The sequence below is a fragment of the Chanos chanos genome, chromosome 10, assembly GCF_902362185.1.
Source record: "Chanos chanos chromosome 10, fChaCha1.1, whole genome shotgun sequence".
Taxonomy (NCBI): domain Eukaryota; kingdom Metazoa; phylum Chordata; class Actinopteri; order Gonorynchiformes; family Chanidae; genus Chanos; species Chanos chanos.
In genome coordinates this window covers 27,414,711-27,468,715 of record NC_044504.1, presented here as the reverse complement: position 1 = coordinate 27,468,715, position 54,005 = coordinate 27,414,711, and the positions used below count along the sequence as shown (strand labels likewise).

General features: G+C 39.4%; 5 protein-coding genes across 5 annotated transcripts; 2 read left to right on the top strand and 3 right to left on the bottom strand.

The window, feature by feature from the left end:
- Positions 1 to 520: 520 nt before the first annotated feature.
- On the bottom strand, positions 521 to 5,127 carry serpine3 (serpin peptidase inhibitor, clade E (nexin, plasminogen activator inhibitor type 1), member 3). Its single transcript, XM_030787321.1, has 8 exons — positions 4,863 to 5,127; positions 3,444 to 3,677; positions 2,951 to 3,187; positions 1,927 to 2,125; positions 1,733 to 1,833; positions 1,429 to 1,515; positions 1,011 to 1,094; positions 521 to 573 (listed from the first exon to the last, which is right to left on the bottom strand). Exons 1-8 carry the CDS (start codon positions 5,125 to 5,127, stop codon positions 521 to 523), a joined length of 1,260 nt encoding a protein of 419 aa, XP_030643181.1.
- Positions 5,128 to 14,187: 9,060 nt separating this feature from the next.
- On the bottom strand, positions 14,188 to 26,824 carry fam124a (family with sequence similarity 124 member A). The gene is made up of 4 exons (XM_030787547.1): positions 26,769 to 26,824; positions 22,078 to 22,115; positions 17,064 to 17,824; positions 14,188 to 15,033 (listed from the first exon to the last, which is right to left on the bottom strand). Exons 1-4 carry the CDS (start codon positions 26,822 to 26,824, stop codon positions 14,188 to 14,190), a joined length of 1,701 nt encoding a protein of 566 aa, XP_030643407.1.
- Positions 26,825 to 28,422: 1,598 nt separating this feature from the next.
- On the top strand, positions 28,423 to 30,381 carry LOC115823493 (claudin-10-like). The gene is made up of 5 exons (XM_030787546.1): positions 28,423 to 28,654; positions 29,431 to 29,592; positions 29,690 to 29,777; positions 29,934 to 30,041; positions 30,177 to 30,381. The coding sequence occupies exons 1-5, from the start codon at positions 28,423 to 28,425 to the stop codon at positions 30,379 to 30,381; spliced, it is 795 nt and encodes a 264-aa protein (XP_030643406.1).
- Positions 30,382 to 31,835: 1,454 nt separating this feature from the next.
- LOC115823492 (claudin-10-like) lies at positions 31,836 to 33,406 on the top strand. The gene is made up of 4 exons (XM_030787545.1): positions 31,836 to 32,067; positions 32,653 to 32,814; positions 32,914 to 32,995; positions 33,283 to 33,406. Exons 1-4 carry the CDS (start codon positions 31,836 to 31,838, stop codon positions 33,404 to 33,406), a joined length of 600 nt encoding a protein of 199 aa, XP_030643405.1.
- Positions 33,407 to 35,586: 2,180 nt separating this feature from the next.
- LOC115822979 (claudin-10-like) lies at positions 35,587 to 42,231 on the bottom strand. Its single transcript, XM_030786961.1, has 5 exons — positions 42,018 to 42,231; positions 37,204 to 37,365; positions 36,596 to 36,677; positions 36,371 to 36,475; positions 35,587 to 35,743 (listed from the first exon to the last, which is right to left on the bottom strand). The coding sequence occupies exons 1-5, from the start codon at positions 42,229 to 42,231 to the stop codon at positions 35,587 to 35,589; spliced, it is 720 nt and encodes a 239-aa protein (XP_030642821.1).
- Positions 42,232 to 54,005: the final 11,774 nt, after the last annotated feature.

The window sequence follows — 54,005 nt, the reverse complement described above, 5'->3', positions numbered from 1 at the left end:
ACAGTTTCTTGCATTGAAGTTCAATGCCAAATTTATGTTATGTCAGATGTTGTCCAAATTGGGTCACAATGTGCCCGCAACACCCCAAAATGTCTGTTTGCAATTGTTCAAGGTTGCACGCAAATACTGTGGCAGTCCTGTGCAGCGCCTCAGGTTCAACTCAAAGGGCCCTCCAGATTCTTGTGGTCATGAGAGATTTATTGAAAGAGTGAACTCGGAAACATCTGAGTGCGAAAAACACAGTTGTAATAAAATTTTATTTACAGATATGTACAAAGTATTTGTCCCTCTTCCTGAAACGTCAGTGGACCCTCCTATTTGGTCCTCAAATGACCTCTGACCCCCCCGTGAGGGAGCTGGGGGTAGGTTGAGTGTGTGTGTGCTGGAGAGGAAAAGAAAACTGGACTGATAGTAATGTGTTGGAGCGTGTTTCAAGTATGTGCCTGTGGGGAGGTGTCGTGTGTAAGCTGTGTGTTAGGGCAGGGTTGTATGTATTGTGTGTGTGTGTGTGTGTGTGTAATCAAGCTGGCTGCTCAGCTGGATTCAGCACTCGGCCTATAAAAAGAATGGAACCTGAAAAGGGGGGAAAAAAACAGAGAACCTGTTAGATATTAGCAGAGCAATGAAGAGTTCTCTCTTTTTCTCTTGTTTTAGCCTCAGTTTCAGAATACCAAGCCACTGACAGTTGCTATTCTATTTTTCAAAAATCTACTCTGGCCCAGGAGGTTCAAAGGTAGCATGCTACACCTCAGACGCGCATAAAACTATATCCATACAGTGAGCTCCAGGATAGTGCCGTTTATAATCTTTACTTCATCATCGTTAGAATAACAAACATCAATCTATGAGACGGCGGTAACGGGAGCCAATGAATGAGAGCATTAACCCATCTAGATAATTAGGTTTGTTGGTCACAGGAGACCATTTCAAGCACATTTTCAAAGCATTTGCAATTTTGGTTTATGCCATTTCAAACAAACTATAATCGTGGTAACTCGTGTGTGCCTTACCTGTGCTGATTTGTCGCAGGAGGAAGAGAAAAGGTCTGTCGGCTTTGAATACAGGAGCACGAGATCGTTTCAGCAACACCATAGCTAAGGAAAAAAAGTTATAGACAAGTTAGACACCACGGAGGAACAAGAACTCCGATTACAAGCAGATGACTTACACTTAATAATCTCAATAATCTTAATGACAATAATTACCACCACCATCATCATAAATGATGTTTTTAAACATATCTTTCTTGTATTTTTGAGTTTGTTTGTTTTTTATAGCTGAGGTCAGTCAAGCCTTTTGGTTTCATACACTCACGTTACGTCTTTGACCACGTCCAACCATCAGCTTTGAATGTTGAACACTGTGAATGTTCATGTAAGGGCTCCTGATTGTTTTGACTAAGTTCCTCAGACAAAAGGGTTTTTCTACCTGTTGCTGCAGCTGCCTTGGTCCCTTCTTCTGTTACCTCAATCATGGTTTCATGGACAGCTTCAGATACATACAGGCCCTCCTCCTCTGCATACACATGTACATTGTAGTGAAAATTAACTTTGTTTTTCAGGATTGTTCTGTAATGGTTTTGCCTTATAACAGTGCAGAATGCATAATGTCTCTATTCTCAACAAATAAAGATAAGTAAGATTGGATTCTTATGACAATAATACAAAGAAAACAGAAGTTATCTCCAGCAAAGGCCACACACTTAAATTTGTAGGTTATGGCAGGCTTTTACCTGAAATGCCTCTGAAATCCGCAGCAGAGGGATCAAATGCATGCGACACTCCTAGAGACTGAAGAACAGGCTTCAGATTAAACTTTCCTCGCATCTTGAACCTGCAAAAAAAATGCAAACAAACATTTTCACTTAAGCCTGTTTAGAACTACAATTCCCATACACCCCTGCTCCAGCAATTATTCTGTCCCTACCTTGGCAGGAAGACATCCATTTTGGTCCGCCGAAGTCCTGTATCCCAGAGTCCCACAACGTGGGCTGAAAGCTGACTCTCCAGGTGGGACAGGGGTGTCTTCCTGTCGCTAGGCAATGCCAGCAACAAGCTAAGTGAGCGACTGAGGTAGGGCAGCTCCAGGACAGTGTATCGCTGCTCTGAGTGCATGTGAAACTGACCTGAGACAACAGAAGAGAGAGGGGGGCAAGAGATATAAAGACTCACTCCAGTGAAATTTAAGTTTAAATGTTTTGTGAAAGCGCAAATAATGCTTTAGTTGCTTCACGTACAAAATATTAGAGCAGATCTAAAACAGACAGTTCTGTACAATGACCTTGTGTCCTGTGCTTGTATCCTGTGTTTGTATCCTGTTGCAGAAGTTCAGTACTTTGTGTTTTGTTCTAAATCTAAACAAAATAACCATTATTTCTGATGTATGGCGGTTTCTGGCCATGCTTTCACCTGCGGCTCCTGTATTTTTTCCCAGAAAAATGGATTGCTATAGTACTGTCAGCACTCATGTATTATTTGGATTGTCTACCTTTATTGTTGACAAAAGTTGATATGACAACATTCATTAAATGTGTCATAGTACTGAAGGTGTACCAGCAGTAGTACATCTACAGGATGTTCATCATCTGATTAAGAAAGCAATGCCAGCAGGTGTGACAAACAGGAAGTGAGCATATTACTGAGCGAACATTTTTGCAGTTTTATGATTATTAGATTAGCAATGTGACTGTGAGGTGAAACTTTGCTTTCTTTCAGTATGAATCTGCTTTGTTATGATTTAGCATTAGACTGCATCTGCAAGACTAAAGTTCAGTATAATCATGATAAAACAGCATTATGATGCAACGAAATTTTCAATTTTGCAACATGCGGTTATCACAAAGTTAAGACAGTTCTCTTATTACAATTCGATGTACTATCAGTATTATTCAGTGTAGTATTATTAAAACATAATACAGTATTGCTACAGTTCAGTGTGGCATTGCTCTTACCAAAGTTGACCTCTGTTGACTGGTACATCATGGGCACTTTGATAGTGCTGCCATCTGACAGTGTGAAGGGCAGATTCTGGGTCTCAGTAAACAGGAACTGTTTCTGCCAGGCACCCTGGAACACCAGTGTACTGACCAAGGCCATACGTGGAAGACTGCCCCACGATGAGGTCTCATCCTGGGATTCACCTGAGCCCAGCAGTTCCTTACCTGTCTGTCGAACCCTGGCATCATCTGCTGTGAGGAGAGAGAAAAACTGTAAATACATTAACACTAATTATGCAGATGTTTAATAGTTAAAGGGAAATTTTATTCAAAAATAACTTCAACTTAAATAAATTCCATTGGGGACATGACAAATGGAGAGTTGATACAGAAAAAGTTTGAAGATCATTTACGGGAAATTTAAGTATGAGGGCACACAGTAATTCTCCAAGAAATGGGCTCACAAACACCCTTACTGTTCGGGATCTATGGATGGTTTCTGACTCACCGTTACTATGGTAGCGTGTCCACTGCTGCAGTTGGCTGTGTGTGTGATTCGGATGGCTAAAGTTCATACTGATCAAACTGCTGTTACCCCATGCAGATGCATGCTGGGTAAAATCTGGGTGGAGATGAACACCACTCTGGATGAATAAAGCATTGGCCAACCGAAGCTGAACCCCATGAGTAGAGTTGCCCATGCGTCCATGGAGCCCAGAGAAGACATCTTGTACACCAGCATCTGGAAGCGTTAAAGAAGAGGTGAAACTGTTAGGTCAAAACAAACCTACATCACAACAGATGGGGAAGAAAAGTACTTGTTTTTGTTGCTCACTTGTTCCTTAAACTCAGTATATCACTGCACAGGTCTGGTCTAAAATCCACTCACGAATTCCAACCAGAATATTACAAATGGTGCAGGTCGGTTCTCTACTTGGTCTCATGAAATTATTATTATAAATGATATATTCCATATACCTTAGGGAAAAATGTCAATGTTTGTCTGCAGTTATGACTAATGCAAGACACTCTGTGTATTTTCTCAGAGCTCTTTTCATTTTTAACATGGATGCTATTACATTCATAAGTACTACAGACAAGGCCTCTTTAAAAAAGCTACGTATGGGTACGGCTAAGGTCAGGCACAGAAAATATGTAACCTCTCAGAGTTTAAATTTCATATGATTACAAAGCCAAGATTCCATGACCTATACATCAAATAAATACTGACATTTTTATAAACATCAGTACTTGACATTTTTGTGAGATCAGATTGTGATGCTAAATAAAAGGTGCCATTTAGTGGCATCACTCAGCTGTAGAATGAACAGGAGAAGAATCTGTGTCTAATTAGATTTCACATTATTCAAGGCCCCCTTGTGATTGCTCTGAGTTTTGCAAAACAAAACATACAACGACTGCAAAATCGCAATCAACTGACTCCACCACCTACAAAGAAAGCTGACAGTTTTATTTAATAAATAGCCTTTATGCGAAGCAGTCTCAAGACAAATCATTCAGTCTGCACAGCCTCCAAACTGTGATTCCCAACCATCAATGTCTTAATGATTTTTACTCTGGCCACACCGTGTTCAAAACACACTGGTCACTGAGAAGTTGGTAATGGGAATTACGGTCACTTGTTTGGACCTGAGAGAGTAATTCGGTACTACAGTACATTGCAATATTTAAGTTTCATGCTTTCAAACACTTTTAGGAAATCTTCAGACATTATACTATTTATATTAATTCTTATATGGGTAAAGTATGAGGAACTGTAAATACTTAAAGATAAAATGGCTAGAATCAACTTGTTAAATAATTGCTTCTTTTTTTATATAACCAATGTAAAAATATCTCTCTTTTATATTACAAATGACTCTGCAAGGAGTATGTATTCTTCCACAGCCCAAGTTCCACTGCATACCCTTGGCATTGTATCCTAGAGTCCTCTCCAGCTGGCTAAGTGTCTCCCCCTTGGCTCCCAGTTCCAGCAGACCCAAACTGAGTGAAACACTGGCAGGCGACACAATCAGGTTGGAGTTGTTCTCTGTCTCTGTGAGCGTTTGGTACAGACTGACGGCGAATTCAGTGTGGAGCTCACTGAAGCCGCTGCCCAAGCTGCTGTTGCCGTGACTGAGTTTCACCAACCACAGGCAAAGAGGGAGCAAAGCAACGGGAAGCTTCTGCATGATATATGGAGCAAAAGGGCAACAGAATAATATGATGATGGGATGTGTACAGAGGAGAAGTCGATGTGTGGCCGTGACCTTGGACCTTGGACACACTCAGAGTTGCTGTTGAAAAGGGACAGTAACCAAAGAAAAAAAATCAGTTACTAAAATTGGTAACAGAAAGATTGTAATGTGGAAAACAAAAAACAAACAAACAAACAAAGCCCCCGCACGTTAATGTACATATGCGCTTTTGCGTAGGTGATGAGAGAGGACAAAAGGTTTTCGTACTTCTTCAATTGCGCTTTCTGTCCACTGAGGGGCATACATGGCTCCTGTAGAGATATCTGTAGTGGCCATTTGTTGCCATTGAAAGACAAAAGAAAAAACTAAAAACAAACAAAACAACAAACAAACAAAAGCTCTTGCCGGCTTTTGATATATTAATATCTCACATTCCTGACTCATTATGTCGCTGGTCGGGACACGTATTACGACATTATACAGGCAATCAGAATTACGAGATAACTCAAAATTACGTCTATGTAGGTCACAACTGCAAACAAATATTTAAGAATTCCAGTTGGATGTCTCAGAATTCAAAGTCAATGTCGAAATTCCAAATTAATATCTCACAACTGTGACTACATCCCAGTTTTCTGTCGATATCTGACAACTCTGACAAGAGTGATGCTCACTCTGCATCCTACGCACTTTTGTAAACGATGGTTTGTGCTATATTACTGCTCACACTAGGCCAACGCTTTATGTCTATGCACTAGCAAACCATATTACATTGAAAGTGTTTTGGAGTTATAATCTATTTAAGAAGAATGGAAAAACTCAACTTTGTATAGCCAATTACAGCAGCATCTGGGTTTCGCCTCAGCTCACTCTAATTTCCGTATTTCAGCTGATGCAATTTAGCACAAAATGAATTCATACATTGTAGGATAGTGTAGCATAAAGACATTCAATGATTCAGTTTCACGGTTTTGCTTGTTCATATTTTTCTTCACACACATTTTGTTTTTATTGTTAATGGTTGCTATGGCAGTATGCTGTCATTCACAAATCCCTAATCTAGCAAGCAAGAAGGTTAGTCTACTACATTAATCAGAAACTCGGTGACAAACGTGAGACAGATGTGTATGCTAATTTCTAAACATTAAGTCGCAATTAAGACACAGCCTAAGCTAAATTGTAATTCTAAAATATTAAACCAGAAACATTAGGTCGCAATCTCGAGCTAAATAGGCCTATTAAATACTACATATTAAGCCGTAGGCTAATGTCGAAATTTGGAGTTACTACCTAATACTTCTGAGGTATTAAATCGAGATTCTGGGATATTATGCCATTAACACCCTCTGATGACAGCTAGCCTTTCCTAGCGCACAAAGAATCCGGACAAGCCCTCCACTGTCAACCTTTGTCACTCACTATTGGCATCGCTCCATCATTCACCTCAGAGTCACCTCAGTTTTTATTACTCTTAAAATGCATTAAACATTATCTCATACCCTGAGAGAGAGAAGTAGTTGTGAAGATAACAGTGAGCTCAAGACATACGTTTAGACGGTCTTTGAGATGACCTTAAAATACTACTGGACCTTTGGTCCCACAGCTGATCTAAACCAGCAAATCTAAATGGAAGTGAAATTACTTAAAATATCACTAATAATAATTGCATGTGGAAACAATAATGTCTTTTGAGCTAAGTTTTAGGTCTTGGCATCCTACCTGTTGGGTTTCCAGCTGGGACAGTTCAGGGTACCAGTCACTGTCAGCGGCTCTTCAAGGAACGTTTTCGGTTATCCTGACCATTTGAATTTGTATCCTATCTCAGAGTAGCTTTCACGCTGTGGTTTTACTCTGTGTTTGTTTGCACGCCTGTTCTCTCAACTCTGCGTGGACAGCTAATTTAGAGAACTGCCGGTCATAAGACCGTGTTTAAAAAGGGGAGCTCCGTATTTGCGGTCTCCGGGCGGCGATGTCCGTACCACTCGGTCAGAATTCCTGCCGCCCTGCGCTATAAGGAGCCAGGCGGAGGGAGGCATGACACCGAACAGCAAATCCGGACCCGAGTTGAGGCGAGAGAAACACTCACACACGCACGCACGCACACACACGCGTTCATTCAAACGGAATCTGGCGGCATAATGAGAGAGATGCTTCGTTATCTCAAATAGTTTTGCTTTGGTGATCAAAAGCGATCTCGACAAATACCGCGGAATGCGGCACAAATTTGTCGCATCAGCACTTCTGTTAGTCCAAGTGCTTTTCAAAGGTGACAGACGGAATTCCCAAAAGTGATATCACTAAATGACGTCTGAATTCTTCTCACAGAGTCAACCCCCTTTTCGGCTAATCCACGAGAACAATTAACAATATGTTTGTTTATGTTCTGAAAACGAAAATTAGTGTTTGACAATTAGTTTTCAAACAATAAAGTTATATTAATTGATTTAAACTGGATAGTTCTAGCACTGTAAACATTTTAAACAATGCATTCTAGCACTGTAAACATTTTAAACAATGCAGTTAACTAAGAAAACGAGCTTGCAAAATTGATTGCACTTGGTCAGTTCTTCACTTTATGCGAAAAAATTAAATAGCTTTGTATGATCCTGAAGAATAACCCAATTTCTTAAACCAAAGAAACTAATTTTTTGGATTTCAGTTATTACTGATAAGACGACCCTAAAACATGTTTCCCATGGAGAGCTGTGAGAGAGAAACAGATTCATACGAATAAGGTATTTGGCTTCCTTTGTGCCGTTTTGGATCGCCCCCCATTACTCGGCCATATTAATTAGAAGCACCAACTTGGCGAACGTCAATGAGCGATTCCGCATTCTTTAATACAACCGTTTAATCCGTGGAATTTGGAATTTTAAAGATGGGCAGAAAACAGTTATGGTAATTTGAGCAAAAACAATCATTTTGAATCGCTGCCAAAACAATCGCTCTTTCATCTTTTAGCCATCCTTTAAAATCAATTTTGTCACTCCGTAGCTTTTTGTCTGAGTATGAGAATTACAGCGAATAGTTTGCTGACCTGTGTTACATGGCTTTAGGGCGAGAGTGTGATAGCAGTTTTGGGCAATAGTAATGTAGGGCAGGCTTTGAGCACGTTCAGACAACTTATAAAGTGACGTTGGTGCATTCTAACTCCACTTTGGATCACATTACAGGTTACCGTTAGCTGGACGTATTAACTAATCGTCACAAATGTGTTACTGACCACAGAACTAATGGGCCGTGTCTCTGAGAAGCTACATTCTGTCCCAAATACGGCCCAGTCGAACTGACCCCGGATTTACCTTGAGCTGGGTCATCAGCTGTGTTGTGCGACCTTGAAAATTATATTTGTGTTAATGCAAATTCCTGTATTTTCAAAGAAGTATCATATAGCTATGATTTGCTCAACATTTCTCTTGATTATAAACGAAGGGTCAAGTGTCATAGGTGAAACACATAGGTTAAACGGCGTAATGGATAGGTTGGGTGGTAGTATGTGTAATTAACTTCTTTGGATAATTTGGTGTTGTTTAAACTATGTCCTCAAATTCGTTTCCCACTCTGTTTCAAGGTCTGTTTCACAGTGCATGTGAGTGGCAAATCTTAAAGCTAAGTTGGAAGGCAAAGTTGGACACAAAACCTGAGGCAATTTTGTCAATGCATTCAAGTGGAGGTCTGAGTAAATCTCTTGGTATGACAGGTATACCACCTAGCCCTAGTTTGCTCTTTATAAATTTGCTAATTCAAATTTGATTCAGTAAATTAGATAATCAGCATTCAGATGTTGAATTTGATTGATTGTGCAGTGACAGCTATGTCGATTATGATGTGAAACTATACTTTCTATAGTGCCTCTGATAGTGATGAACACAGCTCATTGAGTTCAGAGGTACTAAATAGTGTGGCATGAGAAGTATTTGCAGCCTTCAGTTTGAATCCAACTTCTTCTGGTTGTGACATTATGTAATTTTTACCCCAGTACATTATCTACTGTTAACTTTTGTTACTTGTTAGATTGTTACATTTGCATTGTTGTTTTTAAGACAGTACTTCTCTGTCTTGGCTGGCACAGAAATAACACACCAAAGTGTGGAGGCTGAAAGAGAGGATGCTGTGACACTGCGACTTAAAACAGGCCACTGGATGCAAGTCAGGTATAAGCAGATATTATTGAACCTTTTCTCTCTTTGTTAATGATATTATGACACCCAACTGTAGCATTAACCCAGACAGTCTATGGGTCTTGACCATATCTTTTCAAGTGGTGATCTGCTCACAGTGTCACTGATTTGACACTGACAGGAACGAGAGCTTATGTTGTAACCTGAGTGGAAGAATATTTTTGCATTTGTCCTGAGAAGACTAAAGCTGTTTACCCTGACACTGCACCTCACTATAGCTTCTCATCTACACTACATATATGTAGTTCTCTTTTGCTATGAAGGATGTAAGTGAGGTGCAGGTAGATGTAGTAGCTATGGTGCCAACTGGTGGTCAATCCTTATACTGCATTTACAACCTGTGAATTGAATCTAGAAGTAGACTGGCATCAAAAACCAGACAGTAAATGACTCAGTGCGAGTAAAACTCAACTGAGGAAGGCAAGAGAAAGCATTAGTTTAATAAAGCATTAGTTTTATATGTTAACAGCTGAAATATGTCACAGCAGTCTTTCAGTCATCTTATGTGTCCTTCATTAATTCAACTTTGAGGGAAGAGGGGGGGAGCACTGAGTAGCTAGCTGGATTACATTAGTTCTAACAGGAAACAGGAAAATGGTATAGTTTAACAAAAAACACCAGGGTTATTGAACAGGTGAGAAAACTGAATTGTAAGTAGGCAACTTAACCTGTGCAAAAAACAATGTAACATTAACTAGCATTCATTGATATTAACATTAAACTATCTATAGTGAGATATGATTTATTTGTAGGAGCTTGGCTTCAGCAGAATGAAATGATTTCTAAGCAGAAATGATACACTAACCAGAGGATCTTAACAGCAAACAATTAATTTATGTAGTATGTAAGAATGTATATATTGTCTTATATACACACACACAAAGGAATGTAAACTGTAATAATTCTAAGTAATGGAATGCGTGCGCTCCCAAATCGGTCCGCACAAATTATGCTGGCAGTTCCTCAGACTTGGTTCCAAAATTTGTTTCTGACTTAACCTCAAGCCACGCATCACACAAGCTTTGACAAGGGAACTTTAGACATAGCTTCCAACTTGCCTTACTTCCAGCTTACATGTGTAGCTTACCACATCACTGACAAACTAAATTCATGCTTAGCCTCTAGTGTTTGCTCCCATTGTGATGCAAGTGTAGTATCAACAAACTTCATCAACATGATCTTGTAAAATGCCAAGAGCTGCTAAGCTCTTGTCTCAATCACTCATTCCCTGCCTCTGTGGCTTTGTTGATCATCAATGGACACATTTTTGGACACATTCTCTACTTTTTTTTTTTTTTTTTTTTACTCAGACTCACACATTGAACATTCATCCATCCATTCCACTTCTCTCTCTCACTTTACTGCATTTATTGTTTACCTTACTGAACCCTTTTGTTTCTTTTTAAACTCCCACCCCCAAATTATTTCACACTATTATTAGAACTGTCCAGAGTGTGACCTCTCTATTGCTCTACACAAGCTTTGGCTCTAACTCACCTCTGCCCTATCTCCCCCTCTCTGTCTGTCTCGCTCTCATTACTCCTTGCATAATTGTGTAGAATGTAATTTTTTTTATATAGAAATACACTAACTGTGGCTACTCTAATTCACCTCCTGTGCCCTATTTCTGTGGCTGCAAGGCCTTTGTGTTGGATTAGTGGAATCCCAGAGCGGAGCGGCAGTCGGAACGCTAGGAGCTGAGAGCTGGTGTCGCCGTAGCGATGTGCCAGGTACGCAGCAGGATTAGAGCCGACAGGCGCTGGCACTGTTTGAGAGGCGACGTGAGGGGATCAATCCCAAACCCACCCCACCCTACCCCACCACCATCGTGTGTGTATGTGTGTGTGTGTGGACAGGTTTTTATTGCTTTGAATCATATGTGTAAAAGGAATGATAAGCTATTTATGTGTGCTATACATGTGACAGGTCATAGACCTCATGCATCAACATGAGCCAAAAATGAGAAAATGCAAAAGTTTATGCAAACTCTAATCCATAACAAAACGATCCTCCCCCCTCTTTTAAATCTCAGATCTGAAATCCAGAGTTGTTTGAGTTTTTGAAATGTAACATAATAATCGAGCTTCATCATCTTAAAAGACATAAGTTTCAGATGAGTCAACGTTTGACAGATCAATGAAATTATTTGTTGTTGATTTTTTTTTTTTTTTTTTACAAGGTAAAGAGAATGAAAATTGGCAAAATATTGGTTTATTCTCTTAAGACTATGCTGCCATGTCTAAAATAATAAATAGAGGAGCCCAGTCGTTTTCATCCTGTGAGCCTATGTTGGTATCATAGCCATCCTTTCATCTAGAAACCTGGACAACAGCCTCAGGATATGTGAAGAGTGAATCAGTTGTGAAAAGGAGTTCCAATATTTACTCCTGTCCTCTTAAGAATGATGTACCTTGGAACTGTCAGAGGTGATTTCCTAAAGTTAGTTTACCTTTCTCTGTAGGCAACTTTAACTGCCTAGCTAGTTGACATTTGGCTAATTTGCACTAATGGCTGTTTTTGACGTTAGTTAGCTACATAGCTATAGCTGTGGGTTGCTTGTACACATTATACAGACAGGAGGTTGACTAGAAAAAAAGAATCTTTAAGCTATGAAATTTACCTTAACACAGTAAGGAGATCACAGGAGCAAAATTATAACCTAAAAACAGTTTCACTCTCAATAACCCAGAAATACCTGACTGTAGACACTTGATACTGGCTAGATTATATTTAATCATAGATTTGCTTGGTCATGAATTTTATTGGATTTACAACAGGGGTGGGCAAATCCGGTCCTGGAGGGCCATGGTCCTGCTGTTTTTCTTGTCTGCTAACTAAATACAATCCGTGATTGGCTGGAGAGCGTGCACACCTGTTTGCAAGTTGAAAATCAACAGGTAACTAAGAGGTGAAAACAAAAACCCGGCAGGTCACTGGCCCTCCAGGACCGGATTTGCCCACCCCTGATTTACAACATATCACCCATGCTCATCCACGTGTATGTTTGCATCTGTTGGCAAATATATGATGATAGATGAAGTAGAAGAAAACTGTTCTTCTATGGGGGAATGACTCTTGTGTTATGCTGTTGACTTTTCAAAGAAAAAAAAATAATCAGAAATATGAGACTGTTTCCTCAGGTCATTATTGAATTGCTTTAAATGAGCCTATATGACACAGTGCTGCCCTCTCCTGGAATTTAAACAAAATCAAATCTCTCCTGACATAGTGCTAGCTTTGGTACACAAAAAATCCCTTAGCGCTTATGGCCTTTTACATTGATATAGTGCAAAGTAAGATATCTCTGTGAACGTAAAGCTAAAAGTCAAAACTACATTATATGAGGAGAGCGAGTAACCCTCCTACTAGGCAGCCCTAAATTTGGGGTAAATGCTATGCAATGAACTGACATAATGTGTTTCATGATATTTTTCTCTCAAAACCTTCATCATGCATGCTGATTCTGGATATAAGGAGTGAATCATCACAGTATCTTTTTAGGTTATGTCTTTCCTTTCTTAAAAGAGAGATACAAAATAACTCATCACATGCTTATACACTTCAAAAAAGTGTTTAATGATTGTAATTCTTGAAGCAGATGTGCAGCTCTGACAACTATACTGGCTACAGTGGACAAATATCCATCCAAAGGAACAACAAAGCAGAAATCTTGAGATTCAGACTTCTCCCTTCTAGCAGGAGCCTGTGAAGTATGAACTCAGTTAAAGAGTTCTGTTAGTCTTCTTCATCTCTACAAACAGAACATTTAAAGAACTGAAAGCCAGACCCTATGCCTGACACGTTGCATATAGTCCAAACAAACAAACAAAAAACTTTGATTTCAGATCATTTGATGCTCTCCTGAGGGGTATTCCAGGTACGTGGTTTAGTGACTAACCTGGTGAAGTGAACTTAGAGTAAGTAGTAAACCTCCTAACAGAAGAGCCCTATGGCTTCATTCTCCCAGCAAAACAAAGCCACAAGGCTCTTCTATTAGGAGCTTTACTACCTACTCTGAGTTAACTTATCCAGGTTTGTCACTAAACCATGTAGTTGGAATGCCCCCCCCTCCTGGTAGTCCTCAACAGTCATACGCATTTTCTATTAGCCAGCAGGGGGCAGAGTAATGCTACAAGTAAACCTGTGCTGTCCTGAAGTGACACGTCCTTCTGTACTTTAAACTCTAACAATTCATTTACACCTTCTTTTCTTAGTTTTCAAAAAACAGAACTTAACAGTTCAGTAAGAGATTATTGATACAAAATTTTGGAGGATGTAAATTATTTAAAAACAACCAACCAAGATTCATACAATATGTGAAATTCCCAGTTTCTTCTGCTTCACTGTTTTCATTTGAGTCATTCAGGAAAATTATTATACATAATATTTAACAGTCTCGGATAATGTCATATAATTGCTACAACTGTACAAAAAAGTGGAGGTCATTGTTTCAGAGTCTCAGTTTTGTTGCTCATTGGTATCCAAATTTTGTTGCTCACTGGGACACTGACGAAGGTATCTCATTGTAGTTTTCACTTTGTGCAATAGACCTCATTGAGTTGCTGATTTGGCAGGGCATCCTGAGATAAAGTCTAAAACTGATGCTGCCATCACATCCAAACTTTCTGAAGAAGAGGTTGGTCATGTTTCAAAAGAAACCGTTCAAAATTCATAACAATTGAAGAACGTGAGGGAGGGACAAAAACAAGTCAAATAAAACTGATTGGTCACCTATTTTCAGCAGGCACCAATAAAGGCTGCCTGTTGTTTACATTCCAGAATGCCAAAATGTACTCGGCACAGAATCGCGGCGCAACTATGGTAATATGTCTGTCTCCAGTAGCGCCTAAAGCAAAACTGTTGTGTGGTTGTGTCAGATATAAAACTCTTGTTCATCTTCCTCGATCTGTTCCTGTTTGCAGTTGTCATGAGTTGTTGGGCCATTACCACATTGCTCCCAACCTGAATGGGTGGTGCCTTGCTGTGACAGACACACACTTGGGGGGTGTGGCTTATCTGTGGGTGTGATCTTAATTGACATGCTGCTGGTTCTGAGTGGCACAGGGGGCTGTCTTACTGATGTGGGGATGTGGTTGTGGGATGGCTCTGAAAGGGAGGGATTTATGTCCTGAAGAGGGGCAGAGAGAGGTCTTGGTGGGCGTGGTGTTTGTTGATTGGTCCGCAGCTGTGGGCGGGAGTAAGCGGAAGTCACCGATAGGTCCAGAGAGCTGCCAGTCAGCTTCTGTCCTGTGTCCACATCAGTTTCCTCAGCTCCCACCAGTGTATCCACGTTCACACGGTACACCAGACTGGCCAACGAGGAGGAACTACGTGGGCGAAGTGTTGCTGAGGGGGAGGGGCATGTGGAGTGGGGTCCGCCTGCTAGGGGCAAGGAAAACAGCGAACGTGTACGGTGACCTGTCCATCCAGCACGGAAAGCTTCTGGATCACGTGGGAGAGAACTGGGATGACTTTCCTCTTTCTCACACAGCAGTGGCAGGGAATTCTGGGACCCATGTGAGTGCGGTGTGGGGAGAGTTTGTGCTCGTGAGGAGCGAGAAGAGTTTCGGTGATAGCGGCGGTTTCGATAGGAAGCGGGACCTCTGCCAAAGGGGGGCAGGGCAGCAGCAGGATCTGGAGATACAATAGGTGTAGAATCTGGAGGGAGGTGTGTGAACTGAGCAACAGTGTGTCTCCGACGGTGTCGTGAATTCTGCACCTAAGATAGAGGGGGAGAGAGAGAGAGGTGGAAAGAGAGGAGGCGAGAGCAAGAAAAAAAAAGAAAGAAAGAGGAAATTATTTTTTCAGGTGTGGATGTAGCGTGATCTCCGTAGGATTCTAAGGATGTGCCACATTTCTTAGATGACTGCACACATACACAAACATGTAAAATGTCTTCCCCCCCTTTCATGAGACTGGCATCTGGCAGAGTTTAGAGGTGGGGAGGGAAGCCTGGGTGGCGGGGGGTGGGGTGGGGGGTGTTCAGCACAAAAACCCCCTGGGAATCTTTGAAGAGGCCTCTTGTTTTCACCCACTGTAACTTTATGGGTTATACCAACAGCTGGTAAACTCATCTAGTCACCAACGCAGACAGCACGTCTGTACAACGTTCTCCCAACGTAGGCCTAACATTGGGCCAACATCTGACTGTGACATCTGAGTGTTTGTAGCTCCTACTCTCTCTGAACCCCAAAAGGTGTGTGTAAGGCCTTCTCTCTTCTCTGTTGTTTGGAATGATGACGTTCCAACCCAATGGCTCTGGAAAAACATTTATTTTTCCAAGTCTTCCAGACCTATCTGGCTATGGGAATGCTGATCTGAATACCAAACATTTGAAGGGTATATCTGTACCCTAGTCTGGGGGATCTTGGTCCATGCAAATTGAAATGTGTAGCTTCAATCCAATTTATTTGCGCGTCACTGTTAATATTCTGTTTAACTAACTTTTTTTTTTCTCACACATCTTGACTGATTTGATGGAAATTAACCACAAATACTCAAAACAAATTATGAACAAATCATAATAATATCATGCATCTTTGTTTCATAACCTAGTGACCTAAGGCTGAATTGCCAGAGATAAACTGGATCTCTTCAGCTTTAATTAGTGTCTGACTCTGTTTGAGTACTTTGCCAAACAGGGTAATTTCTTTGATTTGCTCTGGACTTGTTTTGCATAGTAGCATACTGATATATTTTTGGAAAGGAGTTTGGGGAAACTTGTATTCAGAAAGTAGAAAGATTCTATTTTTTTGTTGTGAAAATATGTGGCCTTTTGTTTTTCTAGTCCTGAGCTGAATAATGAGTGTATAATAGAGCACGTGTGCACGAGAGAGAGAGAGAGACAGAGAGAGAGAGAGGATATGAAAGAGTATGACAAAGGCTTGCTGTTCTCCCTCTTCCGTAATTCACTGCACAGAGAGCTTGCAACTCTCTCCATTTTCCTTTGATGCCTACCCACAATGTATGTAATAGGGAAATTTGTTGAGTGTTTGTGTGTTTTAGGGTTTTACACAAGTGGAGATCACATGTACCCAAAAGGTAATGAACATCTGAAAAATCTTACCATATAGGGTTTTTTTTTTTTTTGCCTGTCCTGACAAATCTAATCCCTACTTAAACTAAGATTCACCCGTTATTTTGAAATCAAAAAGTGCCATTATATGTTTTGATTATAGTTATGCAAACAAATCTTGAGTTACAGTAAGATGTATGTCAATGTTACATTCCTATTAGTATAGTCAGACATGCGTGTAACTGTATGCATTTGTAGGCTGGTGTGCATGAACGTGTATTTTGCGTAAACCCCCAACATGCCATTTGGGAGCAGCAGGGGGTTGTGGGTAATGAAGCTGTTGTCGTGGCAATGAAGAGAGACTCTGACTTGATCTGGGCTAATCCAGATCACACAACTGACCCACACAAGTGAAACACAGATTGTGTTTGTGAGTGTGTGTCTGTCTCTCTGAGTGTGTGTGATTGTCAAGTTGAATTAACGGTTTGTTCTCTTTTAGAGGATAAGTACAGCTCCAATCACAGTAATGGACATGGTCCAATCCACCCGAATCTCTCTCTCTCCCTCTCTCTTTCTTTCTCTTTCTCATTCATTTGTTAATTGTAAGGTGACTAACAGATTGTGAATGTTACAAAACCTTGTCTCGTTTACTGAACAGTTAGTGCAATGTACACATACATTAACAAAAAAACAAACATGCATGACAACACACACACACACTCCCTTCCCCTCACCTGCAGTAGTATCTTGTTCCCATCATAATCCTCTGTTTGCCAGCGAACATCACTGATAGGTGTACAAGGGTGTGGCAGCAAGGGTACAAGCCCACCCACATCCCATACCCGAATCTCCATCACTGCACAGTCCATGGGGGTGGGGCTCTGGCCCCATGGCAACCGCTTGAACGACAACTGAATCTCTGTATCGGGGTTCGAGTATACCACACAAAAGCAGAAATCCTCCTTCTTTTGGGCCAGCCGTCTTCTTAACAACAGCCGGTAGAAACGCACCATGTCGGCATAGCTCTCATAGCGGCAGTAGACGGTAAAACGCACAATCTCTTTCCCATAATGCACCTGCCGGAGCGCCCAAAGCGGCGTGCCTGGAGCCAGGGTGAAAAAGTCTTGGCTAGTGGGTGAAAGGGGCATCAACCCACGCCCATTCACCCGCTCCGTGTGATGGTACTTCCATGGTGGCTTCTGGAGGGTGCCGTGAAGTTGTTTGATGCTCTCGATGCTCTCGTTCTCCTCTTGGATGAAGAGGATGACAGCCAGAGAGGGCTGGGTGGTGGCGGAGGGATGGACATGGTGTTTTGGTCGGTGTCTTTGGTGGCTGCTGGGGGCACGTTCCGAGACACGGAAAAGGGGCAAGTCTGGGTGGACCCAGGACAGGACCTGGTCTGCAGCACGCTGAAGTGATTTTGCCTGTCCTGGGTCTGTGATGATGTGGACACTCACTAAAAATGGGTCCTGCTGGTCCCCCATGGAGAGATCACCTCCAAAAAGAAAGGCATAACAAAGAGTTAAAACAAAGATCTTGAAAAGTAATCCTAGCTTATTACCTGACGCGTTTAGGATTTTTCTTTCGAGAGACAGTTAGAAAAGAGGTTAGTGTTTGGCTTATGTTGAAAAACAATAAGCTGGTGCTTACTATTTGTTATTCTGCCACCAGTGTGTTCCTTTCCATGGAACATTCACAGTTATCTCCTCTGCTTATGAGAAAAACTTTGAAGGGAAAATTCATCTTTGATGAGACATATTTCTGCCTCCTAAGAACCTAACTGCTGATGCAGTTAAGTTTTTCTCTAATTTCTCTGGATTACTAATTAGCATTAGTAGAGTTTATACTATGAGTGTTAATATCCATTTATTTCTATCTAAGTTTAATGTTTCTTCCCCTGTGAAGCAGTTTGACATTATATGTATGCCTTTGACATCACTACAGCTTAGCTTGCGCCTCTATTTAGACAGTGGTTAATCTTAATTAGCTGGCTAGCCACAAGCTAATAGTTATCTTTTTATTTCTTACTGTAGGGAACTGGTTGTAGCTACAGATGAACGGTTTATAATCTAAATTATAGTTACATCATTTGGAAAATAAAGCACTGATCTACTCCTAAACTTAATTTGCTTTATTATTGCCTGTGCGCCAAATAATCGTTCTAATTATGTAAACATATTTTCTGAATTTACAAATTGACTTTCAAATCGAACAGACTTGCAGAATTGAAGTAAGAACCCCAAACCTCTACATTTTATAATCATTATCTCATCATATGCATCAAATGCTCCAGCTCAACCAAGAGGCCCGTTATTCTCATGCTTGACTATGTTCCCTATGCCATCAGAAACGAGCCTGAACACTGCATTCACACAGCTCATTAGTACCATTAGTACAAAATTACTGACCCCCAAGGAATGCTTTAGTTCCCAGCAGGCACCTTAATAAGGCATACCCTTATGAACCCTAGACCTCATCCCCTTCCTGCCCCCACACACACACACATATACACACACAAACATGCATCTGGATTCACAGGAAGAATATTAAATAATGATATTATATCAATGTATATGATTTGTTCTATGGCTTTAAGCAGTTATACAGTATAACATTGTGGGACATAGGGTGTGTGTCAATGCCAAACATTACATTTTATTACCATTTCATTACCATTATTCATTACTTTGTGATGAGATGACTCCACTACATTACAAAAAAGTCAAGGGTTCCAACTGGTGACATTTTTAAAGGTAAATAAATTACTGATTTAAATAGTCTCCATAGGTTTTAGACTGAAAGCACTGATGTAGGGTTTATTTTACAAATTTGTAGTTTTTATTTAACTGTCAAGCTGTGAATAATTTTTGATGGCCTGGAGTATATTTGGCTACTGCTGCAAGCACACTGCTGCCAACACCAAAAAGAAAAATACTCCCCTCTTAACTTTATACCATCTGATTTGATTTCATTTGATTTGATTTGCTTGCTTTGAAAATCTGGAGTGGAAAGTTACATTTCAGGTACAATATGCTCCTTCTCTTTTTCTCTTTCCCCCTCTCTCCCTCACTCAGGGGACTTGTCCCATTTTGTTGTTTTAAAGTTGAGGGCACCAGGGGCCGAGGGAACGTTGTGCTCTTACACACACACACACACACACACACACACACACACACACACACACACACACACACACACACAGAGTTTAAGGTAAACCAAGGTCTCTGGTTTCAGAGAGCCTTTTAGAGTGACGCTGGCATTCATGAGAGAAACCTAACAGTCCAGTGCCATTTAAAAGTCTCAGATTTATAACAGCACATTCACACACACACTCCTCTATTCTCATACTGAGACCATTCTACTCTGAACGTACATGACACTAAGACTGAGGATCTACCACAGTGGGGATAAAAGTTCACTGAAGTTTTAAAGACAGAGAAATAAAACTAACAAGGTAGGTGCAGGAAGGCTTTATTTTTACTGCGTTGCAGCTGGGCCCTGACCTGAAGCATGACTTATCCCTGACCATTGAAGCAGTGTATGCCATAGCTGGGACGCTATGCAAAACATTATGATAACAGAACAACACAAATATCCCACTAGAAGTCAGCCTGCATGAGTGCACACACTCACACACGCACACACACACGCGCACACACACACACAAAACAAAACAAAGACCCCCCCCCCCCCCCCCCCCCCCCCCCCCCCAAAACTGTGACAAACAGTCACACACAGTTTTTTGCCAGTAAAGGCACATTGACAATGACACTTTACCATTAAGAGCAGAAACAAAATCCTGGTATTAAAATATCATTAATAATGTTTTATTTAAAACCATGTCCAAATGCCACTGGAGGCAAGAGGCAGATTTAGAAGTGCAAAAGCATATGCCCGAGAGCCTGTGTACATGTCTGAGAGTGACTAAGTGTGTGAATGAAAGGAGGGAAGTGTGTGTTATAAAACCTTGTGTTAAGAGTCACTAAGCTCTTAAGCTCTTCTCCAAGAGGAGTCACAAACACGCATATGCATCATGACATGTTCTAAACTGACATTCTCTCTCTCACTTAAAAATTAAATGATATAATATATATTGATATAAAACAGTTATAGAAAATATTTCAGTAATTGTTTATACTGTTATATTGTTAATGCTTGTTTGTGTTACATTACACAATAATGAGAGGATATTTCAGACATGCAAGTTTGATTTAGCCACAGCTCCTAAGTGTCTCTTTGATGTGTGCAGCTTGAAAACATGAAATTCTTACTTCTCTCTGGGTGAATCATCTTTTCAAACATTATTAAAGATCTCTGCCTTTGTATTGATGTACTAATATCCATTTGGCATACCTGGCATAAATGTATGACAGTTATTTGCAAGAATAGTCAAATGAACTTTGTTCATCTGTTATTTATAAGGGTAAATCTGTTATTTATACGGGTTAATGAATAATTCAAGAGATATTAATATAGTACTTGAACTCACCAAAATTAACAAACTTCTGTAGAGACAGAACAGCCAAAAGGGATAATCTCAATGTCAATTTAATAGCTAACTCTTTGTGCATCTCACTGACTTTTTTCTCTGGTCCTGCCTCTTCTGTTCCTCTTCTCTATAAATGGAGTGTGACTGAATATAAACGTGTAAACTGTTACACGTCCTAAGTGTCATTTTTGTACCAGAGTCTTTTCGGTCCTGCTCTTATTCCTCACTCAGTCCCACTCTGCCCTTTTCTCTTGCTGTATTACACTGAAAGATTCATCGCTTCTTCCCAAGTGCATAGTCTTAACACATATTTAAAGATTAATGTCAAGAACACTTTAGTTATTTAAGCTTTAGGGAGAGCAAACTAAAACATTAGCGGCATCATTCCTGACCCAAACACACTCTGCTTTATTTAAAATAGAAAAGATGAACTGAGTCACCTATATTCTAATTCTGCCCTCTTCCTAGCTGTCTGGCTTTTACTAACATGTCAGCTGAGTTATTACAGACTGTGGAAGACTTGGTGCCAATTAGCCACCAATTTATTATTGTGGATGAATTGCTTACTAGTTAATACTAGCTATATATTTTTAGATAACTACTGATATATTATGTAACTTACATTATCTGTGAAGTTGTGAAGGTAGCAGCACACTATCCGAGCTGACCAAGCTTTGACTATGTCTGTGTTAGAGTGTGTGTGGGTGAATGGGTGGGTGTGAGTGCTTCCTGAGCTGTCTCTTGGAAGAGTGTGTTTCCTGTTGGGCAGATTAGTGGGCTAATAATGGATATAATCCCCCTACTGGGAAACATTCTGGTCTGACAATATGCACACGCTCACCCACACACACACTGATACCCAGAGGTGTTAGGTTCTTGACAGTTTTGGTAGAAAAGAATATGGAGTTGTATATTATTTCTATTAATACTGTGAAAAAAAAAATAGTTTCACTGACAAAATATTAATATCTGTTACATTGCCATAGCAGAGAATTCAGTCCTCATCACAAGTAATAAAGCAGCAACTGAATAAGTGTGTTTCCATTTGGTTTGACACAGCTTACGTCATCTTAATCATATTGTCAGTAAAAGTTTGCGTCTAAGTGTGTATGTATGTGTGTTTGCCTGTGATATGGTGAGTAACCACAATGTATCAGATGGTTAAAGCAATTATTTATGGTCATATGGCCAAGATGCTCCAGTCTAAGACAATAAAGACCATTGTATAGACATAAGCAGACAGCCAGGAGTTTACTTACTGCTTGCTGACGACATGGGACTGTAATCCGTGAGAGACCTGTAAGAGAGAGAGAGAGAGCGAGAATGAGAGACAGAGAGAGAGAGAGAGAGAGGTGGGGGAAAGAGGAAGGTCAGTGATAGAAATGGTGCAGGACGAGGAAAATGGGAATGCCAAAACAAGGGATACTGGAAGAGTGGTTAAAATATTGATTTAATGAGAGAGTGAATAAGGAGAAAAAGTCAGAGGGAGACAGAGAAAGAGGGAGAGAGAGAGAGAGAGAGAGAAAGTTGTGGGGAGAGGAGACAGAACTTTGATTTCAGAGTGTCTAATTGAAATGAAGAAGTCTCCTATCCACATTTCACACAGAGTATTTATATCTCTGTATAGAGATATAAATACAGACAAATACATGTACACCCATACATACAACCTCTAAATCTGTCACAGTCACTGTACACAGTAGCACACATCTTATCCACTCTTGTTTACACTTATTTATTTGATGTTATTCTGAATAATTCCTTCAGGACGCATTCGCTGTTCCCTCTCAGATTAATATTTTGTTGAATTTTTAATGATGAAAACGATTTTTTTCCCTCCTCTTGAGTTGATACTTGGTGTACAACAAAACTCACTGTGTGATAAAAAGATATGAAAATGAAAAGTTCTCATTTACTGCAGTACTCACCCCCCTGAGTCAATTCTTTTTACACAATCAAGCTTTAGAGTGATCTCATGGGGAAACCAGACACATCTGAGTTCAGTTTGGAGTGTCTTATTTTAAATGAGATGTAATCTTTAGAATTTTCATTCCACTTTTAGATTAAAGGATAATTTGTGGAGATAAGGAACGAAAATGGAATTTTAGTTGGAATTTAGATGAGAGAACATGCAAGAGGAAAATAATAAACTGGAGAAAATATTTTCTGTTAGCTTCCATTATTGTGAGTTCACGTTATGTGAGATTAGTGATATTTTGAGTTTAAAATAGGCACATCAATGACCCTCAGAGTGGGAGCTGCAAATGGGGAAATCAGATATCAGTAATGATTTCCCAGTTGTATTGCAGTCTGACGTATTTTGGAACAAGAGGTTTTGGAAGTACAGGCTAGCTGACGTTCATACTGTCAGAATTAACGAGCAGGTTCTGTGTCAGTTAAGTAGCTGGGCTTTCACTGCAGCTAGCTAGCTGACATGAAGAGTTCTGATTTAGAAAGCACTTAATGTCCTCAGAACTTTGCCAAACAGGACCTATGAAATTCTGAGAGAACTTTAATGCAGAACACTGGGAGCCAGGAAAAGGGTTGTGTTCAAAATAGAATACATCTATAGCCATGAGTACACTTAGGAAGTCTACACTATGATATACTGTAGTCTGTGCTCCATAGTCTATCAAACATGAACATATCATTATGTAGCAGCCAGTCTTGAACATAGCCAGTAACACTCAGATTTAACTGATGTCCTGTGACTAACCTGTACCTGATCAGTTATCATCAGGAAAAACCTGCAGTTTTCTCTCTTTTTTTTCATGTCAGCAGTTTCCACACTACACATATCCGCTAAAGCAGCTGGAAAAAAAGCCTGTCACATGCAGGCAGATATCATCAGGAACATTCAAAATAGCACAGCTCTTCAAGCTACATTTTCTGACTTTTGCAAGACATCTATCAGCCTAACCAGGCCCTTGTTTCTGATAACCACTGACCCTAGATGTTAAGAACACTGCTAAGTGTGATCTTAAGAATGTTATTTTTAAACAGGTTTCTGGAAGCAGCATTTCCTTTAAGAGCACAGACAGGACACAAATGTATGTGAAGTATCACTCTCTGCTTCAGAGTCTGGTGTCAGAGTTAGATGTTATATATATAATTATATAGATGTTAATTAACTAGGAAAGTATGCCACCGTAATTACTTGCTAGCTCAGTAACTATAGAATGATGTGAGTACCTGTCCTAATTCCTGTGCCAGAATAAAAAGATTTAGTTTAGTTAACTAATAATTAACTAGCACCATGCTGTAGGAAGCTACAAGACAAATACCATGCTTAAATCCATGCTTAAATGGATGTCCCAACAGTTTTATAAATGTACATAATTTATCATGAAGCTAAAGGAGAGCAGATCAACCCACTAAGTTTTGAAGTGCATAGCAGTATATTCAACATACTTTCATGTGTATTTGGTTACCTTACATTCATCTTCAAAGAAGTACTTTTTGTGTCGTGTGCAAAAGCCTGCTGAATTGCAAACCAGTACCACCATATCAATAAGGTGCATATTTCTATTTCTATAAACCTGTACTACACTCAGTGTAAATTCTTTGCTGTAATGATAAATATTTTATAGCCCACATTATTTGGTGAAACATATAATGATTATGTAATCATGTATGGGCCAAATGAGCAGCCTTTCAAGGATAAAAGATAAATCTAACCATAATTTATATAAACTGTAAGAACAGATTAATTTTGATCAAATTTTAGGAGAGAACTCACCCCAGAGTTGTGCTTTATTATTGGTGACCAATAAATGCCACATCAAACTAATGAGAGAGTGGAATGTTTTAGCCTTTAGATACCAAAAATCTGACTGACATTGTGACATATGACAGAAGTTATAAAGCTTTTCAATTAGGCTTGTTCCAAATGGTAGCTCTTTTAGAGTGAGAAACGTGCTCTGTAGTCTCAGTTACTCTCTCTCTCTCTCTCTCTCTCTCCCCCCCTCTCTCTCTCACACACACACTGTTACTGTTACTTTTTTCTTTTTTATGGGAGTTTATTTGTTGTGGTTTTAAGGCCTGGTTTTTGAGATCCTCAAATGGAAACTGGAGAAATGTACGCTTGTTGTTCATGCGTTCACCATCAAAAAATATCTACTGATATTAACACAGTTTAAATCTGATATTAACAGAGCATTCCAATGGCTGTAACAGCTGTGCTTCTAGATTCTGACACTTAACATTCGTGGTTGGAAGTGTATAAGAATGGGATTTGACTGGATCAAATTTAGTGAGCATTTTTCTTTAAAACAAGCATTCCACAACACAAAGGAGACAAATAAATCCATGTTGTGGGTATATAAAAAAAGGCTAAGTAAAAATAGGCTGATGATTTTCACTCTGCGTATTTGAGGGGAACTCTACAATACAAATACAAATACAGAATGGAACGCTGAATGACCAGATGTGTTTCTGTAAATCTGCTTCGCTATTAGAAACTTGTCACAAACACACACTGTAACTAGAATAAGTATAACCTACATTAAACAGCCAACTATGCATATGTTTACGCAACATATGAATGGAAACCTGTCAGAGAGGGGACACTTAATCAAACCTCACTGTGATGCTGAGAATAAGAGAAAGGGGGGAGGGGACATCTGTGTGAGGCTATTTACCCCAATCTGATCATGACGGAAAGGTAAGAACAACGACAACAAAAAAATCCTAATAATCCCAGTGCAGCTTGCTCAAAGTTGATCCATATACACCCCCGCACGCACATTTGTAAGCATATTCACTTTCTGACTAAAGACACCAAGGTCGTCAGAGACATACCTTCAAGAAAAGCAGAATTCATCATTGCTTAGTAACCACTGCTGAAAACACAGAATTCAGTGCAGAGATATCATACATTACAATCAAAACATTGAAGCTGGTTTTGTGGCACTTTTTTTTTAAATGATCATTTCTGTGGTCTCCACAACCTGTAACCTGTACAATGAGCACATATAGAATGGTCTCTGGATTTATTCTTAGCCTAAAATTGCTTGAAATCAGTCAAATACAATGAAGAGAAGACAAATGATTTTCTCAAACAATAAAGGAGATTAAGACATAGTTTTCTAAGAAATAAAAATCAAGTTTAATACCTTGACAACTCTGAATTTTAAAATTCAGAACTTGTGCATTCATTCCTTTTGCTTTATGTTATGGATGTTCTTAATATAAAATTTGTCAGACATTTGATCAAAATTCTGCACCTCCTCCTCCAAAAAGGGCTTTCAGAGAGGAACCTGATTTAATTCTGAACTCACTCAATTCTCTTGGCTACATTTTCTAAGCAAGTTCATAATAGTTATATGACTGCATCTAAAGATATCTAGATGGCACACATAGAATCAAACAATAGACATCTCAAGATATCTAGATAACACACCTAGAATCACACTATAGACATCTCAAGATATCTAGATAACACCCTCATAACCACACTACAGACAGTTTATGGTGTAGAATAAAAGTGGCAACATTAGAATCTTAATTCGATAAATAAGTGCGCGAGGAAATTTAGGTATCAACTGCAAGCGCCTTCCCACCTACGTATTAAGAGATAAATCTCAGCGACAGATGCCCGCACTCTTAATGCCAAACAGATGATGGAAAACATTATAGAATAAAGAATGGCATAAGGAAGGGAACTTTTCTGAACTAATCTGGGACATGGGTCAAAAAGCAAAACCACAATATTTGTAACTGTTATACGGTATTTTAAAACCATACATGCTTTACGGATGGTTAGAGAAGTTGGTTGCAGTAGAAAAAAAAGAACAAGAAAAAAAAAGAAACAAAAACGAAAGGAGACTCTTAGGCAATTGGTTTCAAACAGTTATCCTTAAGCTCCTTTTCATGGAACAATGATTTGAATTATTTGTAAGAATTATACGGAACTAATCCACAAAAGTACCACACACTCATATACACTCACCCGCCTGTCTCTGCTCCCGAGTCGGCGAACTCATCCTCTGTCGAGTTCTTCTCCATCTCAGATGAAAGTGACATGGTCACTTCGCATTGTTTCTGATGTACTTGCCCGTCTGAAAACGTGTGTTAGTGGGCGTACTCAGTTTCTCTTCTGCATTAACACGGGCTAAGCTTCTCCTGGGTCAGCCCAGTTGAAAATTGGTTGAACACGAAGTGTCTGCATGCGAGCGTGATCTAGTTCCTTGGAAGCCTTTATGTCGTGAAAACACGTTCTTGTGTGTCACTCCTCCCTTTTACTTCTCCGTCCCTGCGTCACTTCACTCCTGCACTCTTTGGTATGTGTGGCTGTCGCCATCAGGTGGTGTGTACCAGCACTGAATAAGGTAACTTGAATGCATTATGAAAATATGCGCTCGATCGCACACTTCTCATATTTTCCTGTCCCCAGCTATTCGTCAGTTTTGTCAGGACATGCCATCAGTAATATCAAATAAAGACGTTCCTCACAGAAAACACGTAATCAAACAAAATATTGTAGCGCGCTAAGTTTGTTGTGCCACCATGACTCAGGTGGAATGATCAGTTAGTGGAAATATATAGTAAAATGACAAGTCCCTATTTTAGTGCTGTGTTATTGAGTCAGTTTGTGTGGTTTGCCATTTATTCAATGAATATGACGTTTACATATTTTGGTAGGAGTGTATTTACAGTTGACATAGAATAGTATTCATTTTTGCGTCAGATCAGTATAAAGATCTGGTTAAAAGGAGCATTTCATTATAAATGGAAATCCTTGCGTGGATTATTTTTTTTTTCCAGAAAGGCTGGCTTTTATTTTAAAATATAGGTTAAATGTAATAAAAGAACTAAAAATTAATGTTACAGTTAAACAAAACTCTGGGAATTCTTAGCCAAATATGTGAGAAAAAAAAGAAGATGCTGAGAAGATATGGAAATTTTACAGGAAAAAACACTGCCTATAATCATTTTCAAGACCCCACTCAGTGGATGTGTTGCCATCCATCTTTTGAAACTCTACGCTGAGCATTGCAGTTTAAGTGGTTGGGGACAACAGGAAACCAGAACTGAGGGTCACATTCATAGAACAAAAATCCTTTAAATAAAACAAAACACAAATACATTTAAAAGAACATGACTTTTCGTTTTAGATGTCTTAGAAAAACGCATATTAGGACCACCACAGTCACGTAATTTTTGAATGTGAAATATTTTTAAAGCAGTTGAACAAGTTGAACTGCCAACAAGAGAGATGTTCTGAAGAAAAAACCTTGCACTTCACTGGGACATGCTCTTTAAAATGTGACACTCTTCCTACACTTAATCATTTCTCTAATCTTCCACTCAGTTACAAGCTGTGCCTGGGGAGATATAAGCACCTTTAGTGAAGGAACATACTCCCTGCTTAAAGTTTACAGCAAACATCCCGCATGATGACCACAACAACACAACAAACAGCACATTTTCAGAATTACCCACACACACACACACACACAGAGAGAGAGAGAGAGAGAGACAGAGAGAGCATTGTGTCATCACATGCTGGGCTTTTAGAGAGTGCTGTACTCCTTCTGAGGAGAAGAAGTGTTGGGTTGTGGAAGTAAAAGCTGTGTAGGGCACTAAACCACTTTTTTTTTGCGATGAGAAAAAGACTAATCCAGATCTTTGGCTTCCTTATCTCAACACTAGGATGGCTTTTTGTGAGCTGCACCATGGCAATGGATTATTGGAGGATTGTATCTATTGGTGGCCAAGGAGGATCTTGGATCATCAAAGCTGCCTGGTACTGGTCCAATCTGTGGAGAGATTGTTTTACTGACACAACTGCTGTGACCAACTGCCGTGATTATGATGTCTTGTGGTCTGTCACGCGTAGGTATCTTTCACATAGACATGTAGATATCTTTTCTTGATCAATGAAAACAGCTGCTGTGACTAACTTCTGGGACTACGATGTCTTGTGGTTTGTCACATGTAGGTTTCTTTCATGTGGACACATAGGTATTTTTCTTTAATCTTTGATAATGGGTATTAGCAATGCTATTCTTACTGTTTTACCTTTCAAGGCTTTATTCAATAGAGTCTTGGAGAAAAGTCTTATGTCTTCTGCAATGCTGTAGGTGTAAGTGTTAAGAGTAGCCCTTACATTTCAAAATGGTGCCTAAATATGCTAGCGTGCAGAGCTAAATGAGCTGTGACCTCTCACATTTGGGGAGTAATTATTGGTTTTTGTTTTTTTTTTTTTTTTGTGCATGTCGGCTTTTTACATCATCTAGAATATTCCTGCGGTATCTTTTTTTTTTTTTTTTTTTTTTTTTTAAATGTTTTTCATCTCAAATCCCAACACTTTTGAGATTTCTTAATATATTCTATTTGCAATGTGGCTTTGTTAGCAGACATGCAATGCTTCTTTATTGCTCTGCTATATTTGCCACTAACAAATACACTGTACCTCTTTTCATATGTTCATTAGGCTAATTCATATTTCGCGCAGCAATTAGGGTACTGTCTAGGTGACACATAACTGAAATATCAGCGATAGACGATTAATTTGTTGAAATGAAAAAAAGCTTAAATGTTATATTTAAAAGAAGAGATCATTTGTTTTTGATGATGACATTTTTATTTATGCTATTGATTTTGGACAGCCTATGTTCAAGCAGTCAGAGGTCTGCTAATGATTGGCATGAGCATGGGCTTCTTTGGTGCCATCTTTTGTTTTGTGGGGATGGAGTGTACTTACATCGGTGGGAGTGAGAAGACCAACGACAAAATGCTTTTGGTTGGAGCCATCTTCCATTTTTTTGGTGGTAAGCTTACAGAGTCCATATGGAATAATTAAGTAAAAAATAATAATGTATGGCAAAATGATCCTTTTACGTATTAGCCAAACTATGTTTTCCACAGGTTTGTCGGACATTACTGCATATTGTGTGTACATAAACAGAGTCGCAAGAGTTACATTTGCACGATCTGTAGAGAGAGGCGTCCTAAGGTAATACACTAGACGGGAAATGCTTTGTTTTGGCACTTAAGTTATCATAGCCGTTAAACATTAACATCACTCAGAATAACTAAAAAGTCAAAGTACGTGAACATACGTTTCATTTTTACTCCATGAGATGGTAACTCCGTCCTCCACTCTGACCAGGTATGGGATTGGAACTCCCATTTTTCTTGGCTTGGTGGGTAGTTTCTTCATTATCCTGGGAGCTGTTCTTTACACTGTGACTGTCTACAGGGTCATCTTCCCCAAGAGGTGAGAGAGCAAGTGAAAATCTTTTATCACCAAGGATTTCACCGTGATCCAGTGCGTGTTACTGTATTAAACGTGTCTTGGCTATTTTTGTAGGTGCCCCTGATCTTAATTGGTTTGTATTTGTCTCTGTCATAGAGTGGTTTATGCTATCGCACCAAGAACTTACATGGCTCCCCGGGCAAACAGTAGGGTCTACTACGGCAAGCCTTACTCTGCATATTATGGACTATCGAGGCAATCCCGGCTCTCAAAAGGCTCCAGCATAACCACCAGCTCACAAATCTCCAGGATTAGCCAGATTTCAGACAAACAAACGTCAGAGAGGGATGCTTTCGTGTAAACTCGTTCACATCCTGACAAGCATCACCTATCTTGAGATCTTGAAAGCAAAGTAATAAAAGCTGAATATTTGTACTCGTTTGTTTTCCATTTTACTCTGATTTCGCTTATAAATTGTCAGTTGTCATTGTCATCTTTCTGTAAATGTGTAGTGCGGTTTACTTGTGTAACAGATATGTAATAAAATTACCAAATGAATATATTCAACGAGTCAAGAAAGAATCACAGATATCCATTTGATATATGAATGAAGTACATGCAGTTAATAAGTAATGCAAGCTTATATGTTAGATATTGTACGGTTGTGTTGTGACTTTTCGCACTGTAAATACATTTGAAATAAACACCAGTGTGCTCATATAGTTCATCCATTTTGTGTAACTGGCAGAATCATTAACTTCCTCATGAAATGGAGTGATCAACGTGGATACTCAAAACTGCTGTACTGAATACAGTTAGTGACTGAAAAGTGTTTTGAAGTGTTGAGCCTAAAAAAATTGTCAGGCATCCTCTATGCAATTAATTTTTAACTTACTTTTTAATCACATGTCTCTCACACTGAACAGAGATATTTTGCCAGAAGAGACTCACTTTATTATTCTAAATGCTTACTCACCTCTATGGACAATTTTAACTAAATATGTCAACAAACAAACAAAAAACAGACAGACAGACAGACAGACAGACAGACAGACAAACAAACATACAAACAAAAAACAGAAAGACAAACAAAAACAAGCAAACACAAACAAAGACACAAACAAAAACAATTTGTGGATAGCACATTTTTTTAAGATCACAATTATTTTATTCTATTTTATCACATCCTCTAACATTATAAACTGCTACCCCAAAATCTATCAGTTATTTATTTATTTATTTATTTTTAGCTTTTTAAGACAGCTCTGTAACTGGGTTTCGATACATTCCACTGGCTTTGATAGCTGATGTTTACGATTTAATTAATTTACATTTTCCTTTGGAAACAATGAAGGTATATAAGACCCTTCAGAAGCTGGGGCTTGATGTGACCTTTATTAAAGTAAGGATACAGTGATGAAAAGGTTTGCTGGTAGCTGAAAGAACTTTTTTAAGCAACATGTCCAAAAGAGATCATAGGGAAAACATTACCTCACCATGGCATGGAAAAGAGAGTATACCCAAAACTCTGGAAACGATGGTGGTGCTTATTGGGTTTATATCAATAATAAACAGAGAATGACAGGACGACCTTGACGGCAACCACAAGCAACCTGCTGGCACCAGTGTCCCCTCTCCCTCACTCCAAACAAACCAGAAATACTGTGTGATGACAGTACACAGTCATTTTGGCTTGGGGAGGGTGAAGACATAGCATCAGAGAGATCGGCGTACTTTTTCTAGAAGTTTGTGGAGACTCTACAGTGAACTTTTGTTGGTTCTTTAGTATAGTGTTCTGGATGCCCCTGTGCAACCATGAAGACCCGAACGGTAATAATGTATATGGAGATAGGCTGCTTTGTAGTGTGTGTCTGTGGATGGATCCTCGTCTGTTCTACGATGCCGACTGAGTACTGGACCTACTCTGAAGTGGAAAGCATTGTCCTCACCACTTCAAACTACTTCTCCAACCTGTGGAAAGACTGCATTTCAGATTCCACCGGGGTGTCCGACTGCAAGGGGTTTCCTTCAATGCTTGCCTTGCAAAGTACGCTAAGGTTATGATTAGAGCTGAAGCTAATTATGTGGACAACTATTTAAGAAACTTTGAGACTGATAAGGAGGAGTAGATATTTGTTTAAAGTAACTATGTGTATCCAGACAAATTTGCGCAGGTACAAAGCTACATGATAGTTTTAAAAGTTCAGGAGATAGTGTTGTACCGTACAATTCAGGCACAAATGTATTTGGCTTAAACAAATACATTAAGTACAACAGTCTAGACTCTGTTTCTCAGTGCCAGTTTCACTTAAAATTATGGTTAATTTATTTACTCAGAGTTAGTTATTAACAGTGGAAGTGTACTAACACTTGAATCACAAAGCTTGTATCTTCAACAAACAAGTGTTTAAAACTGCAGTTGTAACTGAACCTTGAATGGATTTTCATTCTGCTGTTGTTTTCGATTGCATCTTTAACTCTGAGTTCGAATTACGTTCAGTGAAAGCAGAGAAAGAAGGCATGGAGACAAAACAAAGCAAACAAAAAAACAACTTGGAAACAATAACAAAACATCATTTTGACATTAAAAAAGTTCCCCTGTCTGAATTTATTTCTCATTTACTGTGTTCAGTGTACATTCATCTGTGTCGATCTCTCATCATCATTTCCATAATCCTGGGCTTTTTTGGAGCTATCCTGGCTTTAGTGGGGATGAAATGCACCAAGATCGGAGGATCAGAGATTGCAAATGCAAGAGTGACATTTGCTGCTGGCCTAAACTACTTTGTATCAGGTAAACATTTTTTTTCTTTCATTCTTCCTCGAAAAATCTTGCATTTTTGCTAAGGATGGATTGATATATTACTGGTACTTTGAACATGCCTCTCTCCAGGTTTTTGTGCAATGTTTGCCTTCAGCTGGTATGGAAACAAAGTTGTGTCAGAATTCCAGGATCCTAACTACAAAGCACAGAAGTGAGTCACCACTGTACAGTATTGCTTCAACATTAAGTAGCTTGTTTTCTCTCTTTTTTTATTGCCATTTTAATTTGAGACCTCTCCCAGTGTAAGTTTTTGTGACTGTATACTCTAGCGTTAAGCACCGAGCTTCTCTTATAGCTGTGTGTAAGAAACACTTATCTAATGAATATTGTGTTTGTAGGGAATTGCACATATGTAGTTTTACTATTTAGCTCTACTCTGTTTATATGTCACTCTGCATAATATTGTGTACTTAATGAACAAACATCACTTGTTGGCAGGTTTGAACTTGGAGCAGCGCTGTTTGTAGGCTGGGGAGGCTCTACCTTACTCATTGTTGGTGGTCTGATCTACAGTATCTTTGCTGGAAGAGAAGGCTGCCAATCTAGGTATTATTCTGTGTAAATCTAATTTCATTTTCATGATTTCTGATTGTCGAGGCTGAGACGGTAGGCTAGAGCTATGGTTGGCAGGGACGTGTGAAGATGCAACTGGGCTTTAGTTAAAGTGTGAGGTGAAATAATGACAGATTTACAGCTTTTATTTTTATTTACTAAATAGTGTCATTCAGTGAGGGCCCCTCTCATCACAGATACCTTAATTTTCTCTTAAATGCATCACTGACAATATCACCATCTGCTGGTAATAGGACTCGTCGATTAAATTCTTAACTTCTTTGGTAGCTTTAAGACCCCATGGAGATTGTTTCATAACAGCTCAGAAAGGTGTTAATGTGGTTCGCCCAAAATAATATTGGATTTATACACAATCAAATAATGCAACTAAAGTGCCATAAGATGTTGTCTCACTTTTCTTTCAGCCCAGAGGAGCAAGAGATACCTGCTCAAATTGCTTACCGTGCGCCTTCATCCTACATCTCAGCACCAGCTAGACGGACATACACTGCATATACTATCCCACCATCATCTGTCACAGGAAGAGAGAGCAGGAGGTCCAGGCAGTCTAGTAGAACTTCTGTGAAATCATACAACATGGATGCTTATGTGTAATTAAAAAAATCTATACAGCAAAGAAAAGAATGGTATCTATTCTATTCTATTCTATTCTATTCTATTCTATTCTATTCTATTCTATTCTATTCTATCAAAGAGTAGACCATAGTGGAATAGAACACAACAGAATGGAATGGAATAGACTGTAACAGAATAGAAGTTGAATAGAATAGAATAGAAGTCTTTATTGCTTGCAGTGCTTGCAGATAGAGATGGAATTATATGTCAATTTACGGTGTGGAGAACAGAATAAGAAACACAAATAAAATGACAGGTCAATAGCAATAGTAAGTCAACAGTATTGATCACATCTTTCTCAAAAAAGTCAAAAGAAATTGGAACAGTTACCTAGAATAGAATAGAATAGAATAGAATTAATTATCAAAAGCACTGTACATAGCAGCAGTGAAAAGCCTTTTTTTCCCCATATGATGTGTGTATATTTTAACATTTGTCAGATCTGATCAATGGAAGCAGAGTGTGTGTTTAAATCACATGTTTATTTTAGGTGTTTACTACATATATATATATATATATATATATATATATATATATATATATATATATATATATAGTTCTTGATGATAAATACATATGGCTTAAATTCTGCTTTACTGTGGAGGGAGTTTGGTTCAGTCTATCTGAGTTTTACTGCATCTTTGAACCCAAATATTAACCAAACCCCCCTTCCATTCCCACACTTATTTACAGGTACAGTTGTTGGGATTGTTTCTGAAAATCTATCCTGTAAAAAAGTGTTATTGACACATTCATCCTCAAGTGATGCTGATTTTCATCATAAAATGCCCTTGATCAAAATGACCTGTTCAAGTGTATACAGTGAGTCGGCACAATCGTGCAGAAAATTAATTGTACAGCCACCATAACCAAACATTAGTTATGTACAAAATAGTGTACACGCACTGATTTTTTTTTTTTTTTTAATGTTAGATATAAGTAGAAGCCTGTAAAGTTGATACAAAAACACAATAAAATGATGAAAACATTATGTACAGAAATGCAACTTGTTTCTTAGAGAAAGCACAGAGAGGTGTAACTAGTAATGGTTTGTTCAGAGTAAGAATTAATCCACAGTTGGAAGACATCATAAACTATTTTGTCGTTTTTGTAAGATAATGATATTTAAGACAGATGCCGAAATTGATACACACATTTTATGTGTTTGATCATAGTCTGAAACCAATGCTTTTTGCCCTGAAGACACTTACACTAAAAGTCTATTAAGTTAAATATTATACAGTGTTAGACTTACAAGCAGACTATTTCAGACAGTAGAATATACCAAAACAAATTTGCAATAATAATTAAGTGTGTGTGTGAAGGAGAAAGAGAGAGAGAGAGAGAGAGAGAGAGAGAGAGAGAGAGAGAGAGATCGTGCTGCTGACAGTTTAATCCCTGTAACCTTTGAGAACAGGATGTATTGCAGACAGGTTTTTGTCTGGACCTCCAGTCATTATGCCATCATGATCATGTGTTCTCAGCAAAGCCCTTTCATTTGGATAGCATGACATGGTCTTGACCATATATTCACTCTCCTTTCTTCATGGGGTCTTACACATAGGCATTCTTATCAAACTCCCTGGAGGAAGTGCTGTAGTTTGGTGGTGGTCGGTGGTAGTTGGTGGAATGACCATTTGCCTTGGTCCGAGAGGACAGTAAAGAGGCAGCTCCGCTGTAAGCATGGCCTTTTCTGTCTGCCCTGCTTGAACTTGAGCTAAATAAAGTGAGAGAGAAAGTACAAGTGAGGAGGGGGCAGGTACTATTCCAGTGACTGAACCTTTGCCCTGGACACAATTTTTTTTTTTCTGGAGACATGTCTCATTGAGATGGTTAATCTTTATGGATACTTGTAATTATGTTGTCCTTTCCCCTAACCACATGTATGAGGCGGTACAACTAATTAACAGCCAATTTGTTCCATTGTTGTCACGTGTGTGACGGAGAGATTTAAAATCGCATTCAATTCAATGGACCAGCAATGCAAATCTACAGAGAATCAGCTACAAAGCAACACATGATTTGATTTGACATTTTAAGAGTAAAATTAGATGGAGTTATTTTACTTTCCATTAATGCCTACATTGTTAATGTCACTAATGAGAGGGTTGAGAGAGGTGCTCCGGTAATTGCATTTGCTCTAGTAGGCGGGATAATAGAAACACTGAAAAATGCTCATAAAAGCCATAATCAACACTGTGGTTTCAGTACTGATGAATTTGTGTAATAATAGGTATTTCTGTCTTTGAGACTAGATCATGGCATCATATCCTAAATGAAAAGAGATTGGTTTTCTGTTTCAGCTGGCTTGTTTTGACATTGTTTAAATCCTGCATACCTCCTACTGATGCCATCCGACAAAGATAAACAGAGAATGACACCTCCCAAAATGCATAACGCTGAACCCGCCCAACCAATGAACAACGCAGCTCCCAGTTCGTATCTAGAAAAGAGAGGAATGTTTATTCCACCCCAACAACTACTCCAAAATCCTCCAAAACCTCTTAAAACCCTCAGAATATGCGTAGCTATGTAATAGGTTTGATTTGAACTATTTACATACTTTTGGGCAACAAACATGGGATCAAAAAACTCAGAGGTGATCCTGTGGGCATACAGGGAGCAGGCGGTAAGAGAGCAGAAACCTAGAGAAGAAAGGGCACAGGTTTACATGTAGCTTTAATCGAAGCGTTATTCATTGATCCTGCTTTCTGGATCTTTATAATGAACTAAAGATAAACAGTTGTTTCAAATCTATTTTGGTCATATTTTTATTGAAGAAATCAGCCAAACACCTGAATATTTCATATATTAAGCTGATTCTGAACGTTTGGATATGCACAGTGCTGCTTAACCCTTTCTAATACCTTCTGCACAACACAACTGAAAATTTAGGACAGCTCCAAAAATGTAAACTTGAACAGAATAAGGTCATAAAACTCATGTCTGTTGAATCTGTAAAAGTTTCACCTCACTCACAAGATTGAATTTTAACTTCTTTTCCCCCAGCAGAATTAGTTTACACATTTTTTAAAAATTATTCTAATAGCTTTTTTTTTTTTTGCAATTTTCAACCCCTCTAATGTTATGATAAAATCTTTAACTGAAATACTTTACGCTATCTGACATATAGCGTCTCAAAAACTGTAGGTGGTGAAATCCAAAGCTTACCACTCAGTATGAAGTTGAACCCAGCAAAGCAAGTGATTCTGGCTTTGATTTGGTCTGTTCCTCCAATCTTGGTACATTTCATGCCCACCAAAGCAAAGACACTTCCGAAGAAACCCAGACACACAGCGGAAATCATCAGACCTCTGCATACCTGGATGTAACCTGTTAGAGGAAAACAAACCAACAAACAAACAAACAAAAAAAATACACAACATGAACACTGTAGAGTTGAGTAGTCATCACACAACCACCCTGTAGCGACCGAAACTGGATTTTTTTTTTTTTAATTATGAAGATTTGATTTTCCATTCACAACATTCTCCAGTACACACTCCAGTGAACCTACAGCCCTCTCTCTTCCTGTCTCTCTTTGAACATGCGTAAATTACCTTGAATTGCTAAACCATTGGTGCAAGAACAAATTGGTGCCATAACACAGCTAGCACCACTAGGTAACTGAATGCGTGTATGACATGCCAAAATGGTCACACAGTCCTGGTATTAAAACTGCCTGATTTATGGACAAATATTAGCCTGGCAGTTAACCTCAGAACAAGTGAACCATAGGGGAAAACAGCCCCAAGCTCTGGATAAATCACATTTATTGACTACGACTCCATGAAGTGGGGCTAAACATTAGCTAACGTGTGCCTTATACTATAATGCTACTCTACATGATGGCTAGGGGAGCACTGGGCAGTTCTCAGAAGTGAAAATCCTGGAACTGAAGCTGGGTGTAAGTGACAAAACCAGTGAACCCAGCAAGCCTACACTGAGGCCATCTGAGGGACTGCGCAATTATTCTATTACATTACAAGTGGAACAATTAATGAAGCATGGTATATAGTGAATTGGGCTACTGCTTTTTGGTTTGGTTGGATGAGCACTTTGTAATTCAATTTCCTTTTATCCTTTTTGTCATTCGATATCGACCATTCAAAGGTATCCCAGAACAAGACTAATAAACTGACCCTCAATGACAGGTTCTTATTTTAAATCCCTTTTGTCTGATCTTCATGCATGGTACAAGTGACTCATTGATACAACTAAAATTTCAGTGATAAGTGTTTGTTCTAATGTAGTTCGTCTTCAAATTGACACACACACACACACACACACACACACACACACACACACACACACACTGGCTCACTTGAAAAGACAATTTTTTAGACAAACCATAAGCATTAAACATTATATCCCCCCAACTATTTCCTCAGATAGAGAGGGAGGGAGAGAGAGAGAGAGGGAGAGCGAGAGAGAGAGAGAGAGAGAGAGAGAGAGAGAGAGAGAGAGAGAATCTCATCTGACCGTCCAAAGCAAGCATAGAAGGGAAATCCTTGCAGTTGGAGACTCCAGTGGAATCAGTCACACAGGTCTTCCATAGATTAGACCAGAACGTGGCTGTGGTAATGACAGTACCATCCAGAGAACTCACTTTCCAATAGTCTGTAGGTAACGTGGAAGAGACCAGCACCCAGCCTGAGACGGTCAGTATAAAAGCCAGGATCTCTGTAGCCATACTACTCATTTTGTCCCCCAAGTATCTTCTAGAAAACTATCTCTATCTAATCTACAATTCAAGGAAGTAAATCCACTGCTGTGAGCTTCAGAGGTGTAGTCCAGTGTAACTGGTAGAAGGAATGGTTAATATATTTCACACTGGTTGACAGCCATATGGGAGGGTCTTGTGTCTTAGTCGTCACTACCTGTTGGTTAATGCCCACCTCCTGCCTCCCCCTGCTACACAATCACATCAGTTGATGGGATACAGAACACTGCGTAATGATGTGTCAGAGGTCAAAGTGCATTGATGGACATCTGTGAGTACATGTCATCACAGTTTTGGTCAGGCTAGTTACTGTTACTCCATGTACTGTTGTGGAATCCAAGATAGACTGATAGAGATCATTTTTTTGGTGACTGTGGTCTGTTCAAAAATAGAATAAAAATAACATACAAAAAGTTGCTCATTAATCCTACATAAACCATGCCCTGATTTTTCCTAGGTTCGTGAGGAAGTAGGGGAAAAAAACAAACCATGAACAGTTTTTGTAAGAAGGTCACTGTGTAATAGAAGACTATTACCTGGTTATAATTTGAGAATTTGACAGGAAAATTGAGAGTTAACATGCACATCTCTTAATCTGACCCCCCCCCCCCCCCCCCACACACACACACACACACTGGATTTCTACACTGAAAATCCCTAATCCCTCATATTTAATGGTGGAATCACCTGCTTCATTATCATCATACTCCGCTGAATAAAATCTCTTAATGTCATTTCTAAATTGTATTATATTATATAAATAAGTTAAGTTTCCTGGATGAATTAAAGTCTTGAGTACAAAGGTGGATTCGGATTCACATTATTGCAACAACACATATAAAAAAATCACCCCCATATAAACCACATTTTTCTTACCCAGGAGATCATGACAAAAGTTATAAGGCTTTGTATTCCAAATGAGTCATTCTTGACTCAGTATGATGTATTGTGAAAACGCTATGACTGCGTATTTACACCACAAGCAAATGTTTGTTCAGCGCTCAGTTCAGAGCTGAGATGGAATATCATTTCATTTTTAAGTCAATGATTTCAATGATTTTAGTGAACTGGCAACGGTCAGGAAATCAAACACGGCTGGTTAAGAACATCAGTCATTAAACACCAAAAATCACAAAAGATAACAGTGAAATTCATTATTATTATTAATAAAAAAACAACTCTGTTTTCTACATTTGTCAGTTTGTGGAACAACTCCAGGCATCTTACAAGACATAAAAAAAAAAAAAAATGCAAAAACAACACTTAACAGACCACGTAGGAATAGTCGTCTGTAGGACAGCAAAGATAATGCATAAAAACAAATGATAGTAAGTAACAGTAGCAAACAGAAATTGAGAGACATGAGTTTAAAGGCATGTTACAAGTGACAGTCCTTTTAGTGTGTGCATAACAAACTATTTATCCTCTCCTTAAAACTCTTGTCCTTAACCCGCTATTTCAGCTTTCCCTGGTAAACAGGTTTAAAAAGCCAATATTATGAACTGAAATCTGAGACTGTGAGGACCTTTCACTGCTTTTTAAAACATAGACCAGTCTTTGACAGTGTCATAGAATTGAACTTCCCTGCTGTCCGAATGGATGACACATCCTCAAATTATTTCTTATTTTAATGAATACTGAAGACAAACTTTCTGAGGATTTCTTTTGGATAAATTATTGTTTATAAAACAAAACAAAAACAAACAAACAAACAACAAAACAAATTAAATAGTTCTTGTGTTATTCTCTGAAATTAGAGAGCCCTCTAGTGGTTGCTCGTAATTAGAGCACGCACAGGTTTGATGTCTAAACCACCTCAGGGCAGAGTAATGAGAATTATGGGGAGCTGAAAAAAGGAAGCTGAAACAGTCCAAAACTAGCAGTCTGTGTCCTAAAGCATCATATTAATTTCAGCGTTCGCATACATAGCTTCATCAAATGAGCTACCATAGACCAGTTTACTCATAGACCAGTTTACTGAATTCAGGGTAGGTTTTCAATTCCCTCTCTCTAAATTCAGTATTATTGTGGTGTTACCATCGCTTAGCAAGTTACATAATATCATTTTTTTCACAGCATGTGTCAGACTAGGAAGAATAGGAGGACAAGAAGGTTCATTTTACCCTGTTAATGTATAATTTAGGAAAATGTGCATTATTTTTTAATCAGAAGTTAATAACTCTTCCTGTCTTGTCCTCTTTCTTCTTTGTTCAGTTTACCCTTTTCCTCTGTGGGTTTACACATTGGCCAGAATGAAAGCATCATGTTGACTTAGAGTGTGGGAAGTGTCCTTTTTGTGCAGTAGTATTTTAAATACACATACATTTTTTTTTCTTAGATTTTCAGATAGTCACATTGTAACTCATGGCATCATAGTAAAATTGGTTAAAATAATAAGAATAAACTAAAATAATAATAATAAAAAAAGATCTGGTATGAACAGTTGTAATATTCTATGTGGACTTTTTAGGAGATGACCACTGTGTAAGATTTATGCTTTTAGAATTATGTTTTCTTTTTTTTTTCCCCCATGCAGAATATTTAATCTCCAAATCTAAGGATCTTATAAAGATACAGTAATGTCAAAGACTGTGTGCATCCTATTTCACTGTCCCAAATGACACAGTATTAATAATTATTATGTATAATAGTTATTATATGTAATAATCATTACACTCAATATCATTAGAGAAATAAACAGAAAATATGTCAAAACATTGACCAAATCAAAAGGTTAACTTTACATTAAACTAAATCACATTAAACTTAAGTTCACAAACTGCTGTGATGCTGAGTCATTTTGAGAGTTAGTGCTCTTAACGCGGGACACATATTTAAATCATCATGAAGAAAAAAATATCACATTTCTCTCTGGTCGTTAAAGTTCTTATTGTAGTCATAGGCTTAGAGGGACCAGTGGAAACTCTCTGTATTGAAATGGGTATAAATGTAGTCTCTCAGTAATGAAATTCACAAATGTTTCAATTGACAGAGTGAACCATTTGATGTATGTGCACAATGAATATTTATTATATGCATAATGTGCTTAGTATACTCTTATTAAGCAAACCCATGTATCATAGATTGATATTAATGCTGCTGTTGCTTTGTAGTCTTATATTTGCACTTCATAATTTATTCATTTTTGTATCCCCCCCCCAAACATGAATGTGAGATCCTACTAACCGTCTCCTTAAGGTTTTACAGGTCAATTGTGTCTTTTACCATTTAAAAAAAAAAAACCTCACAGATCCATCCTTACCTTCCAGATTGAGGATGGTATGATGTTGTCGGCAGTGCACCGCTCCGATGGCGTTCCCCGCGCAGTTCATCCAAAGCCCTTGGAAAACCCATGTGGCCGTTATGACGGAGGAGGCCCTGCTGGTACTCTTCCATTCGTTTGACACAGTGGCCCCAATGGTAGCACCGAGTCCCACCAGGCCGGCCAAGAACGCCACGATTTCTCTCGCTGACATTATGTGATGTTGGGGAATTCAGATTAAAAAAAAAAAAAAAAAATCCTGAGATGTTGGAATGGATTTAAAAAAGGAAGAACGGGAGTAACATGCCTTTGGCGAGGAAATTACACTGAGGACATGTGTAGAACAGTGATGATTTACATGTTTGGATATTCAACCTCTCTCCATTTACAGAAGGGAGGGATGGAAGGAGCAGGCCGAGAGTAAAAAAGTAAATGAAGTGAACCAAGGGTTAGGTATTAAAATGAAATCTTCCTTTTTTCTGTTGGCTTTTTTGTTGTTGTGCGTCCACAGAAGTTTGTTCATTTTGGTGAGGTCAAGTTCTACATTAACATCTCTTGAATTAATCTGTAACCCTTAAAATGAGCAGATACTGAGCAAAGTTCACAAATGTTTGGCTATTCTTGGGAATAATTCTCAGAATTTTTTGTCAAGTATGCCAAAAGGATATCAGATATACAAAGGTGAGGTTAACAAATATGGGAAAAGCTGAAAAGCTGATTCACACTGATCAGTAAGTGAGAGAAAGAGTGAGCCAGAGTGTGTGTGAAAGCGAGAGAGAGATAGAGAGAGAGAGAGAGAAAGAGAGAGAGAGAAAGAGAGAGAGAGAGAGAGAGAGACCTTTACTCACTTTCTCATGCTTATATTGCGCCTTGCAATGGAACAGAATCTGAACACAAGCACGCACGCACACACACGCAGGCACACACACACACACACACACACACACACAAGCATGCCCTGTTGCTTGTAACAATAAACAGCCCATCCCAGCCTCTTCCTGTTAGTTTCTCGAAGAGTTGTTTATTTATTTGTTAAGTTTTATCAGAAGTCAGATGACTGTCTTTTTGTTCATTTATTTAATGTGTTTTGAACCAAGAAAGGATTATAAATGATTCAGCCTTTCAACATTATTGTCTTTTACTTTTGCTTTGTTTTTGTTTTTTTTCTAGAAGAGAGTTTGAATGTGTAAAGCCCTGAAAATGAACTGCTCATTTTGGTGTCTAAAGTCCGGGGTGAAAGCAGCACACATCAATGTCAGTTAAGACTAATACATCAGACAGAGAATATGATTACACATCTTGTCTTCTTTCTTCACCTCGTCCCTTCCCTCTTTTACCTCAGTCAACTGCTCCATCTTCCTCCTGTCTATAACATCTACTGCTCTTTATCCTTTCAGAGACTGAGCTTTCCTGTCAGGGTAAATTTGGCAGTTATTTCATTTTTAGCTAACTGACCTGAAATCAGTGTGATGGAACTGACTGGGTGACATCATAATGTAACATTGAATTGTATTGGCTGAGCTTTATTATGGGTGTGGGACAAACATTGTGAGTAGTTAGGCAAACAAGGACAACAAGGAGAAAATAATTTGATTTTGGCAAATTATGAAAAGCCTGGGGCAGCCATGTTGTTTATTTGGTGAACTTAGATCTTAGTTTGCGGGCGGCATGGTGGTTCAGCGGGTAGCGCTGTCGCCTCACAGCCAGAAGGTCCCGGGTTCTTCTCTGTGTGGAGTTTGCATGTTCTCCACGTGTCTGTGTGGGTTTCCTCCAGAGGCTCCGCTTTCCTCCCACAGTCCAAAGACATGCAGGTTAGGCAAATTGGAGACACTAAATCGCCCCTAGGTATGAATGTGTGTGTGAGTGTGTTTGTCTGTGTGTCTGCCCTGAGATGGCCTGGCGACCTGTCCAGGGTGTCTCCCCACATTTTGCCCCATGAGCACTGGGATAGGCTCCAGCACCCCATGTGACCCTAATTAGGATAAGCGGCTTTGAAAGTGAGTGAGTCAGATCTTTGTAATTTTTTTTTTTTGTGGAATTTCCAATTTATTAACCAAACATGTACCAGAGAGAAAAAAAAGCCAGTCTCACATAGAAACAAATTAAATAGCTTATGATTTTTCTTTTCTATGGTAACGACTATTTTGTACCTGTCACAGACTGAAGGAGAATCTGGATGCACATGTAAGCTCAGTTTAGTGGAACGAAACAGGCTTAATAAAGGACTTCTGGGAACAGACACGTTTCAGGATTCAAACTTCTGGCTTATGGGACAAATGACAACACAGTATAATTCCATATACTGAACAAGGGAGTATTTATAAAGAACAGAACTGGACTTGATTGACAAAAAACAGGTGCAACTAATGATTTGATTACCAAGGTTAACTAAGGGAAAGCAGGAAGTGCAAATGCAAATCTAACACAAAGTGACCAGCAGAGGGGGAAAGAGAGAGGCAGGTAGTGACGGTGCTTGATACACAGTTACAGTAACACTGAATAGAATATGTGTGCCTGGTGAATTCACTGCTAAAAAATGAAAATAAATACGTTGGTTATCATTGTCATTGAAGATGGAAAACTTGATTGACAGTTAGAGTACACTGCATTTTTAACACTGGAGTATAATGAGTGAGAATGAAACATAACTGCCAAAATTATTGAATTAATTCACTGAGACGCCCACTCAGAACTGTTGTTCATGTTTCCTGGTGTGTACTATAGAGGACAGAGCTATATGCACAGTTTCATATTCCTTCTGACAGCTGTACTTGGGACCAGGGGTCTTAATGTTTCAAGCTGAAATGCCTGTAGTTTCCTGTGTTAAAGCAACTGTATTGCCACAGAAAGGTATTCATGTTTTTTTTTAAATAATTTATTCTTACCCTGCAAATCTTCCTCTTGACTCATATAATGGTATAATTGAATTATTGTGGGGGGTATTTGGGAAGTTAACAATGAGTAATAGCATAAAGGTTTAAAGTTAAGGAAGAGGGCCAGTTGTCTGAGGTCTGTTGATTCAGTTCTTCTTATGGCGGGAAAATCAACTGTGGTTGCTTAGTATACTTGACGCTCTCACGTGCCCCTGAACCTTTCACCCCATGCTGTCCTACATCACGACTCTCCACGTGCATGGATTTCTGACAAAGATCTCTTCACTGAAGCGCTGTTCTCTGACGAAATTAATCATGATGCCGAAGGCAGAGTACGAGACAAATTAAATTTTTTTAAAACTGGAAAATACAGCATGTGTTGTATAAGAATACAAGTATACTGATTTGCAACAACAACGACACAATAAATGATAAACAATGCAATAAAAGTACAGTTTTCCATCCCTGTTTTTCCGCTCTATTCTGAGTCAGAGTGTCTGGATCAGTAGGCTTCTGTCCCAGTCTATTGTGTTGTGTTTTCTGTGTGTCCTTGTGATTTTGATGGGTTTGTGACTCATAGAGCTTCAGAGCAGAGTTGACTATCCAAGCCTGTCTTCTCTAACCGAAAAGGCACACACACACACACACACACACACACACACACACACACATACACAGCAGTGGTGCTTTTGGACCTTGACTCTTACAGCGCTCTTTGTACAGGTGAATTGCTCTGCTCTCTTTGTGTGTGCTGCCCCTGTTTCCAAAAACCCAAAACTGTTCACTAAACATTTCACTAAGCTTTGGCAGCCGGCTCCAGAACCTTGAGGAAGCACAGGCTATGATGTTTGTCTGGGGCTCAGCTGTGCAGGAAGATAAAAGGGTGCATCTTCTTTCCACATGTTGCATTGAGCTAGGCTCTGTCTGTCATCAGCCTACCTGGTAGTCCCACCTTTCCAATTCTCACACAAGTTTCTGCTCAAGTGCTTCTGACATCTTTTATCAACCCTTGGAAACTACTGGTTGGTCAAATACAGAGTGGGAAATTCAGCTGACCATTATCATTTCTCTTTTTGCTGATGTGCAACAGGAGAATAAATGAGATGTTTTTTTGCACAGCGATAAAAACATGTATGCATGCAAGCATGTATGTAACTACTTGTTTGTGTATGTGTTTGTGTTTGTGTTTGTGTTTGTGTGTGTGCGTGCGTGCGTGCGTGCGTGCGTGTGTGCGCGCCCGTGTGTATGCGTGTGTGGGGGGATGCGTGTGTGCAAGTGGGTGCGTGTAAGTGCATGTTTTTTTTTTGTGTGTGTTCACGCATATATGTTCATGTATGTTTCTATAATGTTCGTACATGCTCATTTTTCTGTGTGTGTGTGTATGTTTTTGAGTGGACAGTTTATTGTGTGTGTGTGTGTGTGTGTGTGTGTGTGTGTGTGTGTGTGTGTGAAGTCTGAATAAGATGTTAAGTCATTTACTTTACTGAGCCGAACTGTGTTCTTTTTTAACTGTTACTGAAGTTTATACAAACATTACGTAATAACAGACAATCCTTCATCTTCTGACCAGCAGGTCAGCCACACTTTCTGCCTCTCTTCCTGAGTCACAGATGAACTTCCATACACAAGCCAAGTTTGTGAGCACGGTTAAGTGTTGTAATCTCAAACAATCACATTCTCCTGCAGCTCTTCTGCGTGTTGTCATCTCTGCATAAATGTTCTTTTCTCAAACAGAATTCTGTGGTTCTAAATAAGGAAGTTGTACACAATATGAGTAAAGTTATTCTATTCTATTCTATTCTATTCTATTCTATTCTATTCTATTCTATTCGATTCGATTCGATTCGATTCGATTCTAGATTACAGTAATGACAAATTAATAACAGTAATTATGCCTACCTTAGTAGTAACTCATTAATTCATTATTCATGTTTTTTTAAACCAGTATTCATTAATATGACTGCTCATTAGACTTCACTCCTTGAAATCAACCGAAATACTAAGATCAAACACGCCTCTCTGAACGAATGGCGCAAACCTAATTTTGCGTAAGCCAATCTCCTGCATAATTTTCACCAAGGAATACAATTTTTTTTCATCCTGAAAGTTCCACTATCCACCACCAGAGAGCAGCATATCATCAGGTTATCCGTGTAAAACGAAGCAAAGGACTGAATGCTTACGAACAAGGACGTAACATAGTGCTCAAAAGAAAACATTCTTTCAATATTCTTTTAAAAGTTATAAGATGATGGCATGTAAATGGTTTGAATTCATTGGAATCCATATTATCTGCATTTAATCAAGCAAACTTTTTATTTGTTGAAAAATGTTCCACACCATGGTTACTACTGTATCGAGGACAAAAATTCAAGCTGTCAATTGGCCTTGTTTTTGCGCAAGATTTTTTTTTTCTCTGATACAGTTTGTCGGGGGGGATTCCTTTGGACTGTGAGGCTAACATTAAATTGTTAAAGGCCACACTTCTTCAAATATCTCTTAATTAATACATTTATGTGTATTTTTGTGTAATACGCCGTTTTATTGAGAGAGCCATAAACACCAGTAAAGACTAATAACCATCCGCTGTATATAAGGACTCAATAAATATTTGCGAGAGAAGGATAGTCTTCTGAATGCTTATAAGATGTGCAGCCAAACAGAAAAAAAATTGTTAACCCCCCTTTTTTGTTTACAATTTAAGGATGTATTCCTGTAACATATCATTTGATAAAAAAAGTATATGGTTATTTATAGGCAGGGGTGCTGCTAGAAATTTCAGGCCCTATGAAAGAATACAATATTGGGCCCCCCAAACCTTAAAATGTGTTATTAATAGTGTTCTGTTAGGGCCCCCTCTCTGTGCTGGGCCCTTGGAATCATCCTAACTTTCCTCCCCCCTACGGTGCCCCTGTTTATAGGTGTTTGATCAGTATTTGCATCGGAAGTGATGCTGTTACTGCCTAATGATTATGAAATGGAAGCGCCAAGCCACGTGTAATACTGTGCTTTCATTACACAGTCTCTGAAACGTGTTGTGGTTAGGTTTTAGTCAGCCTTGGGTTAGCTCGAAGACAACTGTAAGGAAACATGAGAGGAGAGTTTACTGTAATGTGATATCCAAACTCTCGATGGGTGGTGGTGGGGTTGGTGGTGGTGGTGGGGGTGTGTGGTTATCTGTTATCCGTGAGCCTGTACAATAAAACAAACAATGCAGTCAGATGAGTGGTGCTTGTGTTAGATCTTGAAAAACGTTTGATATTTGAACAAGGCTGGACAAACAACAAGTAAAAAAAGTAAAGCTCCTTGGGCATGCTTACGCTGTTCCAGTGATGGTATCATTAGGCTGTTGGTTCGTTTGGTTAAAGTGAATTTGAGAATATGAACATATTTGTGTGACTGAGCAAATGTGCTGAACCTCAGACGCTGCGTCTAGTCTTACCCAGAGAGAGAGAGATTTGAAGTATTATCTGGTTAAACAAGAAAACTGCGCAGTACCCTGTCCTACTGAAGCCAGTTCAAATATGTCTACACAATCTTTTCATTTAAGGGTTTGAAAGAATCTCGTGAAGGTATTTGCTTGAGATTAACCTCAAACTGCTACTCAGGCGCAACACGGAGGCCGACAGTTGTTTTGTCAAGAATATAAATGAACTGTCAGACGTCCTCATTGACAAATTTGTGTATTTAAATAAAGCTCTGTTCATGAGGTACAGTACAAAGACACACACACACACGGAGAGTATCAAAGAGGTTTTTTCCACATAAGAGTTCATGCGTTATCGCACGTCGTGACAAACATTAAAGTACATTTTACAATAATAAATATGATTTCTGGGTGTAGAGTGACTGTGGTTTGGTGAGGCAGTACAGCTGGATATTCCAGCACATCACCTTGCTTCTGTGTAAACTTGAATGATCCTTAACCTTCCAGATCTTGTTTTTACTTCCTAAGTTTTATCATGTTTCTGTTAGGAGAATCCAACGTGTGCCTTCAATGAAAATTACACGAAGGAGGCGTCCCGTCTTTCGGTTATTGTGTGTGCTTTGGTAAATTCATATTCCGAGTTCAGGGGTTTGCAACTGTATGTTTGTGGTTGTTTGGCAAACACAGACTCGCATGCTCTTACTGAAAACGGACTGGAAACAAACAATTTGATGTTTGCATATGAGCAAATTAATTCATGACGATGGGATGATTATTACCAAAGCTGTGGCTCATATCCAGTTTTTTTTTTTTTATAGTTCATGTAATCCACACACACCAGGGTAGATCCTATTACAGCAAACACTTCAAAATGATGCCCTCTTACCGTTGTGGAAATGTGGACGTTTATGAAATTTAAAATATTTCTGAAATGAACTCTACTTCAGGCAATTTTTACATTTAAAAAAATCAACAATTGTAAATGTACTATATATAATTAACCTCAAGTTAAAAAGAATGGTATAGTTGAGACAGTCACATTCTGTATTGTAGTATAACACTTTTGCTTTTCAACACAATTCCCCTCCTATTTCTATGGGGAGCCTGTCTACATGCAGCTATGTACATAGTAGCACTTTGTCGTGTTTTTGGTTGTCACAGGTATTTGTCTGCACTGAATGTTGTATGAACACATTTTTTAAAAAAAGGCTCTCTCTGTCCCGTTGACAGTCTGTTGAATGGAACACTATGGTTGTCATGTCAGTCTTTTTGTAGTCACTGGCAGCCCACTCTTAGTAATGCCTGTATAATTGTAGAGGCATTGTTGAAGATCTGACAACTGTTTATGCTTAGTGAGTGATATGGTATGCTGCTATTTGTCAGGCCTTGTCAAACTTGTGTTAGCTGCTGTTGGGTGTTTGGCAGTGAAAAAAAATAAAATAAAAAAGGTTTCTATTTTAGGTCCCAGCGCATAGCTTTTCACTGGGTCATGGTCTGAGGTGGTGACTTGGAACAATTAAGTTAATCATTGCAGGACTTTGATGGATGGGCCAGTATTGTAGTTCTATTTATTTATGCCATAAAGGGACCCTGCTATTAAGCCGTATGTGTTTCGGCATTTGAATTGTGATGAAAGAAACACAAGCATAAAAGGATATTTTGGCGAGTTCTCCGTTTCTTACGGCGAGGTTCATTTCTTTTGCTAACATCTTAGTTTTATCGAACAGTAACATGTACATGTAGGAGCTGAGAGTTGCTATTCGGGGATGGGGGCTTTTCTCTTGTTTCAGTGTGCTATATAAACATGTGGCCCTCTGCTTGCCGTGGCTGGTGTGTGTGGCATAGTTGATCCCTGTAATTTAGTCTTATTGAGTCCACTAATCCTTGCTGAGACCGGGGGTTGTAGACCTCAGCACATCAGCGATGTCAGCAAATGCGCCTCTCTTTTTCCTGTATCCTGTCTTTGACCTACGACCTCACACAAACTCTGAACTTTGTCTCAGTTCGCACAGCGTCAATGCATTCACACACTTGACACAGACACCATTTAATTGTTCTCATACAAAAGCTGCATTTTAACCTGGAATATTTTGGCATCGCATCAGTATCCCGTGTGTGTGTGTGTGTGCTCGCGCATGTATCTGTATGTGTGTGTGTGTGTGTGTGTGTGCGTGTGTGTGTGTATGTGAGCCAGGTGGCTGGAGTGCTGTGGTGTGGAGATGATATCGGAGTGTGTAAATTGAATGTGGAGTTGCTTGCTGCTGTGCATGTGTGTGTATGTGTGTGTGTGCTTTGCCACTGATAGGGCTGCCCCCTCCACTTGCCCACTTCCTCTCTTTAATTGCATGAAAGGCAGAGAGAAGAGATTGCTGGACCCTGGTGGTGTTGGCGAGGAGAATGGATTTAGAATGTATTTAGTATTGGAAGCCAGGAGTCGGCAGGAGGGAAGGGGAGGTAGCTCTACAGCCCCCTGGGCCTCCGAGGAGGTTCAGGTGAGCTCCTTCCTCCCTCTTTTCCACTCTCCTCCGTTATCGTCTCTGCTTCACTGAAAGGCTGTCCCAGTGGCTACAGGGCCCACACACAGAGTGCCCATAGTCATATTCTTATCTAGATGTTTACAGGGAACTGCGATTCGCCACACACACTCACACACACCCTCCTCTCTGAGTGGAACCCACTGTTCCTCTTCTTCAGCTCTGATCAGGGAAGCTGTGCTGACCAACGACCCCTCCCATGCTCCTCACCCGAGGAGTCAGCGCTGTCTGTATCACTCCTGATTTATGTTGGTCCTCAAAAAAAAAAAAAAAACTGGTCCAGATCACTGCTGGAGGCCTTTGAGCAAGAGAAACTGTTTGATGTGGATGCAACTGATACCCTGAAATGTCTATATGTCCCCTCACACAAAGAGGGATATTGTTGACGAGAGCTAAAGGTGACTGAAACTATTGTGCTTTACCAGTCGTACTTCATCAGTACTTCCATGCTTGAGAAGTGTAATCACATAGTTGTAATGCATATCTAGTGCACTTACATCATGTCAGATACTGATTTTGTCCTTACTTTAAAGTCCACATGAGCTATGAAGAGTATTAAAACATCTTGCAGCTGTATCAGGGTACCTCGGGCCATTGCTATTGCCTTAACAGTTTTGTTAAGGAGTTGTAAAATCACACTTTGAAAGATTTGTCCTCCAAAATCCCATCTAGCAGCCCATAACAGGAGTGAAATGAACTTGTGTTTTCCATCCAAAACAATGAGATAAGAGAGAGGTGAAGAGCTGATGGATTATAGATGGGTGCGTGACATAAACACCCAGAGAACGTGAACATGATGTAACTTTGAGTAACATATATCCGTCCTTTGTCGCGTGTCTGTCTCTTGAAGGCTTCATGTGAATTTAGGTCACTCATAGCTTAGGCATGACCATTACCGTGACATTTAAAAAACGAGACACTTCCCACAAAAAGGGACGGATCATACACCACCCACAAGTAAAAGCAGGGAAACCTCTTCTTTAAAAAAAAAAAATGAAAATAAAAATAACAAAAACCCCAGTCCCTCTCATAAGATGGATGCCCCCCCCCACCCCTCTTTTAAGGAAGTCTGTATTGCTGTTAGGGGCCACTCTAACTGTGAATAAGATTAGTATGCCTTCAAGTACGCAACATGACTGCGCCACTTGACTTCAAATCAGGTCTGATTTGTGTTATTGCTGCCTGTCGGGGGTAATAATGTTCTGACTGGGTTTTATGCGACGGTTGTTATGGGAAAGGCAAGCTAGTCTGCATGCGTGTTTTGGGAGGCTGGGGTGTTCAGCATAAAGCTGTAAGCTGCTTACGGCAGAGAAGGAGCTGTGATTACCAGGCCCAATGCGGTCTCAGAAAGGATATGGACCACCTAGAAAAGGGAAACTCTGGGGTTGGAACCTTGACATGGTCGTGTTTAAAATGTATTACTTTTGTTCGTCTGGCTTCCTTAACATTTGCTTAAGTACATGTATGTGTCAGAGAAGGCTTGTATTGCTCAGAGAGGAATATGTTCAAAGAATGACCCAACAAAGACAGAAATGTGATGTGAAAGATTCATCCTTTCCTATCTACTGAGGTTTTTTACTGTTTGCAAAATAATTTTATAAGGGAGAAAGTGAACAGCAAGAGAAAGAGAGAGTGAGAGAGAGCATGCGTGTGTGCGTGTGTGTGTGCGTGTGTGTGTGTGCATGTGCGTGTGTGTATGTGTATGTGTTTGCATGTGTGTGTATGTGTGTGTGTGTGAAAGCCAAAGTTCTAAATAACTACATCATTTTTCGGCTGTTTTTTTGCACTCAACTGTCAAACCTCGCCCTGTAATATGATCTTTCATTTAGTTCTGACAGATAACATCCCTCAACATCACCAAGGCCATGAAGGGCATTTGTCCTCCTCAGGTCTGATCAACAGGAGTTTTGACAGCTCATTCTCTTGTGCTAGCCACAGGAATCTTCTTTCGGATCAGTTTGAGGGCAGGAAATGCTGTCCTAGCACGTGGAAGTGAATCTATGTGCTCAGGACTTAGATTGGTCAAACTCTCTAAAAGAAGTACACAAAAATAAGGGGGGGGGGCAGGCAGATAGGACACCTGCAGAACTTTGCCTAGGGTCACCCGCACCTGAACAGACAGGGGGCCAGTCGGTTAATGGCAGCGTCATTTCCAGTCAGGGCAAGGTGGGCAGACACAGAAGTCTTGCTTCTGCTTTGTTCTCAAACCAAAGGGTTTCCGACGTATTCCATTCACAGCAAAGAGAGCATACAGAGCCAGACCAAATATTGATTCATTGTTTAATATAGATAGGACTTCTGTGTTTACCAGTTCAACAGTATAAGCAAAGTGTATGGGCCACTTTCCTGGCACCACTTAAGCAAATTTGTGATAAGTGACTTGTAGACAGAGATGACAAATCCATTATTTACATTTGTCGAATGGCATCATTTTTTTTTTTTGAAGCACATTTTTCTTTTTGAAAGCTAAGACAAACATTTTTTCAGTTAAACTTGGCAAAGCAAAGTCTCTCCAAAAGGAATCTTTGGGAATATACATCTCCAACACATGACACTGGTTCAAATCCTCCGGTGGTATTCCAGTACATACTCTTTATCTTACATTCTTCAAAGATATTTAGATTTACAAACCACCTAAATAAAAATGACAAACTTTATTAGCAAATGCTTCACACGTGATAGCACTTGATATACATATTTGATCGAGACTGCGTTTGTAATGGACGTGAACCTGCTGTAACGTTTTGTGTAGAAGCTACTGTGTGGTTTCTGTACCGTCTCACACTGGGCCCTCAAATATCAGCCTAGTATAATTAGCGCTGACCCCGCCCCCCCCCCCCACCCCCCGATCTTTCCTCTGCATTCTTCTGTCCATAAAGAATCCTTCAGAGATTTTCCAAACTCAGTTTTGTCACCTGGACTCAATGTTCCTCTAGATGTTTGTGAATTTCACCCAGGTGAGTCGCACCTCAACAGGTTTGTCATTGCTGCTGCTGCTGCTGCTGCTGCCGCTGCCGGTGCCTCCGTCGCCGCCTCGTTGCGAGGCCATTTCATGCCTGGCTAGGCCTGCTTTGTGGCTTGGCTCTCCTAATCTGGAGACAATTACAGTGGGATTACCCGCCCGCTCGCGCGGCCCAATGCCCGGGCAGATTTA

Coding starts and splice junctions, on each gene's coding strand:
- serpine3 (XM_030787321.1), bottom strand. CDS start 5,127: ATGCAGAAGCTTCCCGTTGCTTTGCTCCCTCTTTGCCTGTGGTTGGTG. Junction 3,188..3,443: donor GACACGCTACCATAGTAACG/GTGAGTCAGAAA, acceptor CTCTCCTCACAG/CAGATGATGCCAGGGTTCGA. Junction 1,834..1,926: donor ATGGATGTCTTCCTGCCAAG/GTAGGGACAGAA, acceptor TTTTTTTTGCAG/GTTCAAGATGCGAGGAAAGT.
- fam124a (XM_030787547.1), bottom strand. CDS start 26,824: ATGGAGAAGAACTCGACAGAGGATGAGTTCGCCGACTCGGGAGCAGAG. Junction 22,116..26,768: donor TCGGGAGCAGAGACAGGCGG/GTGAGTGTATAT, acceptor TCTCTCTTACAG/GTCTCTCACGGATTACAGTC. Junction 17,825..22,077: donor TCCCATGTCGTCAGCAAGCA/GTAAGTAAACTC, acceptor TTCTTTTTGGAG/GTGATCTCTCCATGGGGGAC.
- LOC115823493 (XM_030787546.1), top strand. CDS start 28,423: ATGAGAAAAAGACTAATCCAGATCTTTGGCTTCCTTATCTCAACACTA. Junction 29,593..29,689: donor CATCTTCCATTTTTTTGGTG/GTAAGCTTACAG, acceptor TGTTTTCCACAG/GTTTGTCGGACATTACTGCA. Junction 30,042..30,176: donor AGGGTCATCTTCCCCAAGAG/GTGAGAGAGCAA, acceptor TCTCTGTCATAG/AGTGGTTTATGCTATCGCAC.
- LOC115823492 (XM_030787545.1), top strand. CDS start 31,836: ATGAAGACCCGAACGGTAATAATGTATATGGAGATAGGCTGCTTTGTA. Junction 32,068..32,652: donor TTCAATGCTTGCCTTGCAAA/GTACGCTAAGGT, acceptor TACTGTGTTCAG/TGTACATTCATCTGTGTCGA. Junction 32,996..33,282: donor CCTAACTACAAAGCACAGAA/GTGAGTCACCAC, acceptor ACTTGTTGGCAG/GTTTGAACTTGGAGCAGCGC.
- LOC115822979 (XM_030786961.1), bottom strand. CDS start 42,231: ATGTCAGCGAGAGAAATCGTGGCGTTCTTGGCCGGCCTGGTGGGACTC. Junction 37,366..42,017: donor TACCATCCTCAATCTGGAAG/GTAAGGATGGAT, acceptor TTCCTCTAACAG/GTTACATCCAGGTATGCAGA. Junction 36,476..36,595: donor CCCATGTTTGTTGCCCAAAA/GTATGTAAATAG, acceptor TCTCTTTTCTAG/ATACGAACTGGGAGCTGCGT.